Raw genomic sequence first — 69,529 nt, forward strand, 5'->3', positions numbered from 1 at the left:
CTGAACGTCACCTACTGGCCCTTGATTTGCACATACAAGATCTGTTTACCCACCCATAGCTTGTCATTGCTTTGGTTGTCCCCACTTCTTTTTCCCATGTCTCTGCACTCTAACTTCCCTCTTCTGTGAGCAGGGTCAGGTATATTAGCCAGCATCATAACTTCCTCTCAGTGACAGACCTTGCTTCCTATTCCCTGGCAATGGCTTCTTTCTAGGCACCATTTTGACTTCCAGCAGCAGAGCCTTCTTTACTTGTCTGCACCAGCATGTTCCCATATCTACACAAAGTGCATGCTGTGGCAAGCACAGGGGGTGCTTTCCTGCAGCATGGGAGTCTTATCCAACATAACTCTGCCTTTAAATCCCATTAAGTTGGCAGTAGAGTCACCGCCAGGTATGACATTTGAGTCTTTGCTTTGATGTTATCCAAAGGTTGAGTGGGACAAACAAGATTTTCTGCTTTGCTACTCATGGCTCCAGCACAGTGGGAAGCAGTGAAAACAATATCCTCCAAGAGACCTCACTGTCGCTGTGTGTTTGGCAAGAACTTTCAGTCTGCTTCTGTCACTGTTTGCTAAATGTGTTTTGGGGGTTGTTTTGTTGTTGTTGTTGTTGAGTTTTTTTGTTGTTGTTGCCTTTTGGTGTTTTTTTTTGTGTGTGTGTGTGTTGTTTTTTTTATTATTATTTTGTTTTGTTTTTTTCTAGCAATAAACTCACGCAGCTGGCAACTTATTTGCCTTTCTCATGTTTCCCCCCATAGTACAAGCATTGTTTTGCTCTTCCTTGCAGGCCACTCTGTTTCTCATTAGTCTGTGTTTGTCTCTCATTTTACACAGGGTAACTAAACTCCTCACTGTTATGCTTTCAGTTTCCATGCTCACCTCTCTTCTGATTTTCTACCAGAAAAAGTGCCATTAGGACAGAATGACATAGGTCCCTCACTGCCCCACAGCACGTGCACTTCAGTGCATCACCTCAGCCTGCAGTAGCAAGGATGGGGACCTCAGAAGCCTGATCTGTAGTGGCAACCCTGCCCACAGAAGAGAAGTGGAACTGGATGGTATTTAGAGGACCCTTCTAACCCAAGCTATTCTGTGGTTCTCTAAAGGAGGACCAGATACCCAAATCATGGTATTCACCTTTCCTGGGGGACTGGGGCACTCAGTGTGTGTGCCAGCTTCCGTCCCACAGAAGGAAAGGCATCAAAGTAGAACCAGACCATGCCCAGAGCAGGAGGGCAGCTAACAGGAAGCCTTAGCCCTCATGGCTTATAAAGCTGTTGACAAAGATGGTTACTTCCAAGCCTTTCAAACCAGGCTGAAACTGGAGCAACAGCCTCTTTCAATGGGATATGTACAGCCATGGCCATGCAGGTGACAGATCTCTTTTGTTGCGCTCCCTGAGCTTTGTTCCCAGCTCAACATGACAGGAATTTCAGCCAAGCACCCAGTGCTCATCACTGAGAGTAGCTCCAAGGAATGAGGCATCAAGCAGATGCTGAAATTTTCCTGCTATACAAACTTCTCTGGTTAAGTAATATTGACAGAAAGTCTTCTGAGTGCTTCCCATCAGCTTAACCTGCTGCCAGACAATGTCATCTTTTTTAGTATATAATCACTAAAAGCCTGTATGCAATTTATTAGCACTGTGCATTTATTTATACACACACTTAAAAAAAAGAGCAGGTATAAGTGTTTGTTTTCACTGTCTCAGAAGCAGTCAGTTAAGGTAGCTTCCATCACTTTTCTCTGAGACAGGCAGCAGTTTTCAAAATGACCCCTGGAAAATAGGCATCAGAGTTACTCATTAAACGAATTTGGACACTGGAATATTTGGATACTGAAGCCCATTACATTTGAAAGGTTACATTATGTTTTAAGAGTCATCCATAGAATTATGGTGTCTCCTGTTGTATTCTTTGTTCATTTCTTGATAGTTTTGTGATATAACTTGCAAACTCATAAGTAAGTCAGAAAAAGACTGCTACCAGAAAACAGTCTTAGGAAGCCAGAATTGCTATCTGACCATCTCCTCATCTCAGCAGTGCTTGTGCAGATAGCCAGGCTGCCCATCCCAGGCATTTTAATTACCCTACCCATGTTCACAGCCTAACCCATGGCTGAGAGATGTGAACACAACCCTTTGCCTGCCTCTGTCCCCTCTTTTGGAGGGTACAGTCACAGGAAGTACCTGTGGCTGCAACCTCTCATCAGCTAAACTTCACCTGTTCTAAGCAAATTAGGGGTTAGGATGGATGAGAAACTGGGCAGGAACCAGAGAACTGTCCCCTGGCTGAAAAGCCAGTGCAAAGCAAAGTGGTTCTGCAGGCATTTTACATGGGCAATCTCATTCCAGTAAAAAACAACCAGATGCTTATTTTAAATCTTGCTTTTTGTCTTTCCAAAAGCAGATCCTGTCATGCTTGCTCAATTAGAAAATTATATCCCTCAAATTTGCTGATGTTTCTGAGATGTGAAAAAGTTGGTCAATGAATTACAGTAAAAAACAGTTTTGTTGAATGTTGAATGTTCTCTCTGGGTTTTGGCTTGTTTTGATTAGTTTGTAGGGTCTTTTTGTTTGTTTGTTTGTTTTTTAGTAATATATTCCCACATTTACATGGTTATGGGGGCCATCGCTTGTGGAATTCTGTAGCTCTGCTACTTCGGGACATCAGCTCCAGAATAGGTGCAAAGAGGACTTGCAATGTGCAAATCCAAATGTGTGCAACGATCTCCAGATGAGGTATCTTTATAAACAGTGTCCAAGGGATGGGATAACTCTTTCCATGGAATTTTTCCAAATTGATTCCACAAAGAGCTATCTCAGGCCTCTGGAACATCCTGGGATGTGAACCTACTGAAAACCTTGGCTTATGCAATATCCAGATGAACTGGGAGTCTGTACATTTCAGAACCAACCAGATACATATTTGAGGGGAATGGAATAATGAACTTGAGTCTGACACCGTCATAGAAAGTCCAAAGTGCATCTTTGAGGGTGGCTGTGGGCACCATGGGCAGTCAGCATCTACCCAAAATAGCTCTGTACTCAAGTGGTCAGAGCAAAATCTACATATGATAAGCACTAGGTGGCTTCTTGAAGGCAGACAATTAAATGCTTGGTAAAGAAACATCTGCATCAACAGTGCTGTCCTCCATATAGTACCATCTTAGAAAGAATTTGAAGCTTGAAATCTAAAAATATTCTTACCAGTGCATTTGTAACTTGTGAAACTATTAATTGCACATAAGGAGGTCAGGCTTGGCTTTAATCACTAATTTCATCCAGACCAAGGATATTTACTGGCTGCAGCCAGGTGGCACAGGTGAGCACAGAGCCATGGTCCCTTCTACACAGCACAAGGTGGAGGCTTAATTCTCAAACTGTCAATACTTCAGCCATCCTTCACCAAAATAAGGTCAGCAAGGGTAGTTTGCAGTGTTTTGATAACCATATTTTTCATTTGCCTTAACAATCAGGGAGGGAGTACATGAACTTCTTATTATGCTGTCAATGTACTTGGTGGATTTTGAAGAAGGTCAAAACTGCACAGATTGAAGAGAAGGGTTATATGAACCCAACAGTCCTACAGAAACATTTATTATGATTATTTGTCCCCATCAACTGTTGAGTAAAACACTCAGGCCCCCGTTCAGTAAAATACCTAAGTCACAGACCTGAAGTTAACTTCAGTAGGACATAGAAGTGTGCAAATTTAGACCTTAAAATCATTGCGTCACTGGACTTTCCCAGTTCCCAGTGAAAGGGGGTGGGGGGGGAGGGGGAGGGTTGCAAGCTGCCCAGTAGCTCTTAGATCAGGCTTTTCTGCATATAACAAAAATATTCTTCCCTCTCCCTCCCCCCCTACTTTTCATCTGAGCCAGACTTTCAGATTGGAGGCTTGTAATTACATACGCAAAAAGCATGTGCATTTGCCATCCTTATGAAAAAGGTAAGAGGCCTTTTAACTGTATTATGCCTCCTTATTTTTTCAGAGTAGAAGTACTATTCTACCAGATACCACACAATAGTAATTAAATAAATTAAACAGCGAATTACAAATAGAGCATGTATTAAAATAAGATCATGACTCAGAAGAACTCTGAAGATAAAATGCACATTGCTTGACCTGGTTCACTTGTCAGACCTTATCGCACACTGAAAGCAGTTTTCATGAAGATGGGCAGTAGGCTTTGCCTAGAATCTCCTTAGTTTTTGTGAATATGGGACAGAGATCTTGGTCTGAGAAAAAAATAATAATAATAATAATAATTCCAATAAATGTCAAATTACTATTTCAAAATAGGCAATGGTTATTAGAAAATAATAAGCATATCTGTATGTAAGTGTATATGACATTACAGATGACAGTGGTGTGTGACTAGTGAAACTGCTTCTGCTCAGCAGTGAACCTGCAATTTCCAAGCGTCTGAAAGCAGCAAATAGCATGCTTTCATTCAGAGGCGTGACCTTCTAACTCTGAAGACATCCAGCACTGGTGATGTGCTGAGCTGTTTAACTATGAATCTGCTGTCACTGCACAAAGGCAATACATGTACTCAAGTTGCTGCTGATCTGAAGTGCAGTTGCCACAATGTGAGGTAAAATTTTCATGCAGGAACTTGCCAGAGACTACTTTGGATTCTCCTCTGAACTGTCCAAAATGAAAAAATGTATATAGAGTATTTCAGTTAATTGTAGGATGGGTGTTGACTTCAGACTTAGTTTGTAAAGTGCTGTTATGCAAAAAATGTACCATGTCTTTACGTTGTCTGCTATGTTCTGCAGCTCATGTGTTTATTGTATTGCAGATATGGATAGTCTAAGGCAAAATGTCTTAAAAAAAATTCTACATCTTCACATTTACAATAGTCTGGTTTCAAAAAAGCCAAAAATCATAATCTGAACACTTTGTTTTTCTCTTTTGTTTGTCAATAGTTGCCATCCCAAACAAAGCCACAAACACAGACATCTTGTTTTTTTCATCACAAAATCTGCCTGATGCCAGGATTGAAAACCACCCACCCAGCTCATCCATGACCACGTTTTTGTTTTTTCTTTTTTTTAGAGTGTAACAACTTTTTATCCCACAAAAAAGCTTTATCTTTTTTCAGGAAAAAAAGAAAATGGTACATACAGAAAAGCTTATCTACATATTTGAGTTTTCATTAGGCAATGATTTCTTTTGCAGATAAATTATCCTAATGTTTTGCTTGCTCAAAAACATCACAATAGCCTTTCTCTTCCCTAACAGAAGACACAACAAAGCCAACACTTGTGTCAGCACTGTAGGGTTAGTACTTGCTGTTGAGAAATATTTATGATGCACTGCCAGTGTTGGGAGGAGGAAAACAAAAAGACAATGCTGTCTAAATTTTTTCAGTCATCAATTACACAAGTAATGAAAATGAAAACAAGAAAGCAAATCACACCTATGATTCAAAGAAGCTGAAGTATTCAGGATATTCAGAAATAAACTGAAAAATCTGGTGCTGAGTTTGTATGTTGAACTATCTATATTTCTCCCAATTCTCTGTTAAAGCAGAGCTCTCAAGTTTTGAAATTAGCAGTGCAACCAATTGGTGCAGTGGTGGTTTTTCAAAACCTTTTCAAGTCAGTGGTGCAGTTGCTGGTGGTTTAGAAAAATTTAAGCTCTGATCTTCTGCTTGTAAAAATTACCTCAGCTCTTCTGAAGTATCTGATTCTGGGCACATAAATAAGCTACCACTGAGTAAATTAGGACACCACTGCAGCAGCGCACTGTGTGGGGAGACAACTGGCCTGAAGGGAGGGAAAAGCAGGAAGCTGTAGAGAACTCAGTCCCTGATGAAGTACTTGGTTGAGGTTCTTGGTCAAAGCAAGTCATTGTCTTTATGAACATGTATCAAAGCTGGCTGGCCTCCTTTGTTGTGCCAAAGGTCCACACAATAATGCAATACTGTGCTGAGGGTGCTCTCACCCATATTGCCATTTTGTACAGGATGTCAAAGGCATGATTTACTGTTCACTTCAGAAAGGAGAACTGAAGATTTCTATTTTCCTTATCAGCGAAAAAAGAATGAGGGAAAAAAAATCTCAGAGAACTATAAACAGGAGATCAGAGCAAGTTTTTCAAGGATAATCTGAGCACCATTTTGTTGTCAGGTTTCAGCCAAATGTCTTAGATTCAGAAGTGGTAGCCTCTGTCTTCAGCTGCCTTCTAATGTCTTTTCCCATGTGTCGTTCTTTACCATCTTCCTTGTGCTCTGAGATAAAGCCATTTAACACAGTGTTCCAACTAGTTAATTCCTAAACTCATCACATAAAATTTCCCCCTAAGACTAGTCCCTTTTGCTGTTGCTTTGTAGTGGTTTTTTGGTTTTTTGGTTTTTTTTCTTGCTTGCTTCCTCTAGTTAAAGTGCTACTGCCTTATTACTGCCAAATCTAATACATCTCTGCTTTAATCAATATTGGCATAGTCCCTTTATTTTGATTTCAAATTATTGCTGACAGTTTCCAATGTCTTATTAACCTCTGCTTCTCCTTTATTTCTTTATGGAGAGATGATTCACACAAGCAGATCTGAATGCTTTCCTTACAAGCCCTCACCTTTGGTTAGGGGTGGGAGTTCTGTACTGGCTAGTATCTTTAGTTTAAAACTCCCAGTTTTCTCTATACAAATTCTCAGCCTTATCACACCACTACTTACAAATCCCTTACAGCCCTACCTTAGCGCCTGCTTTCATCAGGACAGCCACAGCCAGTCCCAGGCCTCTGAAAATCCCCCCACTTCACTAAGATCTGAACTACATTCCCAGATAACTACTTGAGCAACCTCCTTTGAATTCGCTGCCTCTGCAGCTCTTCATGTAATCCACTTATCTGAACATATATGAATAATCCTCCCCTAATGCAGCATGTGGTGTTATACTTTGCCAGCACTCAGTTTCAGCTTATAGCTCTCTAGTGCTTATATATCATCCCAAACATCCCCCCACTGAGACTGGTGTTATACTTAGGTTTCACCACGTCCCTAATACCAACAGCCAGTGGAGGTGGAAGTCCTGACGTGCAGAAATCAAACTCTATAGCCCGAGAGATATAAAGCAGGTATGTGTATTTCAGCAGTTCATATATGCCAGGTCCAAGAGGGATCACTCCTCCTAACTTGCACACCATAGGGCAAAAGCTTGGTACAGATATAGGCAAAACTAATACATGATCAGTGATTTTCCCAGAATTTGTATACATATTCATTACATTTCTGAGAACCCCATATCATACATATCCCTCCCCCTCATGCACCATGAGCAGTGGGGGTCACTGATGGTCGTGGGTTGAAGGCTTGTTGTCTCACTATAAACTTCTGACTCTGTGGGATGAGTAGCCCCCAAACTAGTTCCAACTTGCCTTGTGGACATCTTATCACACACTAAATGCCCTCGAGCTGTTCTTAAAACACTTATCTTTATGTCCTCCAACCCCCACACTGTCCTTGTACCAGTTTGTTTCCATCCCCATTCTTTTAGCAGCCTCTGCATATTTGCTTCTGTAAACTATCTTTACCCTTCGTTTCTGTGAACCACATTTACTCTTCAGTCCTCATACATAACGTCAAACAGAAGAGAAGAAACAACTCTGCTTGAGAATACCAGAAGAATTTCCACATGAAGTTGCAAATTCCACACCAATGGCTTTTTTAAAGACATAACATCCGAGTGCTGTAGCAAGACTGGAGCAAGGCAAACACAGGATCAGAGTCACCCAAGTGCAAATGTCTGCAGCACTGATTAGCACTTCAGACACACCAACACACCATACCATGTAAAAAAGGCAAATGTACTCCCCTGGCATATCAGACTAGGTATCCAGGAGGCAGGTAAGCCACTAATACTATTTTATTAACCAGGGATGAAGCACTGTCTGCAACAGTCTGCGCAGTCCTCCCATCTGTACTGAAAGACAAGCTAAAGTAGGAACAGATACAGAGCTGGATTGCTGGGGTGACCAGGGAAATAGGCAGATGGTGTTATAGAGAATATGTGGAATGCTTGCTTGGCATTCAGAGGGAATATAACTGATCTCTAAAAATACACCAGCAGGTAAACCTCAGGGAGGAAGAAGAGATATTAAATTACAGTCTATTAAATTACAGTCATTGGAACAGCAACAAAAGCATACAGACTAACAATGAATAATATTAGACTTCAAGTCTAATGGCTTTTGTGCACTAGAGCAACAGGTCTTCTTCCAATGGAGGCAACACAGGCCAGAAACTAAGAGTTTTAAATTGAGATGTGGCAAATAAGCCACAATGACGTACAGTCTATCTGATCCTCTTCCTTTTTTACCTTACTAATTACTCCCACTAGCCATGTTATATTACTTTGTTCTATTTCATTTACTCAGGTATCCTTTAACTAAAGTCCCAAAGTTTCTGCCTGTTATATAATTTCAAACAAAACTGTATCATGGTTTTCCATATTTCTTCAGTAACATCCACCAACCTTACACTTCATAAAAACCTGTGAAGGTTGAGAAACTAATTCTGCTAGACAAAAGTGCACAAGTCAGCATTACTTCACTGAAATTAAAAAAATGTTTTAATGAATTTGCATCATATCCCATCTGATATAATCCAGCATGTTGATTTATGACTTGAGAAGTTTTCTGTAGAATCACAGAACCCTTCAAGTTGGAAGGGATCTTTGAAGATTGTCTAGTCCATCTCTCCTGCAATGAACAGGGACATTCACAGCTACATCAGGTTGCTCAGTGTTCTTCCAGGTACATTTCCACATCCCTGGGCAAACTGTTCCAGTGCCTCAGCACTCTCACTGTAAAAGATTTTCCCCCTGTACAACCTATATCTACCCTCTTTAATTTGAAAACATTTCTCTTTGTCCTATCACCACAGATCTAGCTAAAGAGTCTATCAGCTTCATGCTTTATCTCCTTTAGATACTGACATGACCACTTCTAGCCACTTCTAAATCACAGTATGGTATCAACACATGGTTTGGTCAATAATTTTAAGTGTTCCTGTTATAAACAAACAAACAAACAAATAAATAAATAAATAAATAGATAGATAAATAAATAAATAAAGCCTTTTGACTTTTTAATACTTACCTGAACCTAAACCCTCTGTTGAATTATTGATACATATACAAAGTAATTTATCCGTTCCAATAATATAACAGATGTAATAACACTCTTTTGCAAGTGGCATTCTTGGTACTATATGGCACTTTAAAAAAATAGAATACAAAAAATACACTGGAGTTACAGCATCAGTGGATAAAAGAAGAGCAACTGATGTCATCCACCTGGACTTGCAAAGTGTTTTACACTGACCTGCATGACATCCTTGTTGCCAAATTAGAGAAGAAGTGATTTGACAGATGGACCACTTTCAAGATACAGAATTGGCTGGATGGTTGTGCTCAGAGTTGCTGTCAGTTGCTCAGTGTCCAATCGGAAACTGGTGACAAGTGGCATTCCTCAGGGATTGGGGCTGGGACCAATGTTATTTAACATCTTTGTAGGCAATATGGACAGTGGGATCAAGTGCACCCTCAGCAAGTTTGCAGCCACTCTCTATCATCCTTTAACAGTCCTGGCTAACTGGGGATGTCCTAGTGGACTAGAGATTGGCAAATGTGATACCCATCTTCAAAAAGGGCCAGAAAGATGATCCTGGTAGCTACAGACCTCAGTGCCCAGGAATGTTATGGAACAAGTAATCTTGGGAGCCATCATGGACCAGTTAAAGGTCAACCAGGGGATCAGGCCTAGCCAGTATGGGTTTACGAATGGCAGATCCTGTCTGACAAACCTGATTTCATTCTATGACAAGGTGACCCACTTAGTGGATGAGGGTAAGGCTGTTGACATGGTCTTCCTGGTCTTCAGTAAGGTCTTTGACACTGTCCACCATAACAGCCTCATGGAGAAGATGGCTGCCCCGTGGTTTGGGTGGGCATATGATCTGCTGAGTGGAGCACTGGCTGGATGGCTGGGCCCAAAGAGTTGTGGTCAGTGGAGTTAAATCCAGTTGGCAGTTGGCCTCACCTCAAGTGCTGTGTTCAGTTTGGGGCACCTCAGTACAGAAAGGACACTGAGGTGCTGAAGCAGGTCCAAAGAAGGGTAACAAGACTGGTAAAGGGCTTGGGGAATATGCCCTATGAAGGAACTGAGGGCTGTTTAGTCTCAGAAAAAAAAAAAAAAGGCTGAGGGAAGACCTGATTGCACTCTTCAAATATCTAAAAGGCGCTTACAGTGAGAGTGGGGTTGGTCTCTTCTCACTGGTGATAGGTGACATGAGGGAATGGCCTCTAGTTGTGCCAAGGGAGGTTTAAGTTAGATATCAGAAAACACTTCTTTACAGAAAGGGTTGTTAAGCACTGGAGTAGGCACCCCAGGGAGGTGGCTGGGTCACCATTCTTGGATGTGTTTAAAAACCATTTGGATGTGGTGCTAAGGGACATATTTTAGAAGAGGGTTGTTAGAGTTAGGGTACTATGGTTAGGATGGTTGGACTCGATGGTCTTTAAGGTCTTTTCTAACCTAATTGTATGATTCTATGATTCTAAAACACCAAGATGAGTAGTGCAGTTGACAAGATAAAGGGAAGGGACACCATCCATCAGAACACTGACAGGCTTGAGAGGTAGACCTGTGCCAACCTCCTGAAGTTCAACAAGGCCAAGTGCAAAGTTCTGCACTAGGGCTGGAACAATCCCCAGCACAAATGTAGGCTGGGTGGAAAAATGGATTAAGAGCAACCCTGAGGAGAAGGATTTGGAGGTGCTGGTTGATGGAAGACCCAATATAGGCCAACAATGTGCTCTTGAAGCCCAGAAAGCCAACCATATCCTGGGTTTCATCAAAACAAGCATGAAGCTGGGGGGGGACTTTTTATATGGGTAGGTAGTGACAGAATAAGAGGAAATGGCTTTAAACTGGAAGAGCATAGATTTAGACTATATATTAAGAAGAAATTATTTCCTGGGAGAAATTATACACTGGAACAGGTTGCCCGTAGAGGCTGTGGATGCCCCCTCCCTGGAGACATTCAAGGCCAGACTGGATGACACTTTGTGCAACCTGATCCACTGGGGAGTGTCCCTGCTTATAGCAAGTAGTTGGAACTAGATGGTCTTGAAAGTCCCTTCCAACCCAAACTATTCTGTGATTCTACAAATATTTCAAATTGTAAGCAGAAAATTAAAATCAAACTGGAATGCTTTTTCTTCAGTTATATAAATTAATTTTACAAATGATACAAGATAAAACAGAAAATGGTTATAACAAAATGTGGAACTCAACAAATGATGGCTAGAATGGTAGAACAAACAACAAATTGAAAACAGGACACTGAGTGAAAACAACCTGATATATGTAGCCTTGGCACATGTCAACAGTATATACACATATTTATCTAGGCAGACTTCTGGTTTGGAAACATCTTGCAGTCCTCCAGCCCTGTCACCAGAAGATATCATGATCATAATATGGCAAGAGATCAGCTCGTCTCTCATTCTGGATAGGGCTTAAAATTTTTGAAGGTAACTTCAGATTATCCTGACATCAACACAGCACATGGTGACATCTTTGGAGCTTCCTTGCAGGAAGATCTGATGTACGTTACCCTTAAGTATTTCACCGGTCTTTTATCAATATGACACATTTACTGTAAAACAGAATATATTAGATCTGAGGATCAAGCCTTGCCATAGCCATATTTAAGAAGATATTTGCTCCAGCTCACATAAAATTTTCCTTGATCTGGCGAGCACACTGTTTATTCCTTCAGTCATTTATGATGCCCCTGTCAGCAGCCCCTGAGGACTTCTGAGATGCTAGCATGGCCAAAATGACATTGTATATTTAAAACCATTTTGTCTGTCTTCTCCAAACTAGCAGTGTGTAGCTGAAGGCAGTTCTTTATTTGCCTGTTCTTAGAGCTTGCTCTAATAGCAAAAAAGCCTTCTTGACAGTCCCAGGAAAAATCCAATAACAATGTGTAGATACAAGTAATTCACAGAAGCATACTTATTTTAAGGAGTTATCTTGTCTACTCTTTCTCAAACAAAGCAGACAGTACTGGCCATAAACTACACCCTTCTTGCATCCCCAAACTTCTTCTTCCTTTGTACAAATGTCTCTGTCTTGCCTGCAAAGAGTACCTTCAAGTATACGGAATAATCTCTTCAAAAGAGGTTTTATCACACTGAAAGACTAGTCTTTATCCTCAAAAACCCCAAATAATTTCTTTTTCCACTAACTACAATATTTGCAGATCATAACATACATGGTAATATTGGTTCCTTCCTTCCACTAACATCTACTTTCACCCACAAAGAGCAAGTTGCTAGATAGGTGTGGAAGTACAACACCACCACTAAATAACTGGCCATCGTATAGAGACAAGTGGCCCAGATTATCAGCATGCATCATGTGAAAAATCTGTATTACTCTCAGAAGAAAGTAGCATGGATAACCTGACAGGGGCTTCCACTGCTTTTTGTGCACAAGCATGCAGCAGGCAACATTCCTGATGATCATTTTAAGCACATCACTCTAGTACTCTAGTAAACCGCATTTTCAAATGTGGAATTAAAGGACAATCTTGTAATCAGAGGACTTTAATCTCCCAACAGCTGGAATAAATTTTAAGCAAACTCCTTAGTTTACTGAAGTTGCATGTCTTATAGTTTCTAATTAAAAATCTTCTAAATCCTGGTGCTACACTTCCTTGCAGAGAAGCTTGATCAGATTGCAGTGTGTGGGATTCAAAGGAAGTCCTGTCATGCAGAAAAGAGCATCTGCTTCCCATCTATCAATATCCTATGGATATAATGTTGCAAACATCATTATTTTTAACTGATGAATGTCTTATACATGTAGTCCTGTGAAGATGTAGTAATGTGTATTATCTATGTACTTGCAGCTTAATGTGCCTGATTGTGCAGTCACTGGGATTTTTCTCTAATCAGAAAACATTCAGCTTCTTCCACATTCTAATCAGTGAAAACAGAAGTCCTTCTTTATTATCAGGTTCACACACATAAGCTGTCTCAAAGAGCAAAGATTAACCTGAATCTAGCAGTCCCAGAGAAAAAAGCATTAAAGGTCACCACAGCTTGAGTTTAGATTAACTGGAAATTGCCTTGAGCACAAGGTCTGAAGTCAAATCACTCCGTCTGCAGCTGAGTCTGTTCACCTCCCTGCTGATACATTCAGACAAATGTCTAAGCTTCTCAACCCCTGAGTATTCTCATTTAAACCAGATTTACTTAGATGAAGGTTAAGTTAGTTAGGTTCAAGTTACTGAAAATCAGAGATGTTCCTGAAGTAAAACAGAGTCCATTCTGAGGACTACAGAAACATAATTACGTACGGTTTTCAACCATGCAAGCATGCATACTGGAGACCTAACAGTGGTACATTTAAATTAAAGAAAAAATGTGAGGCAAACAGAAAATTTCCTGTTCAGTTTTCTAATCCCTAAATTTACTGAGATTAGCAAGCACAAAAGTCAGCTGAAAATATGCCAGGAGTAAAGGGTGCGATAGAGGTGATACGGGACATCAGACTGACACTGTTCAGGAGGAATGAGATATTAAGAAATAATCAGCTGTCAAAATACATTAGGAGTTAAGCTTCCTTCTGATTAATCTTCTGTGTATATATGCTTTTTAACTGATTGCATATTTCTGGTTCCATGATCATGGTTCCTGATATATCCGAAAAATGGCAGTAATGGATATCTACTTGAACCACAAGGATGATGGGACTTTTTGAAACTAAACTGAAATATGGTTCTGGCAAACTTTCCCCATAATAAATCCAAAGCAATGCTCTAGACTTGTTGCCTCTTTCCCTCTCAGTGCACTGAGAACAAAAACACACATAAGTATGATTCAGGAACGTGACTTTGTCCCTTTGAGGCAGGCTGCTGGTCCAAGAGTTGGAACCATAATCTCCAAAGGAGACGACCACCACCCCAGTCTGCTGCATTCAGCTACAGACACAGATCTGATTTCAGCAGAGGTGAATTAAACAGTGTCAGAGCACTCTCTGAACTGACAGCATCCCTTAAAACAGGGATGATGGATAACACAGCTGATGGAAAGGGCTGTATAGCAAATACATGCTGAGGTTTTACATTGTACAAGCAACACTAACTGGAAAAAACAATCTCTAAAGGGAGCATGACAGTGCTGAGTGATGAGTGGGAAAGAACTGAACAGTTCCAGAAGACTGGGGAGAAAAAGTCACTTTCTAAGATCACAAAACCAATTTAGGTTGAAAGGAACCTGCAGATATCACTTAGAACTACCTTCTGCTCTAGGCACAGTATACTGTGAAGTGAGGTCAAGCTCCTCAGGCTCTTGTCGAGCTGACTTTAAAATATCCACAACCTCTCTCATAGCCTGCTGTCATTTCTCTTGCTGTAACTGATGTCCATTACCATTTCCTGACTGCTCCCAACCACTTGGGAGGCAGCTGAAGAAAACAACTCAGTAGCCGACAGTAAAAACACACACACAGAAACACAGAAATGTAGGGGTTGGAAGTGACCTCCAGAGATCATTGAGTTCAACCCCCCTGCCAAAGCAGGCTCCCTACACCACGTTGCACAGGAAGGCGTCCAGGTGGGTCTTAAATATCTCCAGAGAAGGAGACTCCACCACCTCCCTGGGCAGCCTGTTCCAGTGCCCTGTCACACTCACATGGAAAGAAGTTCTTCCGCACATTCATGCGGAACTTCCTATGCTGTACTTTAATCCCATTACCCCTAGTCCTATCCCCACGCACTACAGAAAAGAGACCAGACTCACCACTATGGCTGCCACACCTCAGGTATTTATAAACCTGGATCAAGTCCCCTCTCAGCATTCTTTTCTCAAGGCTAAACAGACCCAGTTCCCTAAGTCTCCCCTCACAGGGGAGATGCTCCAGGCCCTTCACCATCTTAGTGGCCCTCCGCTGGACTCTTTCCAAGAGATCCCTGTCTTTTTTGTACTGGGGAGCCCAGAACTGGACACAGTATTCCAGATGAGGCCTCACCAGGGCAGAGTACAGGGGGAGGATCACCTCCTTCGACCTGCTGGACACGCTCTTTTTAATACACCCCAGTATGCCATTGGCTTTTTTGGATACAAGGGCACAGTGCTGGCTCATGGTCAATCCGTCGTCCACCAGGACACCCAGGTCCCTCTCTGCAGAGCTCCTCTCCAGCAGGTCTTCCCCCAGCCTGTACTGCTGCATGCAATTATTTCTACCCAGGTGCAAGACTCTACATTTGCTTTTGTGAAACCTCATCCAGTTTCTTACTGCCCAGCTCTCCAGCCTGTCCAGGTCTCGCTGAATGGCAGCACAGCCTACAGGTGAGTCAGCCAATCCTCCCAACTTGTGTCATCAGCAAACTTGCTGAGGGTGGTCACTATCCCCTCATCAAGGTCGTCGATGAAGATATTGAACGAGACCGGACCCAGTACAGACCCCTGGGGGACGCCGCTAGTTACAGGCCTCCAGCCAGACTCCGCACCGCCAACGACAACCCTCTGCACTCTGCCAGCCCGCCAATTCTCGACCCACTTCACCGTCCACTCATCTATCCCATACTTCCTCGGCTTTGTTATAAGGATGTCATGGGGGACAGTATCAAAAGCCTTACTGAAATCAAGGTAGGCTACATCTACCGCCCTCCCCCTGTCCACCCAGCTAGTGACATCTTCATAAAAGGCCACCAGGCTGGTCGAGCACGACCTCCCCTTGGTGAACCCATGCTGAGTACTCCTGATAACCTCCTTATCACCCAGTTGTCTGGAGATGGCATCCAGCACAAGCTGTTCCATCACCTTCCCTGGGACAGAGGTGAGGCTGACTGGCCTATAGTTACCCGGGTCTTCCTTCTTGCCCTTTTTGAAGACTGGAGTGACATTGGCCATCCCCCAGTCTTCAGGCACCTCCCCAGTTCTCCAAGACCTCTGACAGGTCTTTGACAGAGAGCGGCTCAGCAACGACCTCCACCAGCTCTCTCAGCACCCGCGGATGCACCCCATCAGGTCCCGTGGATTTATGGACCGAATGTTTCCTAGGCACTCACGGACCACCTCTTCCCTGACTGAAGGGAAATCTCCCATTCCCCGGTCTCAGGAACTTGCTGATTAAGATCAGAATTATTTACTCCAATCAACGCTACTTAAGAAAATTTTAAAACTACATTGAATAAAGATTCACATAGACAAGAGACTGCAGTTCTGATTCAGATCCTGGAATATCCACTAATACTCGTTAAGAGTTGCCCATAATGTGTGCTATTTAGTCTGTTGTGATCCCTTAAAGGAGTAAAAGAATTGGTGAAAACTAATCCAACTGCAGGCAAACCTAAGGGAGACCCTGGGAACTCAGAAAAACATAGACAAGGCTCAAGATGGACAGGTCCACTTTATTTACTGCACTGCAGACAGGCAGAAACACACTCGTCTCAGAGATCCCTCTCTCGAGTCAAGAAGTCAAGAGTGGACAAAGACTGAGATTTAAAGTGGACCTGAACAGGCTTAGAAGAGCTACATCTGCAGAAAATAATAAAAAGAATATTGCATCAACAAAAACTGAAGAAATTGAAGCAAATGCAACCAAAAAAATCAGGTTAAGAACAAGACGTCTTTAATCTGTAATCGCCCCTTAGAGTAGTACAATATATGAAGCCAACTGCTTTCTCTGCAGTAAAACCCGAGGGAAACAAAGGAAACCCAGTCCGGCCACGTGCCTCAGAACAGTGGCCATGGAGACCCAGGGCAGCTGAGGGGGGCCGAAGGGTGGGGATGGGGCGTCTGTGACGGCACAGCGCGTCACAATGCGGGGCTGGCATCGAGGCCAGCAGCGGGCAGCGCTGCTCCACTTTGGCCTGGGCCAGCGGTGAGTGCAGCAGCAGGGGGAAGGCTGTGCTGGGCCGGGCGCGACCTGCGGCCCGCGAGGGGTTTGGGAGCCTGCAGTGCCGGCAGCGAGCGCTCAGGGGAGCCTGTGAGCGGCTCTCTGGGCAGCCAGCAGCGGCGCTGGCCTCAGCCCCCGCGGCCTCCCCGCTCCCTCGGCCCCGCTCCTACCTGAGCCCAGGGGCTGTGTGTGGCTCCTGGACCCGCTCCCCCAGCCGTGCGCGAGCTCCCACCCAGCCCCTCTCACTGACCTCCCCTCTCTCATCTCTTCCAGATCATGGCTTTGGCGTTTTTCTTCGCCTTGTTGGCGCAGAGAGTGGCTTTCGTTGGTGATGAGTTGGGTGCGGAAACGCTTGAACGCATGCGTGAGCGTGAGGTGTTTCTGCAAGAGCAGATGACACTGCAGTGGCAGCACGTAGACAACCTGGGGCAGAGCTGGATAGGCATTCGAGCCTTGTCCTCTGTGTTGCCTTACGGGAAGGTTTGCAGCCTTCTTGAACGCATGCGTCAGGTGTTTCTGCAAAAGCGGATGGAAAAGCTTCCGCTTCCCGTTCCACAATTAGAAGAGAGCAACCTGAAGAAGAGCAGGGTGGATATTCAAGCCTTGCTCTTCTCTGTGTTGCCTTACTGGAAGGTCTGCAGTGTTCTTTGCATTCTCTTCCTTTTCCTCTGGTTCATGTGGAAGATCTATAAAAAGTTCCAGAGAAGTGAAGACATCAGTGATGAGGAGAGCTCCATCAGTAAGCAGGAGCAGGAGGAGAAAGCGGAAGAGGAGGGGAGTAATCTTCTCCTTGCTGATGCGCTCTGGCCAGACCAAATTCATCGAGATAACTGTGAGCAGGTACTCCTCCTATTTGGTCGCCTCATCAACTTATGCCAGTATCTCGTGTCAGATACTTTCTTTCCGGTGCCAGAGCTCCCCATCGGGGTGGGCAGTGCCTATGAAGGCTGGTGTCCCCCTGAGAATGAACTCATCTTCTGCCTGCTTGTGCCCCTGTCGGCCCCCCGTGGGCACGTTTTCCACCTCGATCTGGGTGCCACAGGGGAGCTGCCAGCAAGGAACTCCCGCATCCGTGTAGATCTGGAATGCACGTGCGGGAGGGAGCAGGAGATGGGTATGCGGTGCTTCCTCCACACCTCCAAGGAAAAGCTGGAAAGGCAGCACCCCAGCATGCTACGTGACTTCTGCAAGGACGCCTACCTAGACGCGGAGAAGACTGCCCGATGGTTCCGGGTGCTGATCACAAATGCCTGGAAATACATGCCTGAGGCAGCGACATGCAGTATGAATGTGGCGTTCTCCAGGCGCTCCTGCAGGATTCATCTTACAGACATCCACAAAACAGCCTTCGTTGTTGAGATTGTGTTTGGCGTCCAGCAAGAAAATACGGACATCTTTCTGAGCAGCCAGGAGACAGAGGCTGCTATTACCCCCAGCACAATCTGGCCACAGAGTTGTGCGGTGGCTGAGGAAAAGTTTTTCCAGCACATAGCCACCCGTGACCAGGGGAACACTTTCAACAAACTCAAATACGTGCAAGTGGGTGCCCACATCCTGGCGGGCCAGACTTTTTCTCCCTACCAACTGAGGACAGTGCTCATGCACCTCCTGACTGCCATCCCTCTGGAAGGCTGGCATGTGAGCTATTTCCTTCAGCGGATGGATGACATCTTGCGCTACCTGCGCTGCTGTGTGGAGGAAAAACGCCTGAACCATTTCCTCATAGGAAATGAGGACGTGCCTGCGGAGATTATCTTGCCGCAGGAATTCCGAGCGTCCCAACCACTCAACCTCCTCCAGCACCTGGTGCAAGATCCAGACAGTTATGAGCAGGCACTGCAGGAGTTGGGGGAGCTGCAAGATCGGCTCACAGGCCTGCTGTTCTATTAGAAACGAGAGACGCCCACTTGTCCTTCAGACGAGCACTCTGGACATGGAGAAGACACCACTCAGCAGGCAGTCGGAATTGCTCCCAAATGTTTTCTCCACAACAAACCAACAGTGCGGTAGCCAGAGTGCTGAACTGAATATGCACAAGGGAGCAGCTGGTGTGAGACTACACTGTCCTTCCTTCACCACCCTGAGGACCACCTGGGGAGAGAGAAGATGCTCAGCCTCCTATACAAACTCTCCAGGATATGGAGAAAACTGCAACCTGGTTCCAGGAACTGATGAGAGAAGCCTGGGTAGCTATGCCTCAACTGTCAACAGTGCAGCGCGAGTTGAGGCCCTCCGTCTGCTTCTGCAAGCTCCGGCTGACAACCACCTCTTGCAAAGTCCTCTGGATTGAGCTCAGGCTCAGGATACAGCAAGAGGACTTGGACACATTTCTGTCCTTTGAGTAGGCAGGGGCTGTTGATAGCAGAAGCACGAGGAGGCCACAGAGATGCGATGCAGCAGAGACTTCTTGGGAAACAGCCGCTACAGCAGGCTACATCTGATGGATTTCTAAAGAAGCTGCTTACTTAAGGCAGCATTTGGAGTACAGCAAGACCATAAAGACATCTACCCGAGCAGCCAGGAGACAGAGACAGCTAGACCCATATCCTGGCAGCCACCGGCATTTCTACGTATGCCTTTTAGATGCCGGGACCACACGGAGTGAAGAAGAATCATCTTTGTCCACACTGAAAATGTAGTTAATTAGTTAAATATAGTTAATTAGTTAAATATAGTTAACGTAGATCAGAAAATGCATATTATTAAAACATATACATCGATATTTCTTCGATGTGTATGTTTTAATAGAAATTTAATTAAATTTGATTTTAAAATTAATAAAAATTTATAAAAATTATAAAAATTATAAAATTTTATAAAAATTATAAAAATTAATAAAAATTAAAAAACAAACAAAACTAGTGGTATATGTGCCCTTCTTTTGGTGAAACTAATGCATCAGCTTTGGGACACTGGTGGATGGCCGCCTTAGACTAACAATTGCAGAAGCCAGCTTTAAGCTTGACTATGTTCATTAGACATTATTTGTGGGCTTTGTAACTTGGGTTCATGGTGAAGGCATGGCCAGGACCCCCTTTTCTGCAGAGCTGGCACTGATATCGGCAAGGAAAAGAAGTAACACAAATACATTAATCTGACTGAAGGCAGGGTAAACCCATGTCATTGCAGCTGACTTTCCTCCCATTCATCAAAAATTCTGTAGCAACTAAGCAAATACAAAGCAACTGAAAACCGCCAGCTAGGCCAAAGCCATTAAACGTTCCCATGCTTTTGACGGGAGAGAGAAGTAAAAAGTGTTGATCTGTAAGCCAAAGTTACGAACATTTCTTCCTTCTCTATACAGTCCTTCACATGTGCCACCGTTCTGTTATAGCATAATAAAGGAAGTAATCCAGAAAGTGACATAGGTTCCTGTTAATCACACTATTTCTTGATTCCAAAAATCATTTAACAGCCATTAGGAGGGAAGAAATTTTGGTTTTCAGATTTTATGTAAGACCACCATACAATTCTTGTCAGCAATATGCATCTCAGGAACTTGCTGATTAAGATCAGAATTATTTACTCCAATTAACGCTACTTAAGAAAATTTTAAAACTACACTGAATAAAGATTCACATAAACAAGAGACTAAATTTCTGATTCAGATCCTGGAATATCCACTAATACTCATTAAGAGTTGCCCATAATGTGTGCTATTTAGTCTGTCGTGATCCCTTAAAGGAGTAAAAGAATTGGTGAAAACTAATCTAACTGCAGGCAAACCTAAGGGAGACCCTGGGAACTCAGAAAAACATAGACAAGGCTCAAGATAAACAGAATCACAGAATCTCAGAATCACAGAATTGTAGGGGTTGGAAGGGACCTCTAGAGACCATCGAGTCCAACCCCCCTGCCAAAGCAGGCTCCCTACACCACGTAGCACAGGTAGGCGTCCAGGCGGGTCTTGAATATCTCCAGAGAAGGAGACTCCACCACCTCCCTGGGCAGCCTGTTCCAGTGCTCCGTCATCCTCACTGTAAAGAAGTTCTTACGCACATTCGTGCGGAACTTCCTATGCTGTACTTTAATCCCGTTACCCCTAGTCCTATCCCCACGCACTACTGAAAAGAGACCAGCCTCACCACTATGGTGCCACACCTCAGGTATTTATAAACCTGGATCAAGTCCCCTCTCAGCATTCTTTTCTCAAGGCTAAACAGACCCAGTTCCCTAAGTCTCTCCTCATAGGGGAAATGCTCCAGGCCCTTCACCATCTTTGTGGCCCTCCGCTGGACTCTTTCCAAGAGATCCCTGTCTTTTTTGTACTGGGGAGCCCAGAACTGGACACAGTATTCCAGATGAGGCCTCACCAGGGCAGAGTACAGGGGGAGGATCACCTCCTTCGACCTGCTGGACACGCTCTTTTTAATACACCCCAGTATGCCATTGGCTTTTTTGGATACAAGGGCACAGTACTGGCTCATGATCAATCTGTCGTCCACCAGGACGCCCAGGTCCCTCTCTGCAGAGCTCCTCTCCAGCAGGTCTTCCCCCAGCCTGTACTGCTGCATGCAATTATTTCTACCCAGGTGCAAGAATCTACACTTGCTTTTGTGAAACCTCATCCGGTTTCTTACTGCCCAGCTCTCCAGCCTGTCCAGGTCTCACTGAATGGCAGCACAGCCTTCAGGCGAGTCAGCCAGTCCTCCCAACTTCGTGTCATCAGCAAACTTGCTGAGGGTGGTCACTATCCCCTCATCAAGGTCGTCGATGAAGATGTTGAACGAGACCGGACCCAGTACAGACCCCTGGGGGACGCCGCTAGTTACAGGCCTCCAGCCAGACTCCGCACCGCCAACGACAACCCCCTGCACTCTGCCAGCCCGCCAATTCTCGACCCACTTCACCGTCCACTCATCTATCCCATACTTCCTCGGCTTTGTTATAAGGATGTCATGGGGGACAGTATCAAAAGCCTTACTGAAATCAAGGTAGGCTACATCTACCGCCCTCCCCCTGTCCACCCAGCTAGTGACATCTTCATAAAAGGCCACCAGGCTGGTCGAGCACGACCTCCCCTTGGTGAACCCATGCTGAGTACTCCTGATAACCTCCTTATCACCCAGTTGTCTGGAGATGGCATCCAGCACAAGCTGTTCCATCACCTTCCCTGGGACAGAGGTGAGGCTGACTGGCCTATAGTTACCCGGGTCTTCCTTCTTGCCCTTTTTGAAGACTGGAGTGACATTGGCCATCCCCCAGTCTTCAGGCACCTCCCCAGTTCTCCAAGACCTCTGACAGGTCTTTGACAGAGAGCGGCTCAGCAACGACCTCCACCAGCTCTCTCAGCACCCGCGGATGCACCCCATCAGGTCCCGTGGATTTATGGACCGAATGTTTCCTAGGCACTCACGGACCACCTCTTCCCTGACTGAAGGGAAATCTCCCATTCCCCGGTCTCAGGAACTTGCTGATTAAGATCAGAATTATTTACTCCAATCAACGCTACTTAAGAAAATTTTAAAACTACATTGAATAAAGATTCACATAGACAAGAGACTGCAGTTCTGATTCAGATCCTGGAATATCCACTAATACTCGTTAAGAGTTGCCCATAATGTGTGCTATTTAGTCTGTTGTGATCCCTTAAAGGAGTAAAAGAATTGGTGAAAACTAATCCAACTGCAGGCAAACCTAAGGGAGACCCTGGGAACTCAGAAAAACATAGACAAGGCTCAAGATGGACAGGTCCACTTTATTTACTGCACTGCAGACAGGCAGAAACACACTCGTCTCAGAGATCCCTCTCTCGAGTCAAGAAGTCAAGAGTGGACAAAGACTGAGATTTAAAGTGGACCTGAACAGGCTTAGAAGAGCTACATCTGCAGAAAATAATAAAAAGAATATTGCATCAACAAAAACTGAAGAAATTGAAGCAAATGCAACCAAAAAAATCAGGTTAAGAACAAGACGTCTTTAATCTGTAATCGCCCCTTAGAGTAGTACAATATATGAAGCCAACTGCTTTCTCTGCAGTAAAACCCGAGGGAAACAAAGGAAACCCAGTCCGGCCACGTGCCTCAGAACAGTGGCCATGGAGACCCAGGGCAGCTGAGGGGGGCCGAAGGGTGGGGATGGGGCGTCTGTGACGGCACAGCGCGTCACAATGCGGGGCTGGCATCGAGGCCAGCAGCGGGCAGCGCTGCTGCACTTTGGCCTGGGCCAGCGGTGAGTGCAGCAGCAGGGGGAAGGCTGTGCTGGGCCGGGCGCGACCTGCGGCCCGCGAGGGGTTTGGGAGCCTGCAGTGCCGGCAGCGAGCGCTCAGGGGAGCCTGTGAGCGGCTCTCTGGGCAGCCAGCAGCGGCGCTGGCCTCAGCCCCCGCGGCCTCCCCGCTCCCTCGGCCCCGCTCCTACCTGAGCCCAGGGGCTGTGTGTGGCTCCTGGACCCGCTCCCCCAGCCGTGCGCGAGCTCCCACCCAGCCCCTCTCACTGACCTCCCCTCTCTCATCTCTTCCAGATCATGGCTTTGGCGTTTTTCTTCGCCTTGTTGGCGCAGAGAGTGGCTTTCGTTGGTGATGAGTTGGGTGCGGAAACGCTTGAACGCATGCGTGAGCGTGAGGTGTTTCTGCAAGAGCAGATGACACTGCAGTGGCAGCACGTAGACAACCTGGGGCAGAGCTGGATAGGCATTCGAGCCTTGTCCTCTGTGTTGCCTTACGGGAAGGTTTGCAGCCTTCTTGAACGCATGCGTCAGGTGTTTCTGCAAAAGCGGATGGAAAAGCTTCCGCTTCCCGTTCCACAATTAGAAGAGAGCAACCTGAAGAAGAGCAGGGTGGATATTCAAGCCTTGCTCTTCTCTGTGTTGCCTTACTGGAAGGTCTGCAGTGTTCTTTGCATTCTCTTCCTTTTTCTCTGGTTCATGTGGAAGATCTATAAAAAGTTCCAGAGAAGTGAAGACATCAGTGATGAGGAGAGCTCCATCAGTAAGCAGGAGCAGGAGGAGAAAGCGGAAGAGGAGGGGAGTAATCTTCTCCTTGCTGATGCGCTCTGGCCAGACCAAATTCATCGAGATAACTGTGAGCAGGTACTCCTCCTATTTGGTCGCCTCATCAACTTATGCCAGTATCTCGTGTCAGATACTTTCTTTCCGGTGCCAGAGCTCCCCATCGGGGTGGGCAGTGCCTATGAAGGCTGGTGTCCCCCTGAGAATGAACTCATCTTCTGCCTGCTTGTGCCCCTGTCGGCCCCCCGTGGGCACGTTTTCCACCTCGATCTGGGTGCCACAGGGGAGCTGCCAGCAAGGAACTCCCGCATCCGTGTAGATCTGGAATGCACGTGCGGGAGGGAGCAGGAGATGGGTATGCGGTGCTTCCTCCACACCTCCAAGGAAAAGCTGGAAAGGCAGCACCCCAGCATGCTACGTGACTTCTGCAAGGACGCCTACCTAGACGCGGAGAAGACTGCCCGATGGTTCCGGGTGCTGATCACAAATGCCTGGAAATACATGCCTGAGGCAGCGACATGCAGTATGAATGTGGCGTTCTCCAGGCGCTCCTGCAGGATTCATCTTACAGACATCCACAAAACAGCCTTCGTTGTTGAGATTGTGTTTGGCGTCCAGCAAGAAAATACGGACATCTTTCTGAGCAGCCAGGAGACAGAGGCTGCTTTTACCCCCAGCACAATCTGGCCACAGAGTTGTGCGGTGGCTGAGGAAAAGTTTTTCCAGCACATAGCCACCCGTGACCAGGGGAACACTTTCAACAAACTCAAATACGTGCGAGTGGGTGCCCACATCCTGGCGGGCCAGACTTTTTCTCCCTACCAACTGAGGACAGTGCTCATGCACCTCCTGACTGCCATCCCTCTGGAAGGCTGGCATGTGAGCTATTTCCTTCAGCGGATGGATGACATCTTGCGCTACCTGCGCTGCTGTGTGGAGGAAAAACGCCTGAACCATTTCCTCATAGGAAATGAGGACGTGCCTGCGGAGATTATCTTGCCGCAGGAATTCCGAGCGTCCCAACCACTCAACCTCCTCCAGCACCTGGTGCAAGATCCAGACAGTTATGAGCAGGCACTGCAGGAGTTGGGGGAGCTGCAAGATCGGCTCACAGGCCTGCTGTTCTATTAGAAACGAGAGACGCCCACTTGTCCTTCAGACGAGCACTCTGGACATGGAGAAGACACCACTCAGCAGGCAGTCGGAATTGCTCCCAAATGTTTTCTCCACAACAAACCAACAGTGCGGTAGCCAGAGTGCTGAACTGAATATGCACAAGGGAGCAGCTGGTGTGAGACTACACTGTCCTTCCTTCACCACCCTGAGGACCACCTGGGGAGAGAGAAGATGCTCAGCCTCCTATACAAACTCTCCAGGATATGGAGAAAACTGCAACCTGGTTCCAGGAACTGATGAGAGAAGCCTGGGTAGCTATGCCTCAACTGTCAACAGTGCAGCGCGAGTTGAGGCCCTCCGTCTGCTTCTGCAAGCTCCGGCTGACAACCACCTCTTGCAAAGTCCTCTGGATTGAGCTCAGGCTCAGGATACAGCAAGAGGACTTGGACACATTTCTGTCCTTTGAGTAGGCAGGGGCTGTTGATAGCAGAAGCACGAGGAGGCCACAGAGATGCGATGCAGCAGAGACTTCTTGGGAAACAGCCGCTACAGCAGGCTACATCTGATGGATTTCTAAAGAAGCTGCTTACTTAAGGCAGCATTTGGAGTACAGCAAGACCATAAAGACATCTACCCGAGCAGCCAGGAGACAGAGACAGCTAGACCCATATCCTGGCAGCCACCGGCATTTCTACGTATGCCTTTTAGATGCCGGGACCACACGGAGTGAAGAAGAATCATCTTTGTCCACACTGAAAATGTAGTTAATTAGTTAAATATAGTTAATTAGTTAAATATAGTTAATGTAGATCAGAAAATGCATATTATTAAAACATATACATCGATATTTCTTCGATGTGTATGTTTTAATAGAAATTTAATTAAATTTGATTTTAAAATTAATAAAAATTTATAAAAATTATAAAAATTATAAAATTTTATAAAAATTATAAAAATTAATAAAAATTAAAAAACAAACAAAACTAGTGGTATATGTGCCCTTCTTTTGGTGAAACTAATGCATCAGCTTTGGGACACTGGTGGATGGCCGCCTTAGACTAACAATTGCAGAAGCCAGCTTTAAGCTTGACTATGTTCATTAGACATTATTTGTGGGCTTTGTAACTTGGGTTCATGGTGAAGGCATGGCCAGGACCCCCTTTTCTGCAGAGCTGGCACTGATATCGGCAAGGAAAAGAAGTAACACAAATACATTAATCTGACTGAAGGCAGGGTAAACCCATGTCATTGCAGCTGACTTTCCTCCCATTCATCAAAAATTCTGTAGCAACTAAGCAAATACAAAGCAACTGAAAACCGCCAGCTAGGCCAAAGCCATTAAACGTTCCCATGCTTTTGACGGGAGAGAGAAGTAAAAAGTGTTGATCTGTAAGCCAAAGTTACGAACATTTCTTCCTTCTCTATACAGTCCTTCACATGTGCCACCGTTCTGTTATAGCATAATAAAGGAAGTAATCCAGAAAGTGACATAGGTTCCTGTTAATCACACTATTTCTTGATTCCAAAAATCATTTAACAGCCATTAGGAGGGAAGAAATTTTGGTTTTCAGATTTTATGTAAGACCACCATACAATTCTTGTCAGCAATATGCATCTCAGGAACTTGCTGATTAAGATCAGAATTATTTACTCCAATTAACGCTACTTAAGAAAATTTTAAAACTACACTGAATAAAGATTCACATAAACAAGAGACTAAATTTCTGATTCAGATCCTGGAATATCCACTAATACTCATTAAGAGTTGCCCATAATGTGTGCTATTTAGTCTGTCGTGATCCCTTAAAGGAGTAAAAGAATTGGTGAAAACTAATCTAACTGCAGGCAAACCTAAGGGAGACCCTGGGAACTCAGAAAAACATAGACAAGGCTCAAGATAAACAGAATCACAGAATCTCAGAATCACAGAATTGTAGGGGTTGGAAGGGACCTCTAGAGACCATCGAGTCCAACCCCCCTGCCAAAGCAGGCTCCCTACACCACGTAGCACAGGTAGGCGTCCAGGCGGGTCTTGAATATCTCCAGAGAAGGAGACTCCACCACCTCCCTGGGCAGCCTGTTCCAGTGCTCCGTCATCCTCACTGTAAAGAAGTTCTTACGCACATTCGTGCGGAACTTCCTATGCTGTACTTTAATCCCGTTACCCCTAGTCCTATCCCCACGCACTACTGAAAAGAGACCAGCCTCACCACTATGGTGCCACACCTCAGGTATTTATAAACCTGGATCAAGTCCCCTCTCAGCATTCTTTTCTCAAGGCTAAACAGACCCAGTTCCCTAAGTCTCTCCTCATAGGGGAAATGCTCCAGGCCCTTCACCATCTTTGTGGCCCTCCGCTGGACTCTTTCCAAGAGATCCCTGTCTTTTTTGTACTGGGGAGCCCAGAACTGGACACAGTATTCCAGATGAGGCCTCACCAGGGCAGAGTACAGGGGGAGGATCACCTCCTTCGACCTGCTGGACACGCTCTTTTTAATACACCCCAGTATGCCATTGGCTTTTTTGGATACAAGGGCACAGTACTGGCTCATGATCAATCTGTCGTCCACCAGGACGCCCAGGTCCCTCTCTGCAGAGCTCCTCTCCAGCAGGTCTTCCCCCAGCCTGTACTGCTGCATGCAATTATTTCTACCCAGGTGCAAGAATCTACACTTGCTTTTGTGAAACCTCATCCGGTTTCTTACTGCCCAGCTCTCCAGCCTGTCCAGGTCTCACTGAATGGCAGCACAGCCTTCAGGCGAGTCAGCCAGTCCTCCCAACTTCGTGTCATCAGCAAACTTGCTGAGGGTGGTCACTATCCCCTCATCAAGGTCGTCGATGAAGATGTTGAACGAGACCGGACCCAGTACAGACCCCTGGGGGACGCCGCTAGTTACAGGCCTCCAGCCAGACTCCGCACCGCCAACGACAACCCCCTGCACTCTGCCAGCCCGCCAATTCTCGACCCACTTCACCGTCCACTCATCTATCCCATACTTCCTCGGCTTTGTTATAAGGATGTCATGGGGGACAGTATCAAAAGCCTTACTGAAATCAAGGTAGGCTACATCTACCGCCCTCCCCCTGTCCACCCAGCTAGTGACATCTTCATAAAAGGCCACCAGGCTGGTCGAGCACGACCTCCCCTTGGTGAACCCATGCTGAGTACTCCTGATAACCTCCTTATCACCCAGTTGTCTGGAGATGGCATCCAGCACAAGCTGTTCCATCACCTTCCCTGGGACAGAGGTGAGGCTGACTGGCCTATAGTTACCCGGGTCTTCCTTCTTGCCCTTTTTGAAGACTGGAGTGACATTGGCCATCCCCCAGTCTTCAGGCACCTCCCCAGTTCTCCAAGACCTCTGACAGGTCTTTGACAGAGAGCGGCTCAGCAACGACCTCCACCAGCTCTCTCAGCACCCGCGGATGCACCCCATCAGGTCCCGTGGATTTATGGACCGAATGTTTCCTAGGCACTCACGGACCACCTCTTCCCTGACTGAAGGGAAATCTCCCATTCCCCGGTCTCAGGAACTTGCTGATTAAGATCAGAATTATTTACTCCAATCAACGCTACTTAAGAAAATTTTAAAACTACATTGAATAAAGATTCACATAGACAAGAGACTGCAGTTCTGATTCAGATCCTGGAATATCCACTAATACTCGTTAAGAGTTGCCCATAATGTGTGCTATTTAGTCTGTTGTGATCCCTTAAAGGAGTAAAAGAATTGGTGAAAACTAATCCAACTGCAGGCAAACCTAAGGGAGACCCTGGGAACTCAGAAAAACATAGACAAGGCTCAAGATGGACAGGTCCACTTTATTTACTGCACTGCAGACAGGCAGAAACACACTCGTCTCAGAGATCCCTCTCTCGAGTCAAGAAGTCAAGAGTGGACAAAGACTGAGATTTAAAGTGGACCTGAACAGGCTTAGAAGAGCTACATCTGCAGAAAATAATAAAAAGAATATTGCATCAACAAAAACTGAAGAAATTGAAGCAAATGCAACCAAAAAAATCAGGTTAAGAACAAGACGTCTTTAATCTGTAATCGCCCCTTAGAGTAGTACAATATATGAAGCCAACTGCTTTCTCTGCAGTAAAACCCGAGGGAAACAAAGGAAACCCAGTCCGGCCACGTGCCTCAGAACAGTGGCCATGGAGACCCAGGGCAGCTGAGGGGGGCCGAAGGGTGGGGATGGAGCGTCTGTGACGGCACAGCGCGTCACAATGCGGGGCTGGCATCGAGGCCAGCAGCGGGCAGCGCTGCTGCACTTTGGCCTGGGCCAGCGGTGAGTGCAGCAGCAGGGGGAAGGCTGTGCTGGGCCGGGCGCGACCTGCGGCCCGCGAGGGGTTTGGGAGCCTGCAGTGCCGGCAGCGAGCGCTCAGGGGAGCCTGTGAGCGGCTCTCTGGGCAGCCAGCAGCGGCGCTGGCCTCAGTCCCCGCGGCCTCCCCGCTCCCTCGGCCCCGCTCCTACCTGAGCCCAGGGGCTGTGTGTGGCTCCTGGACCCGCTCCCCCAGCCGTGCGCGAGCTCCCACCCAGCCCCTCTCACTGACCTCCCCTCTCTCATCTCTTCCAGATCATGGCTTTGGCGTTTTTCTTCGCCTTGTTGGCGCAGAGAGTGGCTTTCGTTGGTGATGAGTTGGGTGCGGAAACGCTTGAACGCATGCGTGAGCGTGAGGTGTTTCTGCAAGAGCAGATGACACTGCAGTGGCAGCACGTAGACAACCTGGGGCAGAGCTGGATAGGCATTCGAGCCTTGTCCTCTGTGTTGCCTTACGGGAAGGTTTGCAGCCTTCTTGAACGCATGCGTCAGGTGTTTCTGCAAAAGCGGATGGAAAAGCTTCCGCTTCCCGTTCCACAATTAGAAGAGAGCAACCTGAAGAAGAGCAGGGTGGATATTCAAGCCTTGCTCTTCTCTGTGTTGCCTTACTGGAAGGTCTGCAGTGTTCTTTGCATTCTCTTCCTTTTCCTCTGGTTCATGTGGAAGATCTATAAAAAGTTCCAGAGAAGTGAAGACATCAGTGATGAGGAGAGCTCCATCAGTAAGCAGGAGCAGGAGGAGAAAGCGGAAGAGGAGGGGAGTAATCTTCTCCTTGCTGATGCGCTCTGGCCAGACCAAATTCATCGAGATAACTGTGAGCAGGTACTCCTCCTATTTGGTCGCCTCATCAACTTATGCCAGTATCTCGTGTCAGATACTTTCTTTCCGGTGCCAGAGCTCCCCATCGGGGTGGGCAGTGCCTATGAAGGCTGGTGTCCCCCTGAGAATGAACTCATCTTCTGCCTGCTTGTGCCCCTGTCGGCCCCCCGTGGGCACGTTTTCCACCTCGATCTGGGTGCCACAGGGGAGCTGCCAGCAAGGAACTCCCGCATCCGTGTAGATCTGGAATGCACGTGCGGGAGGGAGCAGGAGATGGGTATGCGGTGCTTCCTCCACACCTCCAAGGAAAAGCTGGAAAGGCAGCACCCCAGCATGCTACGTGACTTCTGCAAGGACGCCTACCTAGACGCGGAGAAGACTGCCCGATGGTTCCGGGTGCTGATCACAAATGCCTGGAAATACATGCCTGAGGCAGCGACATGCAGTATGAATGTGGCGTTCTCCAGGCGCTCCTGCAGGATTCATCTTACAGACATCCACAAAACAGCCTTCGTTGTTGAGATTGTGTTTGGCGTCCAGCAAGAAAATACGGACATCTTTCTGAGCAGCCAGGAGACAGAGGCTGCTTTTACCCCCAGCACAATCTGGCCACAGAGTTGTGCGGTGGCTGAGGAAAAGTTTTTCCAGCACATAGCCACCCGTGACCAGGGGAACACTTTCAACAAACTCAAATACGTGCAAGTGGGTGCCCACATCCTGGCGGGCCAGACTTTTTCTCCCTACCAACTGAGGACAGTGCTCATGCACCTCCTGACTGCCATCCCTCTGGAAGGCTGGCATGTGAGCTATTTCCTTCAGCGGATGGATGACATCTTGCGCTACCTGCGCTGCTGTGTGGAGGAAAAACGCCTGAACCATTTCCTCATAGGAAATGAGGACGTGCCTGCGGAGATTATCTTGCCGCAGGAATTCCGAGCGTCCCAACCACTCAACCTCCTCCAGCACCTGGTGCAAGATCCAGACAGTTATGAGCAGGCACTGCAGGAGTTGGGGGAGCTGCAAGATCGGCTCACAGGCCTGCTGTTCTATTAGAAACGAGAGACGCCCACTTGTCCTTCAGACGAGCACTCTGGACATGGAGAAGACACCACTCAGCAGGCAGTCGGAATTGCTCCCAAATGTTTTCTCCACAACAAACCAACAGTGCGGTAGCCAGAGTGCTGAACTGAATATGCACAAGGGAGCAGCTGGTGTGAGACTACACTGTCCTTCCTTCACCACCCTGAGGACCACCTGGGGAGAGAGAAGATGCTCAGCCTCCTATACAAACTCTCCAGGATATGGAGAAAACTGCAACCTGGTTCCAGGAACTGATGAGAGAAGCCTGGGTAGCTATGCCTCAACTGTCAACAGTGCAGCGCGAGTTGAGGCCCTCCGTCTGCTTCTGCAAGCTCCGGCTGACAACCACCTCTTGCAAAGTCCTCTGGATTGAGCTCAGGCTCAGGATACAGCAAGAGGACTTGGACACATTTCTGTCCTTTGAGTAGGCAGGGGCTGTTGATAGCAGAAGCACGAGGAGGCCACAGAGATGCGATGCAGCAGAGACTTCTTGGGAAACAGCCGCTACAGCAGGCTACATCTGATGGATTTCTAAAGAAGCTGCTTACTTAAGGCAGCATTTGGAGTACAGCAAGACCATAAAGACATCTACCCGAGCAGCCAGGAGACAGAGACAGCTAGACCCATATCCTGGCAGCCACCGGCATTTCTACGTATGCCTTTTAGATGCCGGGACCACACGGAGTGAAGAAGAATCATCTTTGTCCACACTGAAAATGTAGTTAATTAGTTAAATATAGTTAATTAGTTAAATATAGTTAATGTAGATCAGAAAATGCATATTATTAAAACATATACATCGATATTTCTTCGATGTGTATGTTTTAATAGAAATTTAATTAAATTTGATTTTAAAATTAATAAAAATTTATAAAAATTATAAAAATTATAAAATTTTATAAAAATTATAAAAATTAATAAAAATTAAAAAACAAACAAAACTAGTGGTATATGTGCCCTTCTTTTGGTGAAACTAATGCATCAGCTTTGGGACACTGGTGGATGGCCGCCTTAGACTAACAATTGCAGAAGCCAGCTTTAAGCTTGACTATGTTCATTAGACATTATTTGTGGGCTTTGTAACTTGGGTTCATGGTGAAGGCATGGCCAGGACCCCCTTTTCTGCAGAGCTGGCACTGATATCGGCAAGGAAAAGAAGTAACACAAATACATTAATCTGACTGAAGGCAGGGTAAACCCATGTCATTGCAGCTGACTTTCCTCCCATTCATCAAAAATTCTGTAGCAACTAAGCAAATACAAAGCAACTGAAAACCGCCAGCTAGGCCAAAGCCATTAAACGTTCCCATGCTTTTGACGGGAGAGAGAAGTAAAAAGTGTTGATCTGTAAGCCAAAGTTACGAACATTTCTTCCTTCTCTATACAGTCCTTCACATGTGCCACCGTTCTGTTATAGCATAATAAAGGAAGTAATCCAGAAAGTGACATAGGTTCCTGTTAATCACACTATTTCTTGATTCCAAAAATCATTTAACAGCCATTAGGAGGGAAGAAATTTTGGTTTTCAGATTTTATGTAAGACCACCATACAATTCTTGTCAGCAATATGCATCTCAGGAACTTGCTGATTAAGATCAGAATTATTTACTCCAATTAACGCTACTTAAGAAAATTTTAAAACTACACTGAATAAAGATTCACATAAACAAGAGACTAAATTTCTGATTCAGATCCTGGAATATCCACTAATACTCATTAAGAGTTGCCCATAATGTGTGCTATTTAGTCTGTCGTGATCCCTTAAAGGAGTAAAAGAATTGGTGAAAACTAATCTAACTGCAGGCAAACCTAAGGGAGACCCTGGGAACTCAGAAAAACATAGACAAGGCTCAAGATAAACAGAATCACAGAATCTCAGAATCACAGAATTGTAGGGGTTGGAAGGGACCTCTAGAGACCATCGAGTCCAACCCCCCTGCCAAAGCAGGCTCCCTACACCACGTAGCACAGGTAGGCGTCCAGGCGGGTCTTGAATATCTCCAGAGAAGGAGACTCCACCACCTCCCTGGGCAGCCTGTTCCAGTGCTCCGTCATCCTCACTGTAAAGAAGTTCTTACGCACATTCGTGCGGAACTTCCTATGCTGTACTTTAATCCCGTTACCCCTAGTCCTATCCCCACGCACTACTGAAAAGAGACCAGCCTCACCACTATGGTGCCACACCTCAGGTATTTATAAACCTGGATCAAGTCCCCTCTCAGCATTCTTTTCTCAAGGCTAAACAGACCCAGTTCCCTAAGTCTCTCCTCATAGGGGAAATGCTCCAGGCCCTTCACCATCTTTGTGGCCCTCCGCTGGACTCTTTCCAAGAGATCCCTGTCTTTTTTGTACTGGGGAGCCCAGAACTGGACACAGTATTCCAGATGAGGCCTCACCAGGGCAGAGTACAGGGGGAGGATCACCTCCTTCGACCTGCTGGACACGCTCTTTTTAATACACCCCAGTATGCCATTGGCTTTTTTGGATACAAGGGCACAGTACTGGCTCATGATCAATCTGTCGTCCACCAGGACGCCCAGGTCCCTCTCTGCAGAGCTCCTCTCCAGCAGGTCTTCCCCCAGCCTGTACTGCTGCATGCAATTATTTCTACCCAGGTGCAAGAATCTACACTTGCTTTTGTGAAACCTCATCCGGTTTCTTACTGCCCAGCTCTCCAGCCTGTCCAGGTCTCACTGAATGGCAGCACAGCCTTCAGGCGAGTCAGCCAGTCCTCCCAACTTCGTGTCATCAGCAAACTTGCTGAGGGTGGTCACTATCCCCTCATCAAGGTCGTCGATGAAGATGTTGAACGAGACCGGACCCAGTACAGACCCCTGGGGGACGCCGCTAGTTACAGGCCTCCAGCCAGACTCCGCACCGCCAACGACAACCCCCTGCACTCTGCCAGCCCGCCAATTCTCGACCCACTTCACCGTCCACTCATCTATCCCATACTTCCTCGGCTTTGTTATAAGGATGTCATGGGGGACAGTATCAAAAGCCTTACTGAAATCAAGGTAGGCTACATCTACCGCCCTCCCCCTGTCCACCCAGCTAGTGACATCTTCATAAAAGGCCACCAGGCTGGTCGAGCACGACCTCCCCTTGGTGAACCCATGCTGAGTACTCCTGATAACCTCCTTATCACCCAGTTGTCTGGAGATGGCATCCAGCACAAGCTGTTCCATCACCTTCCCTGGGACAGAGGTGAGGCTGACTGGCCTATAGTTACCCGGGTCTTCCTTCTTGCCCTTTTTGAAGACTGGAGTGACATTGGCCATCCCCCAGTCTTCAGGCACCTCCCCAGTTCTCCAAGACCTCTGACAGGTCTTTGACAGAGAGCGGCTCAGCAACGACCTCCACCAGCTCTCTCAGCACCCGCGGATGCACCCCATCAGGTCCCGTGGATTTATGGACCGAATGTTTCCTAGGCACTCACGGACCACCTCTTCCCTGACTGAAGGGAAATCTCCCATTCCCCGGTCTCAGGAACTTGCTGATTAAGATCAGAATTATTTACTCCAATCAACGCTACTTAAGAAAATTTTAAAACTACATTGAATAAAGATTCACATAGACAAGAGACTGCAGTTCTGATTCAGATCCTGGAATATCCACTAATACTCGTTAAGAGTTGCCCATAATGTGTGCTATTTAGTCTGTTGTGATCCCTTAAAGGAGTAAAAGAATTGGTGAAAACTAATCCAACTGCAGGCAAACCTAAGGGAGACCCTGGGAACTCAGAAAAACATAGACAAGGCTCAAGATGGACAGGTCCACTTTATTTACTGCACTGCAGACAGGCAGAAACACACTCGTCTCAGAGATCCCTCTCTCGAGTCAAGAAGTCAAGAGTGGACAAAGACTGAGATTTAAAGTGGACCTGAACAGGCTTAGAAGAGCTACATCTGCAGAAAATAATAAAAAGAATATTGCATCAACAAAAACTGAAGAAATTGAAGCAAATGCAACCAAAAAAATCAGGTTAAGAACAAGACGTCTTTAATCTGTAATCGCCCCTTAGAGTAGTACAATATATGAAGCCAACTGCTTTCTCTGCAGTAAAACCCGAGGGAAACAAAGGAAACCCAGTCCGGCCACGTGCCTCAGAACAGTGGCCATGGAGACCCAGGGCAGCTGAGGGGGGCCGAAGGGTGGGGATGGGGCGTCTGTGACGGCACAGCGCGTCACAATGCGGGGCTGGCATCGAGGCCAGCAGCGGGCAGCGCTGCTGCACTTTGGCCTGGGCCAGCGGTGAGTGCAGCAGCAGGGGGAAGGCTGTGCTGGGCCGGGCGCGACCTGCGGCCCGCGAGGGGTTTGGGAGCCTGCAGTGCCGGCAGCGAGCGCTCAGGGGAGCCTGTGAGCGGCTCTCTGGGCAGCCAGCAGCGGCGCTGGCCTCAGCCCCCGCGGCCTCCCCGCTCCCTCGGCCCCGCTCCTACCTGAGCCCAGGGGCTGTGTGTGGCTCCTGGACCCGCTCCCCCAGCCGTGCGCGAGCTCCCACCCAGCCCCTCTCACTGACCTCCCCTCTCTCATCTCTTCCAGATCATGGCTTTGGCGTTTTTCTTCGCCTTGTTGGCGCAGAGAGTGGCTTTCGTTGGTGATGAGTTGGGTGCGGAAACGCTTGAACGCATGCGTGAGCGTGAGGTGTTTCTGCAAGAGCAGATGACACTGCAGTGGCAGCACGTAGACAACCTGGGGCAGAGCTGGATAGGCATTCGAGCCTTGTCCTCTGTGTTGCCTTACGGGAAGGTTTGCAGCCTTCTTGAACGCATGCGTCAGGTGTTTCTGCAAAAGCGGATGGAAAAGCTTCCGCTTCCCGTTCCACAATTAGAAGAGAGCAACCTGAAGAAGAGCAGGGTGGATATTCAAGCCTTGCTCTTCTCTGTGTTGCCTTACTGGAAGGTCTGCAGTGTTCTTTGCATTCTCTTCCTTTTTCTCTGGTTCATGTGGAAGATCTATAAAAAGTTCCAGAGAAGTGAAGACATCAGTGATGAGGAGAGCTCCATCAGTAAGCAGGAGCAGGAGGAGAAAGCGGAAGAGGAGGGGAGTAATCTTCTCCTTGCTGATGCGCTCTGGCCAGACCAAATTCATCGAGATAACTGTGAGCAGGTACTCCTCCTATTTGGTCGCCTCATCAACTTATGCCAGTATCTCGTGTCAGATACTTTCTTTCCGGTGCCAGAGCTCCCCATCGGGGTGGGCAGTGCCTATGAAGGCTGGTGTCCCCCTGAGAATGAACTCATCTTCTGCCTGCTTGTGCCCCTGTCGGCCCCCCGTGGGCACGTTTTCCACCTCGATCTGGGTGCCACAGGGGAGCTGCCAGCAAGGAACTCCCGCATCCGTGTAGATCTGGAATGCACGTGCGGGAGGGAGCAGGAGATGGGTATGCGGTGCTTCCTCCACACCTCCAAGGAAAAGCTGGAAAGGCAGCACCCCAGCATGCTACGTGACTTCTGCAAGGACGCCTACCTAGACGCGGAGAAGACTGCCCGATGGTTCCGGGTGCTGATCACAAATGCCTGGAAATACATGCCTGAGGCAGCGACATGCAGTATGAATGTGGCGTTCTCCAGGCGCTCCTGCAGGATTCATCTTACAGACATCCACAAAACAGCCTTCGTTGTTGAGATTGTGTTTGGCGTCCAGCAAGAAAATACGGACATCTTTCTGAGCAGCCAGGAGACAGAGGCTGCTTTTACCCCCAGCACAATCTGGCCACAGAGTTGTGCGGTGGCTGAGGAAAAGTTTTTCCAGCACATAGCCACCCGTGACCAGGGGAACACTTTCAACAAACTCAAATACGTGCGAGTGGGTGCCCACATCCTGGCGGGCCAGACTTTTTCTCCCTACCAACTGAGGACAGTGCTCATGCACCTCCTGACTGCCATCCCTCTGGAAGGCTGGCATGTGAGCTATTTCCTTCAGCGGATGGATGACATCTTGCGCTACCTGCGCTGCTGTGTGGAGGAAAAACGCCTGAACCATTTCCTCATAGGAAATGAGGACGTGCCTGCGGAGATTATCTTGCCGCAGGAATTCCGAGCGTCCCAACCACTCAACCTCCTCCAGCACCTGGTGCAAGATCCAGACAGTTATGAGCAGGCACTGCAGGAGTTGGGGGAGCTGCAAGATCGGCTCACAGGCCTGCTGTTCTATTAGAAACGAGAGACGCCCACTTGTCCTTCAGACGAGCACTCTGGACATGGAGAAGACACCACTCAGCAGGCAGTCGGAATTGCTCCCAAATGTTTTCTCCACAACAAACCAACAGTGCGGTAGCCAGAGTGCTGAACTGAATATGCACAAGGGAGCAGCTGGTGTGAGACTACACTGTCCTTCCTTCACCACCCTGAGGACCACCTGGGGAGAGAGAAGATGCTCAGCCTCCTATACAAACTCTCCAGGATATGGAGAAAACTGCAACCTGGTTCCAGGAACTGATGAGAGAAGCCTGGGTAGCTATGCCTCAACTGTCAACAGTGCAGCGCGAGTTGAGGCCCTCCGTCTGCTTCTGCAAGCTCCGGCTGACAACCACCTCTTGCAAAGTCCTCTGGATTGAGCTCAGGCTCAGGATACAGCAAGAGGACTTGGACACATTTCTGTCCTTTGAGTAGGCAGGGGCTGTTGATAGCAGAAGCACGAGGAGGCCACAGAGATGCGATGCAGCAGAGACTTCTTGGGAAACAGCCGCTACAGCAGGCTACATCTGATGGATTTCTAAAGAAGCTGCTTACTTAAGGCAGCATTTGGAGTACAGCAAGACCATAAAGACATCTACCCGAGCAGCCAGGAGACAGAGACAGCTAGACCCATATCCTGGCAGCCACCGGCATTTCTACGTATGCCTTTTAGATGCCGGGACCACACGGAGTGAAGAAGAATCATCTTTGTCCACACTGAAAATGTAGTTAATTAGTTAAATATAGTTAATTAGTTAAATATAGTTAATGTAGATCAGAAAATGCATATTATTAAAACATATACATCGATATTTCTTCGATGTGTATGTTTTAATAGAAATTTAATTAAATTTGATTTTAAAATTAATAAAAATTTATAAAAATTATAAAAATTATAAAATTTTATAAAAATTATAAAAATTAATAAAAATTAAAAAACAAACAAAACTAGTGGTATATGTGCCCTTCTTTTGGTGAAACTAATGCATCAGCTTTGGGACACTGGTGGATGGCCGCCTTAGACTAACAATTGCAGAAGCCAGCTTTAAGCTTGACTATGTTCATTAGACATTATTTGTGGGCTTTGTAACTTGGGTTCATGGTGAAGGCATGGCCAGGACCCCCTTTTCTGCAGAGCTGGCACTGATATCGGCAAGGAAAAGAAGTAACACAAATACATTAATCTGACTGAAGGCAGGGTAAACCCATGTCATTGCAGCTGACTTTCCTCCCATTCATCAAAAATTCTGTAGCAACTAAGCAAATACAAAGCAACTGAAAACCGCCAGCTAGGCCAAAGCCATTAAACGTTCCCATGCTTTTGACGGGAGAGAGAAGTAAAAAGTGTTGATCTGTAAGCCAAAGTTACGAACATTTCTTCCTTCTCTATACAGTCCTTCACATGTGCCACCGTTCTGTTATAGCATAATAAAGGAAGTAATCCAGAAAGTGACATAGGTTCCTGTTAATCACACTATTTCTTGATTCCAAAAATCATTTAACAGCCATTAGGAGGGAAGAAATTTTGGTTTTCAGATTTTATGTAAGACCACCATACAATTCTTGTCAGCAATATGCATCTCAGGAACTTGCTGATTAAGATCAGAATTATTTACTCCAATTAACGCTACTTAAGAAAATTTTAAAACTACACTGAATAAAGATTCACATAAACAAGAGACTAAATTTCTGATTCAGATCCTGGAATATCCACTAATACTCATTAAGAGTTGCCCATAATGTGTGCTATTTAGTCTGTCGTGATCCCTTAAAGGAGTAAAAGAATTGGTGAAAACTAATCTAACTGCAGGCAAACCTAAGGGAGACCCTGGGAACTCAGAAAAACATAGACAAGGCTCAAGATAAACAGAATCACAGAATCTCAGAATCACAGAATTGTAGGGGTTGGAAGGGACCTCTAGAGACCATCGAGTCCAACCCCCCTGCCAAAGCAGGCTCCCTACACCACGTAGCACAGGTAGGCGTCCAGGCGGGTCTTGAATATCTCCAGAGAAGGAGACTCCACCACCTCCCTGGGCAGCCTGTTCCAGTGCTCCGTCATCCTCACTGTAAAGAAGTTCTTACGCACATTCGTGCGGAACTTCCTATGCTGTACTTTAATCCCGTTACCCCTAGTCCTATCCCCACGCACTACTGAAAAGAGACCAGCCTCACCACTATGGTGCCACACCTCAGGTATTTATAAACCTGGATCAAGTCCCCTCTCAGCATTCTTTTCTCAAGGCTAAACAGACCCAGTTCCCTAAGTCTCTCCTCATAGGGGAAATGCTCCAGGCCCTTCACCATCTTTGTGGCCCTCCGCTGGACTCTTTCCAAGAGATCCCTGTCTTTTTTGTACTGGGGAGCCCAGAACTGGACACAGTATTCCAGATGAGGCCTCACCAGGGCAGAGTACAGGGGGAGGATCACCTCCTTCGACCTGCTGGACACGCTCTTTTTAATACACCCCAGTATGCCATTGGCTTTTTTGGATACAAGGGCACAGTACTGGCTCATGATCAATCTGTCGTCCACCAGGACGCCCAGGTCCCTCTCTGCAGAGCTCCTCTCCAGCAGGTCTTCCCCCAGCCTGTACTGCTGCATGCAATTATTTCTACCCAGGTGCAAGAATCTACACTTGCTTTTGTGAAACCTCATCCGGTTTCTTACTGCCCAGCTCTCCAGCCTGTCCAGGTCTCACTGAATGGCAGCACAGCCTTCAGGCGAGTCAGCCAGTCCTCCCAACTTCGTGTCATCAGCAAACTTGCTGAGGGTGGTCACTATCCCCTCATCAAGGTCGTCGATGAAGATGTTGAACGAGACCGGACCCAGTACAGACCCCTGGGGGACGCCGCTAGTTACAGGCCTCCAGCCAGACTCCGCACCGCCAACGACAACCCCCTGCACTCTGCCAGCCCGCCAATTCTCGACCCACTTCACCGTCCACTCATCTATCCCATACTTCCTCGGCTTTGTTATAAGGATGTCATGGGGGACAGTATCAAAAGCCTTACTGAAATCAAGGTAGGCTACATCTACCGCCCTCCCCCTGTCCACCCAGCTAGTGACATCTTCATAAAAGGCCACCAGGCTGGTCGAGCACGACCTCCCCTTGGTGAACCCATGCTGAGTACTCCTGATAACCTCCTTATCACCCAGTTGTCTGGAGATGGCATCCAGCACAAGCTGTTCCATCACCTTCCCTGGGACAGAGGTGAGGCTGACTGGCCTATAGTTACCCGGGTCTTCCTTCTTGCCCTTTTTGAAGACTGGAGTGACATTGGCCATCCCCCAGTCTTCAGGCACCTCCCCAGTTCTCCAAGACCTCTGACAGGTCTTTGACAGAGAGCGGCTCAGCAACGACCTCCACCAGCTCTCTCAGCACCCGCGGATGCACCCCATCAGGTCCCGTGGATTTATGGACCGAATGTTTCCTAGGCACTCACGGACCACCTCTTCCCTGACTGAAGGGAAATCTCCCATTCCCCGGTCTCAGGAACTTGCTGATTAAGATCAGAATTATTTACTCCAATCAACGCTACTTAAGAAAATTTTAAAACTACATTGAATAAAGATTCACATAGACAAGAGACTGCAGTTCTGATTCAGATCCTGGAATATCCACTAATACTCGTTAAGAGTTGCCCATAATGTGTGCTATTTAGTCTGTTGTGATCCCTTAAAGGAGTAAAAGAATTGGTGAAAACTAATCCAACTGCAGGCAAACCTAAGGGAGACCCTGGGAACTCAGAAAAACATAGACAAGGCTCAAGATGGACAGGTCCACTTTATTTACTGCACTGCAGACAGGCAGAAACACACTCGTCTCAGAGATCCCTCTCTCGAGTCAAGAAGTCAAGAGTGGACAAAGACTGAGATTTAAAGTGGACCTGAACAGGCTTAGAAGAGCTACATCTGCAGAAAATAATAAAAAGAATATTGCATCAACAAAAACTGAAGAAATTGAAGCAAATGCAACCAAAAAAATCAGGTTAAGAACAAGACGTCTTTAATCTGTAATCGCCCCTTAGAGTAGTACAATATATGAAGCCAACTGCTTTCTCTGCAGTAAAACCCGAGGGAAACAAAGGAAACCCAGTCCGGCCACGTGCCTCAGAACAGTGGCCATGGAGACCCAGGGCAGCTGAGGGGGGCCGAAGGGTGGGGATGGGGCGTCTGTGACGGCACAGCGCGTCACAATGCGGGGCTGGCATCGAGGCCAGCAGCGGGCAGCGCTGCTGCACTTTGGCCTGGGCCAGCGGTGAGTGCAGCAGCAGGGGGAAGGCTGTGCTGGGCCGGGCGCGACCTGCGGCCCGCGAGGGGTTTGGGAGCCTGCAGTGCCGGCAGCGAGCGCTCAGGGGAGCCTGTGAGCGGCTCTCTGGGCAGCCAGCAGCGGCGCTGGCCTCAGCCCCCGCGGCCTCCCCGCTCCCTCGGCCCCGCTCCTACCTGAGCCCAGGGGCTGTGTGTGGCTCCTGGACCCGCTCCCCCAGCCGTGCGCGAGCTCCCACCCAGCCCCTCTCACTGACCTCCCCTCTCTCATCTCTTCCAGATCATGGCTTTGGCGTTTTTCTTCGCCTTGTTGGCGCAGAGAGTGGCTTTCGTTGGTGATGAGTTGGGTGCGGAAACGCTTGAACGCATGCGTGAGCGTGAGGTGTTTCTGCAAGAGCAGATGACACTGCAGTGGCAGCACGTAGACAACCTGGGGCAGAGCTGGATAGGCATTCGAGCCTTGTCCTCTGTGTTGCCTTACGGGAAGGTTTGCAGCCTTCTTGAACGCATGCGTCAGGTGTTTCTGCAAAAGCGGATGGAAAAGCTTCCGCTTCCCGTTCCACAATTAGAAGAGAGCAACCTGAAGAAGAGCAGGGTGGATATTCAAGCCTTGCTCTTCTCTGTGTTGCCTTACTGGAAGGTCTGCAGTGTTCTTTGCATTCTCTTCCTTTTCCTCTGGTTCATGTGGAAGATCTATAAAAAGTTCCAGAGAAGTGAAGACATCAGTGATGAGGAGAGCTCCATCAGTAAGCAGGAGCAGGAGGAGAAAGCGGAAGAGGAGGGGAGTAATCTTCTCCTTGCTGATGCGCTCTGGCCAGACCAAATTCATCGAGATAACTGTGAGCAGGTACTCCTCCTATTTGGTCGCCTCATCAACTTATGCCAGTATCTCGTGTCAGATACTTTCTTTCCGGTGCCAGAGCTCCCCATCGGGGTGGGCAGTGCCTATGAAGGCTGGTGTCCCCCTGAGAATGAACTCATCTTCTGCCTGCTTGTGCCCCTGTCGGCCCCCCGTGGGCACGTTTTCCACCTCGATCTGGGTGCCACAGGGGAGCTGCCAGCAAGGAACTCCCGCATCCGTGTAGATCTGGAATGCACGTGCGGGAGGGAGCAGGAGATGGGTATGCGGTGCTTCCTCCACACCTCCAAGGAAAAGCTGGAAAGGCAGCACCCCAGCATGCTACGTGACTTCTGCAAGGACGCCTACCTAGACGCGGAGAAGACTGCCCGATGGTTCCGGGTGCTGATCACAAATGCCTGGAAATACATGCCTGAGGCAGCGACATGCAGTATGAATGTGGCGTTCTCCAGGCGCTCCTGCAGGATTCATCTTACAGACATCCACAAAACAGCCTTCGTTGTTGAGATTGTGTTTGGCGTCCAGCAAGAAAATACGGACATCTTTCTGAGCAGCCAGGAGACAGAGGCTGCTTTTACCCCCAGCACAATCTGGCCACAGAGTTGTGCGGTGGCTGAGGAAAAGTTTTTCCAGCACATAGCCACCCGTGACCAGGGGAACACTTTCAACAAACTCAAATACGTGCAAGTGGGTGCCCACATCCTGGCGGGCCAGACTTTTTCTCCCTACCAACTGAGGACAGTGCTCATGCACCTCCTGACTGCCATCCCTCTGGAAGGCTGGCATGTGAGCTATTTCCTTCAGCGGATGGATGACATCTTGCGCTACCTGCGCTGCTGTGTGGAGGAAAAACGCCTGAACCATTTCCTCATAGGAAATGAGGACGTGCCTGCGGAGATTATCTTGCCGCAGGAATTCCGAGCGTCCCAACCACTCAACCTCCTCCAGCACCTGGTGCAAGATCCAGACAGTTATGAGCAGGCACTGCAGGAGTTGGGGGAGCTGCAAGATCGGCTCACAGGCCTGCTGTTCTATTAGAAACGAGAGACGCCCACTTGTCCTTCAGACGAGCACTCTGGACATGGAGAAGACACCACTCAGCAGGCAGTCGGAATTGCTCCCAAATGTTTTCTCCACAACAAACCAACAGTGCGGTAGCCAGAGTGCTGAACTGAATATGCACAAGGGAGCAGCTGGTGTGAGTCTACACTGTCCTTCCTTCACCACCCTGAGGACCACCTGGGGAGAGAGAAGATGCTCAGCCTCCTATACAAACTCTCCAGGATATGGAGAAAACTGCAACCTGGTTCCAGGAACTGATGAGAGAAGCCTGGGTAGCTATGCCTCAACTGTCAACAGTGCAGCGCGAGTTGAGGCCCTCCGTCTGCTTCTGCAAGCTCCGGCTGACAACCACCTCTTGCAAAGTCCTCTGGATTGAGCTCAGGCTCAGGATACAGCAAGAGGACTTGGACACATTTCTGTCCTTTGAGTAGGCAGGGGCTGTTGATAGCAGAAGCACGAGGAGGCCACAGAGATGCGATGCAGTAGAGACTTCTTGGGAAACAGCCGCTACAGCAGGCTACATCTGATGGATTTCTAAAGAAGCTGCTTACTTAAGGCAGCATTTGGAGTACAGCAAGACCATAAAGACATCTACCCGAGCAGCCAGGAGACAGAGACAGCTAGACCCATATCCTGGCAGCCACCGGCATTTCTACGTATGCCTTTTAGATGCCGGGACCACACGGAGTGAAGAAGAATCATCTTTGTCCACACTGAAAATGTAGTTAATTAGTTAAATATAGTTAATTAGTTAAATATAGTTAATGTAGATCAGAAAATGCATATTATTAAAACATATACATCGATATTTCTTCGATGTGTATGTTTTAATAGAAATTTAATTAAATTTGATTTTAAAATTAATAAAAATTTATAAAAATTATAAAAATTATAAAATTTTATAAAAATTATAAAAATTAATAAAAATTAAAAAACAAACAAAACTAGTGGTATATGTGCCCTTCTTTTGGTGAAACTAATGCATCAGCTTTGGGACACTGGTGGATGGCCGCCTTAGACTAACAATTGCAGAAGCCAGCTTTAAGCTTGACTATGTTCATTAGACATTATTTGTGGGCTTTGTAACTTGGGTTCATGGTGAAGGCATGGCCAGGACCCCCTTTTCTGCAGAGCTGGCACTGATATCGGCAAGGAAAAGAAGTAACACAAATACATTAATCTGACTGAAGGCAGGGTAAACCCATGTCATTGCAGCTGACTTTCCTCCCATTCATCAAAAATTCTGTAGCAACTAAGCAAATACAAAGCAACTGAAAACCGCCAGCTAGGCCAAAGCCATTAAACGTTCCCATGCTTTTGACGGGAGAGAGGAGTAAAAAGTGTTGATCTGTAAGCCAAAGTTACGAACATTTCTTCCTTCTCTATACAGTCCTTCACATGTGCCACCGTTCTGTTATAGCATAATAAAGGAAGTAATCCAGAAAGTGACATAGGTTCCTGTTAATCACACTATTTCTTGATTCCAAAAATCATTTAACAGCCATTAGGAGGGAAGAAATTTTGGTTTTCAGATTTTATGTAAGACCACCATACAATTCTTGTCAGCAATATGCATCTCAGGAACTTGCTGATTAAGATCAGAATTATTTACTCCAATTAACGCTACTTAAGAAAATTTTAAAACTACACTGAATAAAGATTCACATAAACAAGAGACTAAATTTCTGATTCAGATCCTGGAATATCCACTAATACTCATTAAGAGTTGCCCATAATGTGTGCTATTTAGTCTGTCGTGATCCCTTAAAGGAGTAAAAGAATTGGTGAAAACTAATCTAACTGCAGGCAAACCTAAGGGAGACCCTGGGAACTCAGAAAAACATAGACAAGGCTCAAGATAAACAGAATCACAGAATCTCAGAATCACAGAATTGTAGGGGTTGGAAGGGACCTCTAGAGACCATCGAGTCCAACCCCCCTGCCAAAGCAGGCTCCCTACACCACGTAGCACAGGTAGGCGTCCAGGCGGGTCTTGAATATCTCCAGAGAAGGAGACTCCACCACCTCCCTGGGCAGCCTGTTCCAGTGCTCCGTCATCCTCACTGTAAAGAAGTTCTTACGCACATTCGTGCGGAACTTCCTATGCTGTACTTTAATCCCGTTACCCCTAGTCCTATCCCCACGCACTACTGAAAAGAGACCAGCCTCACCACTATGGTGCCACACCTCAGGTATTTATAAACCTGGATCAAGTCCCCTCTCAGCATTCTTTTCTCAAGGCTAAACAGACCCAGTTCCCTAAGTCTCTCCTCATAGGGGAAATGCTCCAGGCCCTTCACCATCTTTGTGGCCCTCCGCTGGACTCTTTCCAAGAGATCCCTGTCTTTTTTGTACTGGGGAGCCCAGAACTGGACACAGTATTCCAGATGAGGCCTCACCAGGGCAGAGTACAGGGGGAGGATCACCTCCTTCGACCTGCTGGACACGCTCTTTTTAATACACCCCAGTATGCCATTGGCTTTTTTGGATACAAGGGCACAGTACTGGCTCATGATCAATCTGTCGTCCACCAGGACGCCCAGGTCCCTCTCTGCAGAGCTCCTCTCCAGCAGGTCTTCCCCCAGCCTGTACTGCTGCATGCAATTATTTCTACCCAGGTGCAAGAATCTACACTTGCTTTTGTGAAACCTCATCCGGTTTCTTACTGCCCAGCTCTCCAGCCTGTCCAGGTCTCACTGAATGGCAGCACAGCCTTCAGGCGAGTCAGCCAGTCCTCCCAACTTCGTGTCATCAGCAAACTTGCTGAGGGTGGTCACTATCCCCTCATCAAGGTCGTCGATGAAGATGTTGAACGAGACCGGACCCAGTACAGACCCCTGGGGGACGCCGCTAGTTACAGGCCTCCAGCCAGACTCCGCACCGCCAACGACAACCCCCTGCACTCTGCCAGCCCGCCAATTCTCGACCCACTTCACCGTCCACTCATCTATCCCATACTTCCTCGGCTTTGTTATAAGGATGTCATGGGGGACAGTATCAAAAGCCTTACTGAAATCAAGGTAGGCTACATCTACCGCCCTCCCCCTGTCCACCCAGCTAGTGACATCTTCATAAAAGGCCACCAGGCTGGTCGAGCACGACCTCCCCTTGGTGAACCCATGCTGAGTACTCCTGATAACCTCCTTATCACCCAGTTGTCTGGAGATGGCATCCAGCACAAGCTGTTCCATCACCTTCCCTGGGACAGAGGTGAGGCTGACTGGCCTATAGTTACCCGGGTCTTCCTTCTTGCCCTTTTTGAAGACTGGAGTGACATTGGCCATCCCCCAGTCTTCAGGCACCTCCCCAGTTCTCCAAGACCTCTGACAGGTCTTTGACAGAGAGCGGCTCAGCAACGACCTCCACCAGCTCTCTCAGCACCCGCGGATGCACCCCATCAGGTCCCGTGGATTTATGGACCGAATGTTTCCTAGGCACTCACGGACCACCTCTTCCCTGACTGAAGGGAAATCTCCCATTCCCCGGTCTCAGGAACTTGCTGATTAAGATCAGAATTATTTACTCCAATCAACGCTACTTAAGAAAATTTTAAAACTACATTGAATAAAGATTCACATAGACAAGAGACTGCAGTTCTGATTCAGATCCTGGAATATCCACTAATACTCGTTAAGAGTTGCCCATAATGTGTGCTATTTAGTCTGTTGTGATCCCTTAAAGGAGTAAAAGAATTGGTGAAAACTAATCCAACTGCAGGCAAACCTAAGGGAGACCCTGGGAACTCAGAAAAACATAGACAAGGCTCAAGATGGACAGGTCCACTTTATTTACTGCACTGCAGACAGGCAGAAACACACTCGTCTCAGAGATCCCTCTCTCGAGTCAAGAAGTCAAGAGTGGACAAAGACTGAGATTTAAAGTGGACCTGAACAGGCTTAGAAGAGCTACATCTGCAGAAAATAATAAAAAGAATATTGCATCAACAAAAACTGAAGAAATTGAAGCAAATGCAACCAAAAAAATCAGGTTAAGAACAAGACGTCTTTAATCTGTAATCGCCCCTTAGAGTAGTACAATATATGAAGCCAACTGCTTTCTCTGCAGTAAAACCCGAGGGAAACAAAGGAAACCCAGTCCGGCCACGTGCCTCAGAACAGTGGCCATGGAGACCCAGGGCAGCTGAGGGGGGCCGAAGGGTGGGGATGGGGCGTCTGTGACGGCACAGCGCGTCACAATGCGGGGCTGGCATCGAGGCCAGCAGCGGGCAGCGCTGCTGCACTTTGGCCTGGGCCAGCGGTGAGTGCAGCAGCAGGGGGAAGGCTGTGCTGGGCCGGGCGCGACCTGCGGCCCGCGAGGGGTTTGGGAGCCTGCAGTGCCGGCAGCGAGCGCTCAGGGGAGCCTGTGAGCGGCTCTCTGGGCAGCCAGCAGCGGCGCTGGCCTCAGCCCCCGCGGCCTCCCCGCTCCCTCGGCCCCGCTCCTACCTGAGCCCAGGGGCTGTGTGTGGCTCCTGGACCCGCTCCCCCAGCCGTGCGCGAGCTCCCACCCAGCCCCTCTCACTGACCTCCCCTCTCTCATCTCTTCCAGATCATGGCTTTGGCGTTTTTCTTCGCCTTGTTGGCGCAGAGAGTGGCTTTCGTTGGTGATGAGTTGGGTGCGGAAACGCTTGAACGCATGCGTGAGCGTGAGGTGTTTCTGCAAGAGCAGATGACACTGCAGTGGCAGCACGTAGACAACCTGGGGCAGAGCTGGATAGGCATTCGAGCCTTGTCCTCTGTGTTGCCTTACGGGAAGGTTTGCAGCCTTCTTGAACGCATGCGTCAGGTGTTTCTGCAAAAGCGGATGGAAAAGCTTCCGCTTCCCGTTCCACAATTAGAAGAGAGCAACCTGAAGAAGAGCAGGGTGGATATTCAAGCCTTGCTCTTCTCTGTGTTGCCTTACTGGAAGGTCTGCAGTGTTCTTTGCATTCTCTTCCTTTTCCTCTGGTTCATGTGGAAGATCTATAAAAAGTTCCAGAGAAGTGAAGACATCAGTGATGAGGAGAGCTCCATCAGTAAGCAGGAGCAGGAGGAGAAAGCGGAAGAGGAGGGGAGTAATCTTCTCCTTGCTGATGCGCTCTGGCCAGACCAAATTCATCGAGATAACTGTGAGCAGGTACTCCTCCTATTTGGTCGCCTCATCAACTTATGCCAGTATCTCGTGTCAGATACTTTCTTTCCGGTGCCAGAGCTCCCCATCGGGGTGGGCAGTGCCTATGAAGGCTGGTGTCCCCCTGAGAATGAACTCATCTTCTGCCTGCTTGTGCCCCTGTCGGCCCCCCGTGGGCACGTTTTCCACCTCGATCTGGGTGCCACAGGGGAGCTGCCAGCAAGGAACTCCCGCATCCGTGTAGATCTGGAATGCACGTGCGGGAGGGAGCAGGAGATGGGTATGCGGTGCTTCCTCCACACCTCCAAGGAAAAGCTGGAAAGGCAGCACCCCAGCATGCTACGTGACTTCTGCAAGGACGCCTACCTAGACGCGGAGAAGACTGCCCGATGGTTCCGGGTGCTGATCACAAATGCCTGGAAATACATGCCTGAGGCAGCGACATGCAGTATGAATGTGGCGTTCTCCAGGCGCTCCTGCAGGATTCATCTTACAGACATCCACAAAACAGCCTTCGTTGTTGAGATTGTGTTTGGCGTCCAGCAAGAAAATACGGACATCTTTCTGAGCAGCCAGGAGACAGAGGCTGCTTTTACCCCCAGCACAATCTGGCCACAGAGTTGTGCGGTGGCTGAGGAAAAGTTTTTCCAGCACATAGCCACCCGTGACCAGGGGAACACTTTCAACAAACTCAAATACGTGCAAGTGGGTGCCCACATCCTGGCGGGCCAGACTTTTTCTCCCTACCAACTGAGGACAGTGCTCATGCACCTCCTGACTGCCATCCCTCTGGAAGGCTGGCATGTGAGCTATTTCCTTCAGCGGATGGATGACATCTTGCGCTACCTGCGCTGCTGTGTGGAGGAAAAACGCCTGAACCATTTCCTCATAGGAAATGAGGACGTGCCTGCGGAGATTATCTTGCCGCAGGAATTCCGAGCGTCCCAACCACTCAACCTCCTCCAGCACCTGGTGCAAGATCCAGACAGTTATGAGCAGGCACTGCAGGAGTTGGGGGAGCTGCAAGATCGGCTCACAGGCCTGCTGTTCTATTAGAAACGAGAGATGCCCACTTGTCCTTCAGACGAGCACTCTGGACATGGAGAAGACACCACTCAGCAGGCAGTCGGAATTGCTCCCAAATGTTTTCTCCACAACAAACCAACAGTGCGGTAGCCAGAGTGCTGAACTGAATATGCACAAGGGAGCAGCTGGTGTGAGACTACACTGTCCTTCCTTCACCACCCTGAGGACCACCTGGGGAGAGAGAAGATGCTCAGCCTCCTATACAAACTCTCCAGGATATGGAGAAAACTGCAACCTGGTTCCAGGAACTGATGAGAGAAGCCTGGGTAGCTATGCCTCAACTGTCAACAGTGCAGCGCGAGTTGAGGCCCTCCGTCTGCTTCTGCAAGCTCTGGCTGACAACCACCTCTTGCAAAGTCCTCTGGATTGAGCTCAGGCTCAGGATACAGCAAGAGGACTTGGACACATTTCTGTCCTTTGAGTAGGCAGGGGCTGTTGATAGCAGAAGCACGAGGAGGCCACAGAGATGCGATGCAGCAGAGACTTCTTGGGAAACAGCCGCTACAGCAGGCTACATCTGATGGATTTCTAAAGAAGCTGCTTACTTAAGGCAGCATTTGGAGTACAGCAAGACCATAAAGACATCTACCCGAGCAGCCAGGAGACAGAGACAGCTAGACCCATATCCTGGCAGCCACCGGCATTTCTACGTATGCCTTTTAGATGCCGGGACCACACGGAGTGAAGAAGAATCATCTTTGTCCACACTGAAAATGTAGTTAATTAGTTAAATATAGTTAATGTAGATCAGAAAATGCATATTATTAAAACATATACATCGATACTTCATCGATGTATATGTTTTAATAGAAATTTAATTAAATTTGATTTAAAATTTTATAAAATTCTATAAAAATTATAAAAATTATAAAATTTTATAAAAATTATAAAAATTAATAAAAATTAAAAAACAAACAAAACTAGTGGTATATGTGCCCTTCTTTTGGTGAAACTAATGCATCAGCTTTGGGACACTGGTGGATGGCCGCCTTAGACTAACAATTGCAGAAGCCAGCTTTAAGCTTGACTATGTTCATTAGACATTATTTGTGGGCTTTGTAACTTGGGTTCATGGTGAAGGCATGGCCAGGACCCCCTTTTCTGCAGAGCTGGCACTGACATCGGCAAGGAAAAAAAGTAACACAACTACATTAATCTGACTGAAGGCAGGGTAAACCCATGTCATTGCAGCTGACTTTCCTCCCATTCATCAAAAATTCTGTAGCAACTAAGCAAATACAAAGCAACTGAAAACCGCCAGCTAGGCCAAAGACATTAAACGTTCCCATGCTTTTGACGGGAGAGAGAAGTAAAAAGTGTTGATCTGTAAGCCAAAGTTACGAACATTTCTTCCTTCTCTATACAGTCCTTCACATGTGCCACCGTTCTGTTACAGCATAATGAAGGAAGTAATCTCTTTAATCTCTTTTTAATACATCCCAGTATGTCATTGGCATACTGGTTCCCACCAGATGTGGGAGCCGGTGTACCACGAAGGCTCCAGTGACGTTACCTTGGTCAGCAGATTTTACTATCAGTTCTCCATTTGGCTGCTGAAGACCAGGAGATGCATGTGCAAGTTGGTGGAGGATCTGATATACGAACTTGTGTGCATCTGTCAGATAATTCTCCAGAGTTACTTCATGCCACAGCTGCAGCAAGCCGTTGGGGTGGGCGTTGGCTTTCAAAGCAACAGCACCGATAAGAACTACGTTGTCTGCCGCATGCTCGTGCCCCTGAAGGCACCCCCGGGACATGTCTTCCACTTGGAGCACGGCCCCAGGCCGAGGATGGGGGTGAGGAATTCCTTCCTCCGCGTGGAGCTCACGTGCACTTGCATAAGGGAGCGGGAGATGCGGGACATGCTGTGTTTCCTCCACCATCCTGAGGACAAGCTGAGGAAAGAGCAGATGCCCAGCCTCCTACAAACCCTCTTCCGCAACTCCTACCTGGATATGGAGGAAACTGCAGCCTGGTTCCAGGAACTGGTTAGAATAGCCTGGCTGGATACACCTCAATGGCCCACAATGCAGGTCGAGTTGCTGCCCTCATACCGATTCTGCAAGCTCAAGCTCACCACCGACACCGGCAAAGTCATCTGGATTGAGCTCATGCTCGGGGTACAGCACGAGGACTCGGACACTTTCCTGAGCTTTGAGTAGGCAGGGGCTGTTGTTATCATGGCATGAGGAGGCCTCAGAGGTGCACTGCCACAGAAACACCCTTCTTCACAAAACAGCCAGGCATGCCTGGCACAACAGATTCCATCACAAACATCTGCAGCTCTGCGTCCCTGTTCAAGAAGGTGCCTTCAGAATGACTAACACCCCACTTGCCACCTGCTGCAGAGCTGAGCGTGCTGGACGTGGAGAAGATGCTGCCCAACAAGCAGGTGGAAGTTCTCTCCAAAGGAAAACCTCACCTGAGGGAACCACACCCCATGCAGGTGAAGAGGCCGCTGCATGGACACCTGAAGCAGACTCCTGTTATGAGCTGGGCAGGGACCAGCCCGCCTCTCCGTGAGGGTTCTTTTGCTCTGCAAGCCTCAGCCTCTACAAAAATGGGAGAAACGCATCCACAGTCTCACCATCTGCCTGTCCCACGCTGTGGGAATACAAGAAAGACTATTCAGGGCAGAAGCTGCAGAGCAAAATAAACAGCATGAGAAGGCAAGGCTGAGAACACAGGACACCTCCAGAATATACAGGAGAAAGAAGCTACAGTTCTGCAGCAGTTGTAACCATTTGCAACGTGACCGTGAATTGCTTGATCTGCATATGCAGCTTCGGGGTACAGAGAAGAGCGGAAAATACGTATGGGACAGGAATGGGGGTCTTAGCCACCACAGATGCTTAAACACCCATAAGTAAACTAAGCACAGTAACAGGTGCTTTATACACATTACAACTGTCATTGTGGTCTTCTCTATCAGCATATAGTAAGCAATGTTTCTTGTCTGATATTCTGCCTCAGTGGGGAAAAATAAATGAAAGGGACCACCAGGTGGTTGTAGATGGACATCAAGTAGTCCAAGATGCTGCTTCCACAGGGCTCAGAATCATGGAATTACAGAATCACAAGGGTGGAGAGGACCTATAAGATCATCTCAGTCCAGCCATCCTCCCATCACCATTGCTACCACAAGCTACTAAACCATATCTTGTAGCTCCTCACCCAGATACCACTTCAACACTGCCAGGGATGCTGGGTCTACCACCTCCCTGGGCAGCCATTCCTGACCACTCTCTGAAAGAAAAAGTTTTTCCTGATGTGTAATCTAAATCTCCACTGGTACATCTCGTGGCCATTTCCTCAGGTCCTGTTTGTTGCCTGGGAGAAGAGGCCAAACCCCTCCTCATCACAACCTCCCTCCAGGAAGCTGTAGAGTGCAACGAACAACACAGTACTCGAGGTATGGCCTCACCAGAGCTGAGTACAAAGGGATGATTACCTCCCTGCTCCTGCTTGTCACACTATTTCTAATGCAGGCCGTGATGTCTTCTTGGCCACCTGGGCACACTGTCGGCTTGCGTTCAGCCAACACCAACCAGGTACCAACCAACACCCCCAGGTCCCTTTCCTCTTCACAGTCATCCAGACACTCAGCCCCAAGCCCGTAGCGCTGCATGGGGTTATTGTGGCCAAAATGCTGGGTCTGGCCTTGTTGAACCTCATCCCATTTACCTCAGCCCAGCGAACCAGCTTATCTAGAGCCCTCTGAAGGGCCTAGATAATCAACATGGGCCCCAGTACCAGCCCCTGGAGGACACCCCTTGGAACGAGTCGACAGCTGGACTTAACTCCATTAACTACTACCCACTGGACACAGCCCTCTAGCCAGTTCCTTTCCCAAAGGAACTGTCCAGGCAACGGTCAGACAGTTTCCCCAGGAGAGACCATGTCAAAGGCTTTGCTGAAGTCTACTTAGTCTACATCAACAGCCTTTCCCTTGTCTAACAGTCTGGTCAACCAGTCATTGTGGGAACAAAAGACAAACTATTCAGAGCAGCAGCTGTGCAGCAAGATAAACAGCATGGGAACCAAGGGCACCTCTAGAATAAGAGAGAAAGCAAAAGGAATGTCTCATGGCTCTGACTGGATAAGCACCTGAATGCACAGTTAAGGAGTGTTTGTAGAATATTCTGCAGACATGTAAAGGTGGAGGGGAAAGTGGTAAAAGTGGATGGAAAAGGCAAAATAAAAGGAAACGTGTCAGTGTATATAAGTGATGTGAGAACTTGTATGGGAAAGGGGGAGGGAGGAGAGAACAGGTCAGTAGGCAGCGGGATATTAAGCGGAAGAAAGTTAAAGGATACGGGAGGCCTCTGATTTATCTCCCTCTATGGTCTTATTGAATTAAGGCCAATAAATAAATTAAATTATATTAGGCACAAGTTAATTAGCAAAGTAGGAGGATAAAGGGAATGAAATAAAGCTAGGCTGGAAGCAGCTACAGGCACCTCAACTGCTTGGTCTGGTGCAGCTGAAGCTCTGATGCTGGCCCAGGGCACGCTCTGCTCCCAGCTGATATGTCATTATTAAGTTTGTGCACAAGAAGGACTTACAAGATCCTTTCACCTTGTACTCAGCCCTCAAACACACAGCAGATAGCACAATACCATGCATTATCTTCACCTCATTAATTTGAGCTTTAAAGCTACACAATTTGTAGTTCTATGTGACTTCTGAATCTTCTGCATACGTTGGGTTAAACTGCTCAGCTACCCCCTCTCAGCCAAGTCAGACCCTATTATCGTGCCCTTATTGTAAAGCAAGGACACTGAGAACTACATTTAATTGTGCATCCCTTTATGTTTTGCCTTGCAATAGCCAAGCCAAGTGTCATATAATGAGCAGCAAGAACTGGCAAGATAGGAGGACTTATGTTCCTCATTGTTCGATGACCATACTGTTGCCCATGGAGAGGAAATACGAGGGGGAAAAGTACCAAAAGCCACCTTAACTAGTGGGGAACCCTGCATTAAACTCCTGGATACACACTGTTTTTTCTCCATAGTCTTGATGCTAAGCCCATCGAAGTCAGTGGAAAGATTTTATTGCTTTACAGCATTTCCGCTCCTCTAGTACTGCAGCTGCAACGTTTTAATTATGAGTAGGCTGCTTTCAATAGGAATCCCAGTTTGTCAAAAACTTATATATGTTTTTAAGTTTAGTTCCTTTGATCTAGAAATATTGTGTGACTTCTTAGCTGCAAAGAGTTCAAAATAATAATACTTTAATCACCTAGATTTCATTATTTCATGTTCCACTTTCTCTTTGGACCAAATGAAAGTTCAGAAGTTATTTGGCAAATGCCAGCACTTTATGAAGTTCAATTTCCTAACACTGTGGACAAAGTTAACACAGTATGGGCTATACAGCCGCCTTCTCTATATAGCTTTTGCACAAATTTATTCATCTAGAGTTATATGAAGAATGGTTTTAAACTATGGTGTTTTATCTGGCGTCTTGCAGAGATGCCAGAGTCACAATATCTGACAAATACTGATCTTTTACTAAAGCCTTAGGTGCGATGTTTTCTCAGCTCCCACCTGCCTGTCTTCATTCCACTGTGAATATAAATTCTGCACAGATGTAACAGTGACAGCACCAGGACTGCTTTTTGTCCCTCTGAAATTGATTTCCTTTCAGCTATGGGAACTGCTGACACATAGTAAGAGACACGTTTACATCTACCTTATAGAGCTTGCCCATACACAAAGCATGAGAGCTGGAACACAGGCTCTAAGAAGGGACAAGCTGCTTGTGAAATTGATGCTAACATGAAAATAGTAATTGTCCTCAAATTTAGGAACAAAAAAATTCACAAGGAATGTTGTCATTAATGCTTACAAAGGCTACATGCAACTGAGTAAATTCCCTAAGGGGAGCTGCCTACTGAATTCAGGAACTGGCTTTGTTCTGCAAAGTGGGAAGAATGAGCAGAGGGGCAGCATGGGGAGGTAGCTGTTGAGGGGCACTTTGGACAGGATTCTCTTCAATCTTCTGTGGAACCTTGACAAAAAATCACTGTGTAAGATACCAAAGGCAAGTGAAAAAGGAAACTTACAGAATGTGTGGTGGATTAGCCTGAAACTAAACATCTTAACTTGTACCTTTCTGTGACAGCAAGAGAAAAGCTGTTCCACAGCAGTGAAATTAAGCTATATTAACGAATCCAGAGTGATCTAAGCTCCACTCTGCATGTCTCCTGCTGACTTTTGTAGGAGTGAAATCAGCTCACTGATGGCTATGCTGAGAAACAGTTATTCACCACAAAACAATCTTAGTGTTGGTTACATGAAGGAAGGGAGCTGTTTTCAAATTGCTCTAAAATGAAAATTCAGAAATGTCTCCCAGGATCTTTCTGATCAGTCTTTGGAAACATTATTTGAACATTTCACTGTGTCTCTCCCACTATAATCTCACTTGCTTCCCATAACAGCAGAAAATATCAGACTATCTGTGCCTTCCACCATGAAGTACAGTGTAATTTGCACAGTATTGTCCATCTTGACTCCATATTTCAAAACTGAAGACTTCTAAACTATTTAACAGCTCTGGAACTCAAAGATGGGTGTCATACACTGTAAGTCATCTTCTTGGTTCACAGACACTTCCTTTGATATGTCATAAAACTGCTGGTAATTGAATCCCATAGGAATGGTTTTCAGAGCAGAGTGAGAGTTGAACTCTGTTAACAAATAACGACTTTCTCATGTTTCCATCTGTTGGAACGCAGCTCTGCAGCTTCTAAGGATTCTCAGCTCCCACCGAAGCTGCAGATGCCAGAGGATATGGTCCTTCAGATGGACTGAACATGTAGACAGCATGTGTTTTCAAGAGGATGCACGGAAGTTAGCACAAGAGAAAATGTGTAGGTCTCCAGAGCTATGAGCATAACTCAGAAGTCTGTGAGACAGAAGTAAACCTCGCATAGTCATAACGTGGCAGTTGTTGTCAGATGATCCTCGTACTTATTAAGGTGCAAGAGGCTGAGCATTGCCCTCATGTATTCCCATTGTTCCAGAGGGGTAAGAAAAGAAACTTCTCCAAGGCTTAGTGATTGGTATGCTGGAAATGTCCCAGTGACCCTTCCTGCTGCCCTGCCGGACTGCTCAAGAGTTGCATTTCCTTGCTGAGACCCACAGACTTGCCAAGAAGGCTGTAATCAGACCCCTGAGGTTACCAGGTCTGCAATCCCTTTGCTTTCTCTCCTCAGTGATCCTTTCCTCTGCTCTCCATTCTGGTTGCTGCCCACCTTTGCAGCCTCACTGGTCTCTGTGATTAGTCGAAGCCCCACACTGCTGGCAAATCTCAGCAGATGCCATCTTCTAGAGTCAGCTTTCACCATGAAGCTCCATTCATTACAGGCACTGGAGAGTCTCTCACATTTTTACATGGAAACTAACTCAGATTGTTGTTGTGGGAAAATACTGGTAAGCAGAATGTGAGCTGCAATGACAGATGGAAGGAAATAAGGTTCTGTGCCATCAGCCCTTCTCTTCTTCAGAGACATTTCCCTAAGCAAAGGAGTCTGGGTAGGGTTGGTTTTAATACTAGGAAGAGGTAGTACACCAGAGGGTTGAACCCTCTGCTCCATTGATTGCAGGGAGACATCCTGCTGCATCATGGGACTCTCTGTGGGATGCAGGGTAATTCTGTAGAGAGAAAATTAGAGTGATGAAAGCCCAGCTAGAGTTTAACCTGGCCACCATTGTAAAAGGTAGCAAAATTGTTTTTATAAATGCATCGTCAACAAAAGAAGGGCCCTTTATTGTATGCAGGTGGGGAACATCAACACCTAGGATGCAGAAGAGACTGAAATACTCAATGCCTTCTTTGTTTCTGGCTTTAATAGAACAATTATTCTCAGAGTACTCTTCCCCACAGCTGGAAGACAGAGATGGGGAACAGAATAAATCCCCCAGAGCCTCATACCTATTGAGGAATCTAGGAAAATGTGGGAGTCCCCAAGCTAGGACCTGTTTCTGTTCCCCTCTCTCCCTCGGGTCCCCTCCTTTTGCCTGATGGTGAGGGGAGAAGGGACCCACCTCCACTTTCCTTCTGACAGATCTTCATGCTGGACATTTGTTCTTCCCAGTCATTGCTTTTCAAATGCCAAGTGCAGGTCTCAGAGAGAACAAGCAGCTGCCTTTTCCTCACACTCTTCTTCTGACAGCCCCAGTTCACACATGTTGATTGGTCCTGTTCTCCTCATTTGCCTTTGGCTACCTACCTTCCAGAGACAGACAGCGTTCCTTGCAAGAACCCCCAACTAGGAGCAGGGGAGTATCACTTGTTGTCCTCAACGCCACCAATGGACCACCAATAGCCAGGTGCCTGGAGACCACAAGTAACCAAATCATGAGCAACAGGACTTCTGAGGTCGGTGGTGCACCTTGGTTGCCTTAAATGGCCACTACTGGCTCTGCAGCTCTGCAGGCAGGTCTGACCCAGCAGGAGGGTGGGCAGCATTGCCTCCTGTCCTCCCTGCCTCAAGGGGTGGGTTATTCAGGCTAAGGAAGATGCAGACTCCCTGCAACCTGGGAGACATTTCCCTCTTTGATATTTCTGCTTTTAAATTCAACAGCAGTCTACAAATCAAGGAAATTCCCACATCTCTCAACATAAAGCTCTGTGCTGTGTCTAAAAGAGAATTATAGAAGAAATACTCATCTATGGACACACATATATGCACACACACACAATGCTATGGGGTACCAGCAAGGAGGACTGTTGTCCTTTCTTCTGCAGCAGGCAGATGGTGTACTCCAGCCCCTCAATCCATACTGTCCCAGCATCAAGAGGAGGATGCTGCAGGACAAGGGAGGAGATGCAGGCAGGGGAGCGACAGGATGTTTCCAGATGGTGCACTTCCATCTGCAGAACAGCAGAGTATCTCTCCAGCTCCATGATCCCTTGTGCCAGACACAGCCAGCTCGCAGCTGGGAAGGGGAGGAGACGACTGTAGCCCAGTGCTGCACATGTGCTCAGCACAAATCCATCTGTAAGGATATAAAAAGCCAGAGCCAAAGATGTGAATCTCACATTCTGCACGCAAGGGCTGGCAGACCAGTTGTATTCATTAATACTCCTGGGCTTCCTTGTGTCATCATGAACCACACATATGTAAGACACAGCTAAATTCAGTTGATTTGTTGGAAGGATGTTGCTCTTATATGCTGCAAGGTGACCTCAGGTCCTGAGATCAAGGGCTTTATTCGAGAAAATATCCCTTGCTTGGCTGTCATTATATCCTCCAATAAAACATGTCACACTATCATATTTCCTCCTCCTGTTTGCCATTCCATTCAAAATAGTTCTGGTCTTTTTAAAGTTCTCCTCATGTGGTTTCACCTCCCCAGATACTGGGTAATTTTCACTGCCTTACCCTGCATCTCTTCTCTCATACAATAGCCTCCTTTAATCTCTTCTCCAGTGAGAGCCAGTCATCTGCCACAATGTTTTTAGGATATGAGGAGGAAAAATGTTTTCCACATCTCTAATTGTATCACACAGGGACTGCAGCAGAGACGCATTCTCCCCAAGTATTGGCATCCCCATATTAAATGGTTCACCTCTATGTGACTGGCAGCACTCATCAGAGCCAGCCTTGACCTGACCCTCCTCTGAAGGGGGAAGAGTGCCGGAGGCTGGCAGTCACCCCTCTGCTTTGCTACTTTTCTGTAAGGGACCTTGGGAAATCAGATCTGACAGCCACAAGGAAGAGTAGGGGAAGTGCAGACCCTAAGGAATGAATCTATGGGAGGGCAGACGGCAGCAGCATTCAGGCTTGTTAAGAATAAAAAGGCTGGGAGGAAGAGGAGGAGGGGATGGGAGCAGAAGACAAAGAAGACAATTCTTTGCTGACATGTAAGGTGGTCCACCAAAGGGTGGGCTGGCCCGCAGGGATACACGAGCAGTGCTGGTGAGCAGCTAAAGGTCAAGTAGGAATCATATGGCAATGGCATTAGGAAAAATCAACAGAAGGAAGGCTCACCAGCAGTCTGAGTGGCAGGACACAGAAAAAGGAGAAAAGACCACAAACAGAATGCTCCTGGGGCTAATTAAGGGAATCATTCTGTGCGAGGCAGGTGTCTATCTTCTTGACTGACAGAGAGGAAGGAAAGATCATACTGCCAGAAACCAGGCTGAACAAGTAACAGGGCTAAGCAAGACAGGTGGAGAGGGAAATGAATTCCCTAGCAGATACTGAACAAGGGGCTCCTCTTCTCACATCAGGGTACTGGCTGCATGCTTGCAGACACCAGGCATCACTTCACAGGCCTCACCTCACCCCTAGAGTTTCTCCTAAAAGCAGATCCAACAGGGGCAGCCAAGCCACTTCTGCAACAGAGGAAAGGTCTAGGAATGGAGTGACAGCATCTTTAGCTGTGTAGAGGGTGAAGAGTTGTTCTGACTCACCATCATCTTTTCTTCTCTGCTCTGAGCTCACCTCTCCTGGTGGACTGCTCAATAGACCATCAGTTAACACTGGGGTCTCACTCCATTGGCACAAAACAGGAGCACACCACCTCCTAGCACACACCCCCAAACTGCGGTGCTGTTTTCTTGCCATTATTCACACTGTCCAGCTGACTGCCTGATTAAAAGATGCATGAACTGTTTGAACTCTGTGAGGAGGAAGGAGGGAAGGAGGGAAGGAGGGAAGGAGGGAAGGAGGGAAGGAAGGGAGGAAGGGAGGAAGGGAGGAAGGGAGGAAGGGAGGAAGGGAGGAAGGGAGGAAGGGAGGAAGGGAGGAAGGGAGGAAGGGAGGAAGGGAGGAAGGGAGGAAGGAAGGGAGGAAGGAAGGGAGGAAGGAAGGAAGGGAGGAAGGAAGGAAGGAAGGAAGGAAGGAAGGAAGGAAGGAAGGAAGGAAGGAAGGAAGGAAGGAAGGAAGGAAGGAAGGAAGGAAGGAAGGAAGGAAGGAAGGAAGGAAGGAAGGAAGGAAGGAAGGAAGGAAGGAAGGAAGGAAGGAAGGAAGGAAGGAAGGAAGGAAGGGAGGAAGGGAGGAAGGGAGGAAGGGAGGAAGGGAGGAAGGGAGGAAGGGAGGAAGGGAGGAAGGGAGGAAGGGAGGAAGGGAGGAAGGGAGGAAGGGAGGAAGGGAGGAAGGGAGGGAGGGAGGGAGGGAGGGAGGGAGGGAGGGAGGGAGGGAGGGAGGGAGGGAGGGAGGGAGGGAGGGAGGGAGGGAGGGAGGGAGGGAGGGAGGGAGGGAGGGAGGGAGGGAGGGAGGGAGGGAGGGAGGGAGGGAGGATATCTGCATTTTCACTGCTGATGTCAGCAGCTGTTTCATCAACCTACAAAAAATTCTAGAGCTATGTTACAGGGAAAATGCAATTGTGGGCAGAGAATATAGTATTTTACCAGACACATTTTATACTCAAGGAGTGGACACCTTATGGAAAGGTTTAAGGACGCCCTAAGAAATCTACTGTTTTCTACCATTCTACTGCAAGTGCCTGTTTATTTTCTGCCTTTTTAATTATTAAGGCTTTTCTGGTTATACACATGGATGTGGGATCTTTGCACCACAGGCTCACTTTGCGAAGTGTTCAAGTAATTTCTCCATCAGCAAACCTCTCTGCAGTACTGAATATGAAATACACAACCAGTGAAACAAAGAGTCTGTGTTCACACTAAAGAACTTGATATAAATACCAAGATGTAAAGGAGAAGCAGAGACAGACAGTTTATTGTTGTATAAAGTCAGTAAAGACATTGGTGATAAGAACACTCTAGCAGTCATTTGTTGTAGTTTCATGGAAGTTAAAGCTTTGCTGTTTTAGCAGCTTCAGAAGTTTTCTCTTTGAAGGCTGTTACCTCGCCAAACACCTCCAATGCAGGTGGCAGAAGACTTGCAGTTTGGGACACATCTTGATGTCTTCTGCTAAAACATGAACCCTGCACGTACTTTGTGTAGTGGAAAACCAATATGGAGCCTAGCACAATGTAGAAACAGCCAATAACCAAAATATATATATATACAAGTTTAACATTATTTATTGTTTTCATAGTCTGAAAATAGATTTCGCAAGGGAATCACTCAGTTTTAAAGAAACCATTAAAATCTGATTACTACAGTTTGGTTCTAAGGTCCCTTGAAGAGCAGTTCATACTGAAAAATCATCTGCATGTATGGGAGCAAGACCTTATACTCTCTGACTTGTTCATTCTTGTTTTCCAGGGATGAAAGGAGAAGAGAGGAGCAGGTTTCTACAAGACAGAAGACTTAACAAAAGAAAACCAGACCAGTGATCACAGTCTTTTTGCAACTGCTAAAAAGATGAAAAGAGATTTTAAAATATGATAACACTTGAGTAAAATCATAGGAAATATTCAGCTTGCTTTCCCTTTGTTTCAAACAAAGGGCTGTAAGCATCTGAATGTATGAATGAAACCGCTGATGATACTATCTTTTTGCTTGATGGTTTTACCTCTCCAATATCAAGTTGCGATTAAGAGTGGCTTCAGGCAGAGTTTGTGGAAAATACTACAGTCTAAATGGTGAAACACAACTTATAGTCTTATCCCAAACAAGTGTGCTGCTGTGTTTACTGTATTTAAAACCAGCTGCAAAGAGTGTACCTGTTTTTTAAAGAAAGACAGTGCTCCACTGCAACCTCTGTCTTCACCCAAACGACATTAAACTGCATGTTTCACTAAGAAACACCGCTTAGTATGAGGCAAACTGTCTGAAAGAAACAAAAGATTGTTTTTGATAATTCAGGATACTTGTCAAATCATACAATGTCTGACTGAGTTCAGAAATCTCGCTCCAGAATAGGGAAGTGAACTTATAGCTGTTCATTTTAAATGAAACATGCCACAGACTTGGCATGACAGTACACTTGCACCAGGCAATGCATCCTTCTGCTACACTATACTTTTTAATGGATATTACATAGAAAATGTAACAAAATACATGGCTTGGAAGATGTAATTAGCATTAACAGAACACTTTTGGGACTACATCTCTCCTGTGAAAACTTTTGTCTCAGTATCCTTGGAGAAGTCATGATCTTAGACATGACTAAAACAGACAGCATAGGGAGATTAAAGCAGCAAGAATGAAAAGCCACAAACCTAAACCTAACCCTCCTCCCTGTCGATCTAATTCTACCTCCTCCACCAAAATGGTGGAGGGGAAAAGGGAACAGGGCCCATAGACGGTTCGTAATGCTTTGTCTCTGATGACTCCTCAGCAGACTCTGCACCTGCTCCAGTATGGGGCTTCTCCACAGCTGTACATAGAGATCTGCTCCAAATGGTTCCCAATACACTACAGGGGGACACCCTGCCCCATCATGGGCCACTCCACAGGCTGTAAGATACTTCTGCATCAAGAAAATTAGATAGATGTAAGCCCTCAATCCTTTGCACAGACTCAGAGCACCAAAGTGGGCTTTGCCACTTGGAGGACTATGTAGACACCGTAATAGGCCATAGCCTGCCTGCGGCGTTGCTGCTTTGCATAGCTGAGTACATTAAAGCTTTTGGAATCGCTTTGTTAATTTATGATCTAAGAATCTTTACCAGTCTGAAACACATGGATTTACGTAAACTCTTCTGGTAACACATACTCTATTGTAAGCTGGTGAGGAAGAGCAAATAGTGCTCCCAGCTAAGAGGAAAACAAGTCTAGATGAAGTTTGGATAAACCAGTGTCAGAGAAGCACTCTGTAACTTAACTGTCTTGAATTTGGGGATTGATTTTTCAGTTGATTTTTTCCTCCCTTACAGTGAAGTCGTTTTGTTAAAACATATTTGCCAAGTAATTGACCTTAACAAAGCTATTTTGTTCACAGAATTCAATGAGAAATCAGAGACACTTTTCCAGGTCTGGAGAGTCAGTGGCAACATAATTTATTTGATCTTCATCTACTAGACTTAAACTTTTATATAATTGTTCTTATAAAACAGGTCCTACAGAGCTGGAACTCGACAAGCAACTCTGGGATGTCTCATGGTTTTGTTTTGTTTTTTTTTTTTAAGTTATTGGAAATTCAGGAATGTCCTATAAAATGTACGACTGGAAGAAAAATGCCAAGTCCATAATATTTGAAGTTCCCCTGCACTGTGAGACTTTTAGGGAAATTAAAAGGGGCTAATACCGATTAGGTATCAATTAGTCCTAATGCTTATGTGCATTTAATGAGGACAGGGAATTGAAGATTCACTTGCTTCAGGGCTTAGGCTTGGAAGAACACAGGCTCTTCAGAAAACAGCATGGCTGAGCAAGTGCTGTCAGGGCTCCTGATGGCCCTTTGTGTCCCAGACCAGCCTCCCCACCCCTGCTCATCCTACATAACCCAGCTCAGAAATGTTACCCAGCCTTTCCTGCTTAATTTCTTTCATATTCTTTAATTCTTTAATAATCCTTCTTAAATTTCTTTACGAGCGTGGGGTTGCGGTGTCCATGTTTGCCCACCAGGGGGCGGTGATGCTCCAGATGAACCCAACACGCCGCGCTCTGAGCGCAGGCATCGCTCCATCGGCATTAGGCAGCATCACTGCCTAGTGTTTGCGTTTGCTCCTTTGCGAAACAAAAGAAAATAAAGAAGTATTATAGCACCGCCTAAAAATATCCTTCTAGCAGTCGTCTAAAGAGTACATTCAGGCAGATATGCATTTAGACATTGCTACAGTGTGCTCCTCCAGCTACTTTGTGTACGCTGCCGTATTATGCTACATAATACACGACAGCAGATTTCCAGGAGAGCTGAGGTTTTCCTAGTGCCATTGAAGGGGTCTGCACTATCACCACATTCTCTATGGCGACGACCCACTAATCTCCCCAATGCCAAAGTAAGATTATTTGTGCACTTCTGTCTGCTTAACTTTCACTATGGAGCTCTTGCAAAAACTGAGGTGTATTCTGAGAGCAGACAGACGTCTCACCATGGGCTGGCAGAGCATCAGTTCTAGTCTAAGTGTTTATAGAGCCCTAAACATTCCCAGCCAGCCCTACAGGCAGCAGCCGTGCTGACTAACAGGACCCACCGAGTGAACAGCTGGATTTATAATTACTTCTCCTGTAGTGCAAGCAGCCAAGCTGTTCCAAGCCAAATGGAATGGAAGCGCATTTGAAAGAGAGGAATGTCAGCACTGAGGCTTTGCTTCCTTGGAAATAGGTTTGGGGATTTCCACTGATATAAAGGACAAAAGGGAGCTGACTGGGAGGGATTTTCTATTGGCACACCAGGGCAACACCAACCATTTCTGAGACCTGCAAAGCAACCCGTATCTGGGCTGCAAAACTTCTGCACTGTGCTTCCAAATACTGTGTTCTCAAATTCTTCACCATTTTTACCCATTTCTTTTTTCTGCCAGTGAACAGTGAAGAAAGAAGCAGAGGCTCTGCTGGAATTTAGAACAAAGGGGTGCTAAAGGGGCATAGTTAAATGTAGTTTGTAGGTGGGAAAAGGAATGGTTAGTTAGAATAACAAGGAATGGAGACAATGGGTCTGGGAGAGCAGGAAGGATGCCGATAAGGAGTGAGATCTCCAAGACACCTGGCAAGGAGGGGATTGGATGTTTTAAATATCAGAAGAGGAGTTGCATCTCCCTGATAAGATGTGCGATAACAAGAGGGGGTCTGCATGATAAAGAATTATTGAATACGTATCAGAATTACGGGAAATCATTGACTATGCATGAGGTGTACCTATATCTGTATCACGGTTTTACAAGTCGGTGTGCAAGTTTGGAGGAGCTATCCCCCTTGCACCCGGCGCTGGAATAAACATACCTGCTTTATAACCCATCTCTGGATTATAGAGTTTGATTCCGCAAGTCACCAGCTCTCCCTCGGGCCTGAAAATTGGTCATTTTTGTGCATTTCTCAAAAAAAAAAAAAAAAGTGGTTGTGCTATTAGATTGATATTGCTGCCTAGGGTACAATGCGATGACCATCTGTGTTTCACAAAGACATCACCTTGCCAGCGGGAATCTGGGCACCGGCCCACTGCTCACTGTGTTTAGTTCTAGGACTGTGCACAATGAATGTTGCTCTCCCAGCCCACAAGAAGCCCTGGTTAGTACTTTGTGATGGAAATCCACCGCTAGGAGTGAAAAATCCGCTCACTGTTGATAAAGAAAAATGCTGAAACTTCAAGGATAAGACCCTGGTGAGCTTCAGGCTCTGAGAAGCCACTTTCAAGGCCAGGCACCTGGCTCTGTCTGGGCACTGTTAAGTTAGTTCAGAAGCTGGCTCATCCAGTGATGGCATTAAGATAAGGGAAGTGCTGACATGTTTAAACAGAGGGTTATGGAGTAGATGAACAAATACAGAGAAGTGACATGGGGAGAAATCAATGCAAACTTCCATCCTAAATCAATCTTATGTTCACAAGCAGCAGCTCTCACCTACAGTCTCAGAAGTTACTCGCAAATACTAGTTCAGACCTTTCGCTGGTACAGGACATGACAATCAATCAATGTGAAATTATCAATCATCAAAAAAAGCCTGTATCTGAAATTCTACCACAGAACTGCCATTGCTTAGCTCTTGTTCTAATTTGACGTGGAAGCCAACAAAAAACTGTCATGGAAAACAGAGTTCTGAGCAGTTTTCATCAGGAAACTGGAAATGGAGGAAGCTTTGGGAAGCAGTGGTGAGGAGCAGATCCACCTCGAAAAATGCAGACACTGGGGGGTGGGCTGAACAATGGAAGTTACAGACAGAACCCAAAAGCAATTTGCTGTTAGCTATGATACAAAAGGGAGAAACAATGCAGACAACAACCAGTGGCAATGACATGAGATGTGGAGCACCAACACATACACATGTAACTCAAGCAGCCATCTGTATAAGAGGATTTGTCCTATCTGTCCACCACAAAGTGAATACTAAGTTGTGATTTCTTCTCATTTCAGCATTTCTATTATTATTTGAGTGAGTACACATTTCCTGCAATTAACAGGAGTAATTAACAAGAGGTGTACCACGACATGGAAGGAGGTGCTGACATTTGTTGTCTTCTTCAGTCTCCTGTCGGTGTAACAGCAGAGCACTTCACAGCCATGCCTTGTCCAGTGCCTCACACGCACAACACCCCCATCTTTAATTCTGCACCAACATTCTGTGCTGAGACATGAGCAGAAGATCACGCGGACAGGTGAGCAGGTAGGGAAGGAGGTAACCTTGATGGACAGGCTGCCACTGATGAGTGCCAGTTTTTCAGTGCCTGGTGGGACTGCAGACTGCCGGCACAAGAGCGCTGCCCTCCCACCCCTGGGGAACATCACCTGTTCAGCACTGACATGCTGAGCTCCTTCTAACATTGCCATCAACCTGCATCTGTCACTGTGGTGTTTAACAAAGGGGGACCAAGCCAGTGAGTGTGACACCACCTCGTGTAGAATGCCGTGGATTTTTTATTTGCAGCTCCAAATTTTACTCTCATTTGGGTTTCCAGATATTCCTGTTTTTGCTTGCCTCCTTTATGAAACACTTTATGTTTGGCAGAGACCAGCCATGGGCAGCCCTGCCAAGTCCCCAGAAGCTTATCTCCCAACATCTGTTCAAAGATGACGTTTATTTCCCTCTGATGTGCTCCCCTAGCTCAACTAACTGCATCATACTTTACATCTGGTCTGTGTGTCACCTGTGCTAGTAAGTAAGAGCTCTTTGGACATCTCCCAACATGCTTAAAGAGCACTGCAGGATAGGTTAAAAAGACCATGTACAACTAACTAGCTCTGTTATTTAAAATGAAGGCATTTGATTATTAAATCTGCTTTTGCAGGAGGTTTTCTAACATTCTGGAAATTCCTTGTGCTGCTGGGGAGCTTCCAATTGCACTGTGTTTGTGTGTATTTTCAATTTTAGTGTTAAGTATTCTCCATTTAGGTAAACTATTGGGAAACTAAAGGGATTTGATAGAGAAGAATCAAAATCTGGAATTATAGGGCATAATGCTCATAATCCTTCTTTTGGCATAAAGTTGAGCTGGGAAGTTAAGGGTAAGCCTTTGACCAGATGTCTGCTCCTTTCCCAGCAGATCTTTATGGTAAGCCTCCAGCTTATAGAAAAGTATCGAGGTGCCTCTGTACCACAACTATCACTGTTTCAGCAGGGTAGTGTGTAATACACAGCTTAAATGGCTCTGAAGAAGGAGTTTATGCAGATGAAGAGGAGGGATGTAATTTGGAATGCCTGAATTACATATAATGAAAATACACACTGTAAAATGAGTGGATGCTATTTTGTTAGGATACACAGCAGAACAGCTGAAGCAGTTACAAAACCAAGAAAACTCTCATTTTCTGTAAGAATGAGCCAAGAGATATATATTTATTATTATTTTTTTTTTCTCTTTATTTAACTTCAAAAATCATTCCATTAGTGACTCTTCAGAACTTGATAAGCTGGCTGCAAAGGTATGCATTTTGGTTTTGTACTACAGGAATAAACTCCTATCACATTGTATCTGTAACTCACACTGGAATCTTTTGTCCTGTTTTCAAAGGAAACTTTGAGATGGCTATCAATAAATAAAAGGATAAGTTGGATAAACAGTCTATTACCTGTTTTCTCTTTCGTTGGCTGGTGAAAAATTTGCACAAACTACATAGAACAAGGCCAGTAGAAGATAAATACCACTTTCACTGCTTCACTGAGACAGATGCACACTGTTAAATATAGATTTTACAAAACTGCTGGCTTCTAAGTTCATAGGATTCATTTCCACTAATTCTCAGTGGCTCTTTCTCATCCCCCATGTCACTGTCTTTCATTTGTGCAAAATAGGCAGGAGAAGCTTTGCATTCGTAGTGCCTGTCAAGAGATTTCAGGTGGATCAACATATGAAGAGCATAGGCAAGAACCAGCAGCAGAATCAGCGACATGACCAGCCCCATAAGAATTGCTGGAGAGAAAAAGGATGCACAATCTTTTGCATAGGCAAAATGTCCTTCTTGAATGTTAAAACCTTGAATCTACAAAGAGAACAGAAAGGCTTGTATTAAATAAGATCTTTGCAAACAGTTTTGTGGATCTGCTCTGGTGCCAGTAAGAATATTTGATTTAGTATCATCATATTACAAAACTATACCTTGCAGTTGTAGCTGGAGTTCATAGTGAGCTTATCCAGATCTGTCCTCTGGAAACCAAAAGTTATTCTAATCTTCGCTCTGCCACCCAAAGGATTCGCAGTTGTATTTTAAACAAAATCTTCCATGATCGCTCTCAATACTTTTTGGTCACATTTAATTCTAAGTGTGGTACCTCTCTGGTACAGTGCATTTCCAGTGTCATTTGTTAAGAATTTCCAGACTCTCTGTTTTAAACTGCACAAAGACTGGAAGATGCATTCATCTATGGCCAGGACAAGTTAAGTTTTACTTGTGGCTTCAGTTCTAATGCAAAGTTTATCATAATAACATTCACAGAGTTGACTGCTTCACTCAAATGGGTTCATAAACATTTACCAAATGGGGAATAAAAGGCAAAGAAGTCCCACGTCTCTGCATTTACTTCTTACACACTTGTTTTGCTTTACCCTCACTAAAAAATAAATAAATAAATAAATAAAAATAAAAATTTAAAATTAAAAAAAAAAAAAGCACTGAAGGTGAGGTAGAGTAGAAGTACTTCGTCCCATCAGGGCTATTGGGCAATTTGGGCTGGGATTCATCCCCTAAAACTTAGGTATCTAAAAGCAAAATATCCAAGCCGAGACATTTTAGGATCAATTACTGCCAAATTCAGAAATACAGGCACGCTCAGGTGATGATTAATCTCATC

General features: G+C 46.6%; 8 protein-coding genes across 13 annotated transcripts in view; 7 read left to right on the forward strand and 1 right to left on the reverse strand.

Moving 5' to 3' along the window:
- Positions 1–9,739: 9,739 nt before the first annotated feature.
- Positions 9,740–19,363, forward strand: LOC146753802 (inositol 1,4,5-trisphosphate receptor-interacting protein-like 1). Its single transcript, XM_085530026.1, has 2 exons — positions 9,740–9,838; positions 17,677–19,363. The coding sequence occupies exons 1-2, from the start codon at positions 9,740–9,742 to the stop codon at positions 18,817–18,819; spliced, it is 1,242 nt and encodes a 413-aa protein (XP_085386152.1). The 3' UTR covers positions 18,820–19,363.
- Positions 19,364–23,446: 4,083 nt separating this feature from the next.
- On the forward strand, positions 23,447–26,062 carry LOC146753803 (inositol 1,4,5-trisphosphate receptor-interacting protein-like 1). The gene is made up of 2 exons (XM_085530027.1): positions 23,447–23,485; positions 23,863–26,062. The coding sequence occupies exons 1-2, from the start codon at positions 23,447–23,449 to the stop codon at positions 25,003–25,005; spliced, it is 1,182 nt and encodes a 393-aa protein (XP_085386153.1). The 3' UTR covers positions 25,006–26,062.
- Positions 26,063–29,632: 3,570 nt separating this feature from the next.
- Positions 29,633–32,248, forward strand: LOC146753804 (inositol 1,4,5-trisphosphate receptor-interacting protein-like 1). The gene is made up of 2 exons (XM_085530029.1): positions 29,633–29,671; positions 30,049–32,248. Exons 1-2 carry the CDS (start codon positions 29,633–29,635, stop codon positions 31,189–31,191), a joined length of 1,182 nt encoding a protein of 393 aa, XP_085386155.1. The 3' UTR covers positions 31,192–32,248.
- Positions 32,249–35,818: 3,570 nt separating this feature from the next.
- On the forward strand, positions 35,819–38,434 carry LOC146753805 (inositol 1,4,5-trisphosphate receptor-interacting protein-like 1). The gene is made up of 2 exons (XM_085530030.1): positions 35,819–35,857; positions 36,235–38,434. Exons 1-2 carry the CDS (start codon positions 35,819–35,821, stop codon positions 37,375–37,377), a joined length of 1,182 nt encoding a protein of 393 aa, XP_085386156.1. The 3' UTR covers positions 37,378–38,434.
- A 3,570-nt stretch (positions 38,435–42,004) lies between these two features.
- On the forward strand, positions 42,005–44,363 carry LOC146753806 (inositol 1,4,5-trisphosphate receptor-interacting protein-like 1). Its single transcript, XM_085530031.1, has 2 exons — positions 42,005–42,043; positions 42,421–44,363. The coding sequence occupies exons 1-2, from the start codon at positions 42,005–42,007 to the stop codon at positions 43,561–43,563; spliced, it is 1,182 nt and encodes a 393-aa protein (XP_085386157.1). The 3' UTR covers positions 43,564–44,363.
- Positions 44,364–48,190: 3,827 nt separating this feature from the next.
- On the forward strand, positions 48,191–50,534 carry LOC146753807 (inositol 1,4,5-trisphosphate receptor-interacting protein-like 1). The gene is made up of 2 exons (XM_085530032.1): positions 48,191–48,229; positions 48,607–50,534. The coding sequence occupies exons 1-2, from the start codon at positions 48,191–48,193 to the stop codon at positions 49,747–49,749; spliced, it is 1,182 nt and encodes a 393-aa protein (XP_085386158.1). The 3' UTR covers positions 49,750–50,534.
- Positions 50,535–51,251: 717 nt separating this feature from the next.
- On the forward strand, positions 51,252–52,323 carry LOC146753808 (inositol 1,4,5-trisphosphate receptor-interacting protein-like 1). Its single transcript, XM_085530033.1, has one exon. It carries the CDS (start codon positions 51,252–51,254, stop codon positions 51,939–51,941), a length of 690 nt encoding a protein of 229 aa, XP_085386159.1. The 3' UTR covers positions 51,942–52,323.
- A 15,753-nt stretch (positions 52,324–68,076) lies between these two features.
- Positions 68,077–69,529, reverse strand: part of LOC107306517 (V-type proton ATPase subunit S1-like protein) — a 16,218-nt gene continuing 14,765 nt past the window's right edge. For all 6 annotated transcript variants that reach the window (XR_014939697.1, XM_085529659.1, XM_085529656.1 and 3 more), the window contains one exon: positions 68,077–68,721. Coding sequence is in view for 5 of the 6 variants with exons in the window: in XM_085529659.1 (XP_085385785.1) it covers positions 68,419–68,721 (303 nt within the window). In the remaining variant the exon portion in view is untranslated. The remainder of the gene's footprint in view (positions 68,722–69,529) is intronic.

Source organism: Coturnix japonica, chromosome Z (assembly GCF_054131305.1).
Source record: "Coturnix japonica strain WE chromosome Z, WE-NBRP24, whole genome shotgun sequence".
Classification (NCBI taxonomy): Eukaryota; Metazoa; Chordata; class Aves; order Galliformes; family Phasianidae; genus Coturnix; species Coturnix japonica.

Excerpts from the sequence above, each read along its gene's own strand:
- LOC146753802 (XM_085530026.1), top strand. The coding sequence starts at position 9,740 with ATGGACCAGTTAAAGGTCAACCAGGGGATCAGGCCTAGCCAGTATGGG. Across the intron at positions 9,839-17,676 it reads TGATTTCATTCTATGACAAG|GAGCAGGAGGAGAAAGCGGA; the intron begins GTGACCCACTTA and ends ATCAGTAAGCAG.
- LOC146753803 (XM_085530027.1), top strand. The coding sequence starts at position 23,447 with ATGAGTTGGGTGCGGAAACGCTTGAACGCATGCGTGAGC. Across the intron at positions 23,486-23,862 it reads GCTTGAACGCATGCGTGAGC|GAGCAGGAGGAGAAAGCGGA; the intron begins GTGAGGTGTTTC and ends ATCAGTAAGCAG.
- LOC146753804 (XM_085530029.1), top strand. The coding sequence starts at position 29,633 with ATGAGTTGGGTGCGGAAACGCTTGAACGCATGCGTGAGC. Across the intron at positions 29,672-30,048 it reads GCTTGAACGCATGCGTGAGC|GAGCAGGAGGAGAAAGCGGA; the intron begins GTGAGGTGTTTC and ends ATCAGTAAGCAG.
- LOC146753805 (XM_085530030.1), top strand. The coding sequence starts at position 35,819 with ATGAGTTGGGTGCGGAAACGCTTGAACGCATGCGTGAGC. Across the intron at positions 35,858-36,234 it reads GCTTGAACGCATGCGTGAGC|GAGCAGGAGGAGAAAGCGGA; the intron begins GTGAGGTGTTTC and ends ATCAGTAAGCAG.
- LOC146753806 (XM_085530031.1), top strand. The coding sequence starts at position 42,005 with ATGAGTTGGGTGCGGAAACGCTTGAACGCATGCGTGAGC. Across the intron at positions 42,044-42,420 it reads GCTTGAACGCATGCGTGAGC|GAGCAGGAGGAGAAAGCGGA; the intron begins GTGAGGTGTTTC and ends ATCAGTAAGCAG.
- LOC146753807 (XM_085530032.1), top strand. The coding sequence starts at position 48,191 with ATGAGTTGGGTGCGGAAACGCTTGAACGCATGCGTGAGC. Across the intron at positions 48,230-48,606 it reads GCTTGAACGCATGCGTGAGC|GAGCAGGAGGAGAAAGCGGA; the intron begins GTGAGGTGTTTC and ends ATCAGTAAGCAG.
- LOC146753808 (XM_085530033.1), top strand. The coding sequence starts at position 51,252 with ATGTGGGAGCCGGTGTACCACGAAGGCTCCAGTGACGTTACCTTGGTC.